Genomic DNA, 72,089 nt, shown 5'->3' on the forward strand with positions numbered 1-72,089 from the left:
AGAATCAATTGGACATAACTTTTCTATGTTCATATATAAATACAGGACCAATGTAATTCCACATCATGTTCAATCACAAGAATGGGATCTAATTAGAATGTCATACTCCTTATATGTATAATATGTCAAAATATACTCTACTGTCATGTATTTCTAAAAATAACAAATAATAAAAAGAAAAAAGTATAAATTATATATACAAAAACTGAAATATCCAAAGTAGTATGATATAACCAGAGCAATTGGCATAAGCATAAAAGAATGTAAGAGTGAGTCGAGGTACCATATGATACCAAGTTATTGAAAGCTTTTTACATGTCAGTCTTTCAAGTACAAATAACACATATTCATCCAACTTTATGGATTCCTTTCCAGGTGTCATTTACTCTGCTGCGTGGTTTACATAGAGTACAGTCGAGCACAGTGGCACATACCTCTAATCTCAGCAATTTGGGAGGCTGAGGCAAAAGGATTACAAGTTTGAGACCAGTCCCAGCAACTTAGGGAGAGCCTATCTCAAGATAAAAATAATAAGAGCTGAGTATATAGCTCAGTGGTAGCGTTTAAACTCCATTATGGAAAAAAGAAAAAAATAAATAAATGGAGTCCATCTCTCACTACATCACTCCCTTCACTGTTCACATTCCCTTCTGAAGTTATATATTCTGTATTATACAAATTAAAATTCTATAAAAATAAGAAGTAAGTTTTGATCTGTTCTGCATATTTGAATTTTAATCAGCATACCTAGAATTTTTTTTTCTGGTACCCAGATTGAACCCAAGGGCACTTATCCACTGGGTAACTTCCCCAGTCTTTTTATTTATTTATTTTTTTTTTTATTTTGATACTGGGTTTCACTAAGTTGCTGAGGCTGGTCTTGAACTTGGCATCCTCCTGCCTCAGCTCCCCCAACCACTGGGATTACAGGCATGGACCACTGATGCCCAGCCAGAATTTTAATATGATACTGTACAATCTTTCAGGAGACCAGAGAAATGGAACTCCTATAAAATAAACATGTTTAGATTTTAGGGTTTTAGTAATTAATAATTTATACATAAATTAAACTATGAAATGAGTGAACTAGAGAAAAGAATGACTCAATAGCAATTTTTCTAGATGACTTTGTGCAACATAGACCTGAGTCAAATCTAAATCTAACGCACTGCATAAAAATAAGAATCAAATACACCTGTGAGACGTGAGCCTTATGAACAACCAGGTCTCTCTATGTTCATAAAACTCTATCAGATTTTATATCAGAACACAAATATTGGAGAATTAGTCAAGACTATGAACTTATAGAGCTCAGGAGTATCTCCTTACTTCGTATTCCCCAGCATACACAACACACACACACACACACACACACACACACACACACACAATACAGGATCTATAGTGTGTATGATTTAAAAAGGGACAACACAGTGGAAATCCTCAAGAGTGCAGGGGGCTCCGCTTGACCAGGGAACGATGATTAAGGGTGAATTTAACCCCACAACCATCAGGAATGAACTGCTTCTCAGCTACCAGATCTTCAAATTCATCAGCATTAAACTTGGTAAAGCACCACTTCTTTGAGATGTGGACCTTCTGGAGGTCAGTGAACTTGAAGTTGGCCCTGAATAGGACCTCAACCTTATGTTCCTCATTCTGCAGCTTTGTGCAGATGGACATGATGACTTAACCAATGTGAATCCTGGTCACTGTGCCCTGGGGTTTCCCAAAGGCACCCTGCACACCAAATTGGAGCCTATCAGCCCCAGCACAGGACAGCATCTTGTTCATGCAGATGACATAGAAAGGGTAGAGCAGAACATGGATTATGAAAGCCATCTTTGCTACAACTTTTTACAGTGTACTTGTTGACAGCCTCCAAGGCTTTCAGAAAATAGCCGCTAGTATTCATTAGACACTGAGTGAACCACAGAATGGGAACTCATCATCTTCCACCTTTTTCCGCCCAAGGTCAAAAATGTCAATCTTGGCATCCAGGCCACCCCTGTAAAAATGAGACTTTGGGTTCTGTTTGTTCTTAGAATATCTGTAACCCTAACTATAAACTCCTTTTAAAGCCAATATTTTATTTAAAAATTCCCAATTAAAAAAAAAATAAATGTCTTTGAGTGTTGTGGATATAGCTCACTGGTAGAGCACTTTCCTGGCATATATGAGGTCCTGGGTTCCATTCCCAAGACCACACACACACACACACACACACACACACACACACACTCAAATCTTCTTTGCTCTACAGTACTGAGCTCTCAAATTTACTACATGTCAGAACAGTTTGGGTCTCACTACAGGCATGTTTACTAGTGGGCACTTAGATTTTCAGTCATCAATTTGATAATACATTCTTATTTCCTCATACTTAGCCAATTATAGCAGGACACTGAGAAAAGTACCACTGTTTTAAACATTTCTTTTAACTAGGGGAAGTGACTGATTAGGCACCCTCTGAATAGACCCTTACCTAAACACCACATGTAGGCAAATGCATGTATGCATTTCTTAACAGTTTCTATTGCTAGTGCCTATTGTTTCTTTATCAAACTCTTGTACAACCATACATTTATCTATTAAGTAATTCCCACTTTTCCCACTAGAAAACAAGCTCTTTAGGGCAAAGGATCAAATCATTTGGTAGACCAGTGTGCCTAGTGATATGCCTAGATTTAGAGATGTTCAATAAAATGTCTTTAATAGGTGACAATTTGTCATCTCTATACAGACTGCCTCTGTATTCTTCAAACATTAAATTAATGGGATGATAAATTGATAAGTGCAACAAAATACTAAAAAATATATAGAGTAAAAACTACATGTGAGAGTCAGGAACAGTCATTACCATTATAATATAAAAGAATATATGTACTTCTTTTATTATCATTCTGCTGATCAAAAAAAATTAAAAATGATTTTTAAATCTATTTAACTGATTTATTGGTTTACTCAGAGGTAAATTAAATCTGTCAAAACTTGGGAAAAATCCCAGCATTGGAAGCAATGGAAGAATGTCATCAAAATAGAAGAAATTGTGAAATTGATGCTTGAAAAATGCAGATGTACCCAGACTAAAGAAAGATACAACTCTCACTCATAAGCACTAACTCACTGAAAAATAAGAAAATTGAAAACTGGTTACAGAAACATGGCCCATAACCATAAATCTAACTCAGTTTCATTAAGCCCAAAGCAGGAAAACAATAAAAACAAAAACAATACAAATATTAATACTGCTAATGCTACTACTAATTAATATAATGAAATTGTTAAAATAATTATACTAGCTCACATGTATCAAGCACTGCCTACATTCTAGGTGTGCTATAAGTATATGTATTGTTATTCATGACTGAAAACCAGTCTATGAGGTAGAGGCTATTTCATGAATATGTTATAAATAAGGAGATTGAAATTCAAAGAGATAATTTGCCTAAGATCTCAGAGGTAATAACTAGTACAGGAAGGTTAAATCTAGGCAAATCCTTTCTATTATTTCTCTCAGGTTGAATAGGTAATAAATATATATTCCAGACAGACAGAGCTTTAGATTAACAACTGATAGAAAGATAAGGATAAAAAGATAGTAAAACATCTGGGGACTTAATTTTTTTTGGGGGAGGGGGGGTTATTTTGTACTATAGATTGAACCCAGAGGTGCTTTATCACTGAACTACATCCTCAGTCCTTTTATTATTTTATTTATTTTATTTTATTTTTGTACTGGGGATTTAACCCAGAGACACTCTACTATTGATTTACATCCCCAGCCCTTTTTATTTGTATTTTGAGACAGAATCTTGCTAAGTTTCTTCAGGTCTTGCTAAATTGCTAAGACTGGCCTTGAACTTGTGATCCTTCTGCTTCAGTCTACTAAGTTCCTAGGATTACAGGCATGTGCAACCATGCCTGGCTTGTTTGTTGTTGTTGTTTTTGGTTTTATTTTTTAAATTTGGAACAGGGCCTCTCTAAGTTGCTGAGAGTCTTGCTAAGTTGCTGAGACTGGCCGCAAACTTGAAATCCTACTACCCCAGACTCCTAAATCACTGAGATTAGAGGTCTGCACCACTATGCCCAGTCAAAAACTTGATTTTTGTTTTGGTGATAATTTTTGTTTTGGTAACAATTTCCGCATACAACCCCAAAAGCTCAACTTATGAAATAAAACACTGAAAAATTGGACTTCATCAAAATAAAACAAATTTCTGCACTGTGAGAAACACTATTAAGAGAATTAAAAAGAAGCTACAGATTGACAGTATGCATTTGGAAGACACATATAAAATTGAAGACTTATCAAAAATATACAAAGAACCCATAAAATTATATATAAAGAAGACATACAATTCAATAAAAAGGGAAACACACCCTGATAAGTTGATGATGATATATAATGGGGGTTGTGGCAGGGGGGTGAGAAAAGAATGGAGACACTTTAGATTATGTAGAGGGAAATGAGAGGGAGGAGGAGGCGGGATATGAAAAATGGTGGAATGAGACAGACATCATTACCCTATGTACATGTATGATTACACGAATGGTATGAATCTACATCATGTACAACCATAGAATTGAAAAGTTGTGGGTGTTTACCCCTTTGTCTGCTGTGATGACCTGCAGTCTACCAGCATATTGACGCCTTTTTTGAGAGCAGATTGCTCACTGTCAGGCATCTATCATCCACCATTTGCCTGCCTCTCGCCTGTCCATCGCCTGCCTTACACCTATCCATCATTCAACACTTGAGGTTCACCTCCCGATCGTCCGACAACAGTCAGCAAACTGATCGCCAACCGCCAGTGGAGCACCAGCTGCCTGCTGCTGCCTGGAAGTTCACTGTTACAGTACCTGCAGGTTTGATTACATGTGGCTGCCTCCATTTTGAGGCAGTAGCCAGGCCCCGTAGGACCCCTGGCCGGACTGACTGAGCCCTATCTCCAGGATCCCTCAGCCCAACTGATCACTCCCTGCCTCTGGGGCCCTCACATCGACTGACTGCTCCCTCTCGCCAGGACCCCCAGACCAACTGACTACGCCCTATCACTGGGACCCCAGACCGACTGATTGTAACCAGCCTCCAGGATCCCACAACCACACCAAACACACCGGAACTCCAGGACCCCTGCCGGACCAACTGCATCCCGTCTCCAGGACCTCCAGCTGACCACGTCCACCCCTGAGCTGCAGCTCCCCATTTGTCAACACATTTCAAAGCCAGAGCGGCCATCTTGGATAATCCTGGAAGCCATAGCTCCGATCTTTAGGTGGGGCAAATCCCATCCTGAGATGCCTGCTGAAGGCTTGAAGCTCATTGTCAGGTACCTCTCATGCATCAGGCTACTGAATACTGGGAGGTTTCCTTAGTATATGACTATTATACAGTAGATTTTCTTTTTTCTCCTTTTTAAAAAAATTTAAGTTTTTATTTCTTTACTTTTCTTGCTCTCTTTTCCTTTTGTTTACCTGTTCCCTCAGAGTCTCTTTCTCCCTTTTTTGCATTCTAACATCTGATTTCTTTTGATTACACTCTCACCCTTTCTATTTTCTAGAACTTCTGTATATTCTTTTCTTATCCCATTAATAGCCACATTCTACATCCCTCTGCATCCTCTTTGTCCTCCATTAGAAACTGCATACCTTATTGCAAACCTGTTTGTTTTACCAAAGATAATATTTGAACTCATTTTGTTTATTATGACAATTTTGTTATTGTCCCCATAGGGGCTATTTGGTCTAGGATTGCATAGTGTCTGATTTGGGCACTGCTAATATTGATCTCCCCTTAAAGAAAGGGTTTTGGAAACCTATAGGGCCACTATAAGCCTATAGGGGGAAATCTGCAATACCCCAGATCTGCACTGCTAGAGGGGAAGATACATGAACAACATGAAAAAACAAGGGAAGAAAATGATCCAAACAAATCTAGATTCTATGTTAATAGAATCCAATGACAGTATGTTAGAAGAAATGTCAGAAAAGGACTTCAGATTATACATGATTAAGATGATTCCTGCAGGTGCAGGAAGCAAAAGATTATTTCAACAAAGAGATAGAGATTCTCAAAAAAACCAAACGGAAATCCTTGAAATGAAGGAGATAATAAACCAAATAAAAAACTCAATGGAAAGCGTCACCAACAGATTAGACCACTTGGAAGACAGAACCTCAGACAATGAAGACAAAACGTTTAATCTTGAAAATAAAGTTGCCCAAACAGAGAAGATGGTAAGAAATCATGAACAGAATCTCCAAGAACTATGGGACATCATGAAAAGACCAAATTTAAGAATTATTGGGATTGAGGAAGGCACAGAGATACAAACCAAAGGAATTGAAAAGTTGTACCCCATTTGTGTACAATGAACCAAAATGCAGTCTGTAAAAATAATTTAAAAAATGGAAACACTTCTGACAGACACATCATCAAATAAGATATTTATGTAGTACAAGAACATAAGAAAAGATGCACAGAATTATTTTACATAATAGCATTTATTAGGACATTGCAAGAAGAAAGCCACACTAAGATGTCACTATACAGCTATGGGTAGTGACAAAATTTCAGTCAAAATGAGTGACTAAAACCCTGAATCTTATAATAACAAAATCTAGAGAGGACACCCAGCAATAGGAACTCTCACTCTTCACTGGTGTTAAAGTGGTAGTTACTTTGGAGGAGAGTTTGGCTCTCACTTAGAAAACTGAATATACTTTAGACAATCCATCGATTGAGCTCCCACATATTTACTATTTGAAACTTGACCACACAAAAATCTACACATTAATTTTTATTGTCACTTTATTGATAATTACCAAATATTAAAATTCAACCATGCCAACTAAGTAGAATTTATCCCAGATATGCAAGTCTTGTTCAACATTCAATGAGCAAATAATGTAATCCATCAAGCTAAAGATCAAAATTTACATGATCATGTCAATCGATGCAAAGAATCTTGACAAAATTCAACACTCATTCATAATAAAAAACTCACTATAAACTAGGAAGAAAAGGAAACTTCCTCAATTTGATAAAAATTATATATAAAAAAACCTACAACTAACATCATACTTAATGGTGAGAAAATAGAAACTTTCCCACTAAGATCAGGAACAGGCTGTCCCCTCTTACCACTGCTTTCCCACATCACATTAGAAGTCCTAGTTAAAATCATAGGTATAACATGTACAGATTGGGAGGAAGAAATAGAGCTACATTTATTCACAGATGACATGGTTGTACATGTAGAAAATGCAGAATTAACAAAAATAACAAAATCCAGCCACTATTAAGTGGTTATAGCAAGACTGCAGGATACTTGAGTAATATGAAAGAATTAAGCACTTTCCTATATGCCAACAATGGAAAAGTGGAACTTGTAATTAAAAACACAATACCATTTATATTAGTACACCCTAAAATAAAATTCTTAATGTTTAATCTCACAAAACATACACAAATCAACATGAGGAAAACCATAAAACTCTGATGAAATAGATCAAAGAAGAACTATATAAAAATAAATAATTTTTGAAAAAGAAGAACTAAATAGAAAAATATTCCATGCTGATGGATATGAAAACTCAATATTGTCAAAGCGCTAGTTTTTCCCAATTTGATTCACAGATTCAATACAATCCCAATCAAAATTTCAGCAAGTCATTTTGTAGATATTAATAAACTGATTCTAAAGTTTAAGTGGAGAGTTAAAACAGCATAATAACCAACACAGTAGTGAAAGAAAAGAACAAACTGAAGACTGACATCATCTGTTTTCAAGACACAGTATATAGTTGTAGTAGGCAAGTCACTGTGGTATTCCCAAAGAACAGAAAAACAGATCCAATATTTTCTGTTAGAATTGAGAGTCTAAAAATAGACCCACAAAAGAAAGTCAAAACTTATTTTTGGTAAAGGGGGCAAGGGCAATACAAACGAGAAAAAAAATAGTCTTTTCCATAAATGTTGTTGTGCTATTAACATTAAAAAATGTGTTTTGTGCAGACCTAACACCCTAAACAGAAATTAACTCAAAATGGATCACAGACTTAAATAACAATTCTAAAATCCTAAAACTCCTGAAAACTAACATGCAAAAAAATCTGGAAGCCCTATGTTTGTCAATTACTTTTCAGATGAACACCAAAAGCATAATGCCTAAAGAGTTACAAATTGGTGCAGCCACTCTGGAAAGTAGTGTGGAGATTCCTTAGAAACTTGGAATGGACCCAAATTTTGACCCAGTTATCCCACTCCTTGGTTTATACCCAAAGGACTTAAAATTAGCATTCTACAGTAACACAGCCACATCAATGTTCATAGCAAGCAGCTCAATTCACAATAGCTAGATTGTGGAACCAACCTAGATGCCCTTCAACAGATGAATGGATAAAGAAACTGTGGTATATATACACAATGGAATATTATTCAGTCGTAAAGAATAATAATATTATGGCATTTGCAGATAAGTGGATGGAATTGGAGAATATCATGCTAAGTGAAATAAACCAAGCCCAAAAAAACCAAAGACTGAATGTTTTTCCTGATGAATGGAGAATGATACATACTGGGGGTGGGGATGTAGGGAGTGAGAGAAGAATGGGGCAACTTTAGACTATGTAGAAGGAAATGAGGGGGGATTATGAAAAATAGTGGAATGAGACAGACATCATTACCCTAGGTACATGTATGATTACATGAATGGTATGAATCTACATCATGCACAACCATAGAAATGAAAAGATGTACCCATTTGTGTACAATGAATCAAAATGCAGTCTATAAGATAAAAAAAATAGATAAAAAAAGGAAAAAAGAAACAATAAGATGGAAACACTACAGTTAAAAGTGTCTGCTCTATGAAAGATATCATCAACAGAATCAAAAGAAAAGTCACAAATTGGGAGAAAAACATTTGTAAATAATGTGTCTAATACAGGAATGTTAACCAGAATGTAGAAAACTTTAAATCTGAACACTAACAAACAAATGACTAATTAAAAAATAAGTCAAAGACTAGCAGACACCTTACAAAATAAGATACACAGAGGGAAAGAAAATAGCATGAGAAGATTCTCCACTTCATATGTCATCAGGGAAATGCAGGTTAACACAACAAAAAGATACTACTACATAACTGTTACAATGGCCAAAATTCAAAACAGTGACAACAACAAATACTGGCAAGGATGTAGAATAATAGGAATTTTCATTACTCGTGGGAATGAAAAGTAGTACAACCACCGAGGAAGATAGATTAGCAGTTTTTTTTTTTACAATACTAAACATACTCTTACCATAAAATCCAGCAATTTTACTTCATGTTATTTATCCAAAGGAATTGAAAACTTATGTCCACACAATCACCCTCACACAGATATTTATAACAGTTTATTCGTTATTGCAAAAACTTGGAAGTAACCATAGTGCCCTTTGGTAGATGAAAAAAGAAACTGATAATTCAGACAATGGAATATTATTTAACACTAAAAAATGTTATTGAGTCATAACAAAATACAGAATAAACTAAAATGGATATTACTACTCAGTCAGACAATCTGAAAAAGCAATATATTGTATGATTCCAATTATTCTGGAATAAACAAGGTTTGGAGGCAGTATAAATATCAGTGTTTTCCAGGGAATATGGGGGAGGAAAGGATGAGTTTGGAGGATTTTTAAGTCATAAAAAGTACACTGCATAATGTTATAATGGTGGTACATATAATGAGACATTTGCCGAATGCATAAAATGCATGATAACAAAAGTAATTCCTAATGTAAACTATAGTCTTTGGCTGACAATGATGTGTCAATGCAGGTTCATCAATTGTAGCAACTACACTACTCTGAGGTGATCTTGAAGATTGGATAGATTATGTTTATGTTGTAACAGCAGACATATGGAAAAATCTCTGTACTTTCTCTTTGATTTCACTGTGTAAATAAAATTGCTTTTTAAAAAATTGCTCTTAAAACATTTAAAGATTCCTAAAATGAACAAAATATCCTTCAGTATGTGACTGGGTATGAAACTTTTTCACATCTATATGATGGAGTATTCTTCATCAATTAAAAATAAATGAGTTATTAATACACAACAAGGAGGAAGCATACATGCATGTTACTAAGTGAAAGAAATCAGTTTGAAAAGGTTTTATAGTATGGAATCTCAAGTATATAACAAAGAAAAAGCAAAACTATATAGACAATATAAAGAGCAGTGGTTGTTAAATAGAAAAAAATATGATTTTTAGGGCAATGAAGCTATTTTGTTTAATACTTGATTGGTGTATGCTTGACATTATGCTTTTGTCAAAACCCATAGAATTTACACTGCAGAAAGTGAACTTCAACTCATCAAGGTTAAAAACAACATTGAGCAGGTCAGAGCATCCCAGGAAACAATGCACACTGTGACATGAGAATCTATTTGTATTACAAATAGATAAATTTTAGTCAAGAACATTGGAAGAAAAGTCTGACTTAAGTAACTTTCATAATGAGTAGTTTGTAAGTCACATATAACTACGCACAAGCACTGTATTCAAATTGAAAAAATTGCTTCCCACAGCAAACCAGTTTATCAATTCTGATATGGGTATACTATATATATGTATACTAGATTTGAACAGTTAAGTAAATGACTGGTAGATGCCTTGGAAGCCTTTTATCTCACTTTTGACCTGAGAATTTACAACTAAGCAAAGGAAAGAGACTAATTAATTTGTGTGGTAAAGGATTAGAGTTGGTGTTATCGAAATAAATCTATATTGAACTTAATAGATGCATATGTTACATATAAAAACATTTATACATAAGAATATGTTTACAAATGATTATATATACACACAGCACTGAGAGAATGAAAAATTTACATTGATATTGATGTGTCAGAAATCAGAGGGACACAGGAGTGAAGTGAAAGAACTCCTAATGGCCAAAGTTGGTTCAATTTGAGCAAATAATAATAATTTAAAAATTTTAGATTATACTCTAAAACCCCAAATGAATAGCCAAAAATCCATGACATGAATAAATTATTGAATAAATAAATAGGAAAGAAGAGACATGTTTTTGGCAGAAAATTCCAAATACTTAATTTAGGTACTATGTCTTCAAGGATAAGAAGCAAAAATTCACAATTTATAAAGTGGAGGCTATGACTTTTTTTCTGAACAGTATAGAATAAAAAGGTATAAAAAGATTAACTTTACAGAGAGAAAGTCTGACAAACAACCTCAGTCAGTGATAAACTATGTTGCTGGTAGGAATTGTTTGTATAAATAGATGAAAATCAGACTTGAATCATCTGGTCTTCTTCCCCAAACCTAAGACCTCAATTTAACCACAAGAAAGTGTCAGGCAGGTCCCAATAGAGGGGTCTTATGACATCCTTGGCCAGTATACCTCAAACTTGTAAATATATTTTTTAAAAAATGTGTCTGTAAAAAAACATAGTGAGGGCGATCCAAGATGGCGGCCTAGAGGGAGACTGCACCCCCAGTCACTCCAGAACCCACGAGTTAAGAAGGGGAGGCATTGAGAGACTCGGACTGAAATAGAGCCACGGGTGAGTCTGCCCACTGGGTAAAGCTCGGCCCGGGTGGCAGGCCCAGATAGAGGTGGCTTATCGGAGCCGGGCAGGGCAGGTGGAGTCTTCCACAGGCAGTCCTGCGCACTCCGGCGGTGGGCCCCGCCCACACAGCCAGCTTCTCCAGAATCCCGGAGCGGGCCCACTAGTGAGAGCCTTTCTGACCAGAACAAGCTTCAAGTCCTGGAGCCAGCGCAGCACAGCGTACTCTGGCACACAAGCAGCTTCAGGGACCAAGATAGGGCAGCCAGAGATCTCCCCAAGTAGCCTGGACCCCTGCGGTGGGAGGTGCCTTTCAAGGCTAGCTTCTCCAGACCAGACCGCCCAGTGAGAGGTTTTCTACATAGAACCAGCCACAAGCCCCCGAACCAACGGAGAGCTTTGATCCGCAAGCAGCCTCTGGGATCAGGGCAGGGCAGCCAGAGACCTCTTCAGGCAACTCTGCCCACTCCGGCCTCAGGCTCTCTACACGGGGCGATCCAAGATGGCGGCCTAGAGGGTGACTGCACCCCCAGTCGCTCCAGAACCCAGGAGTTAAGAAAGGGAGGCATTGAGAGACTTGGACTGAAATAGAGCCACAGGTGAGTGTGCCCACTGGGTAAAGCTCGGCCCGGGTGGCAGGCCCAGATAGAGGTGGCTTATCGGAGCCGGGCAGGGCAGCTAGAGTCTTCCCAAGGTAGCCTTCCACACTCCGGCAGTGGGCTACTCCCACAAGGCCAGCTGCACGGTGCAAGCCCACAGTGAGAGCCTTTCCTGCACAGAGCCAGTTCCAAACCATGGAACCAGTAGAGGGCTAGGGGCAGTTTTCTTCGGATGTGCTGCATTATCAGATTCCTCCAAGACATCAGGCTACTGAAGGCTGGGAGGTGATACACTGGAAATCTACCGGGACACTATAAGCCAATAGCGGAAAACTGCAATATCTCAGGGTCCCACTGACAGCTGACCAATATGAGAAAACAAGGGAAGAAAATGTCCCAAAGAAACCTAGATACTACATCAATAAAACCCAATGACAGCACAGCAGAAGAAATGTCAGAAAGGGAGTTCAGAATGTACGTAATTAAAACGATCAGGGAAGCTAATGAGGAGATGAAAGAGCAAATGCAGGCATTGAAGGAGGAGATGAAAGAGCAAATGCAGGCATTAAATGATCGCACCAATCAACAGTTAAAAGACCAAATACGGGAAGCAAGAGATCATTTCAATAAAGACTTAGAGATACTGAAAAAAAAACAAACTGAAATCCTTGAAATGAAGGAAACAATAAACCAAGTTAAAAACTCCATAGAAAGCATAACCAATAGGATAGAACACCTGGAAGACAGAACCTCAGACATTGAAGACAAATTATTTAATCTTGAAAGCAAAGTTGGCCAAACAGAGAAGATGGTAAGAAATCATGAACAGAATCTACAAGAATTATGGGATATCATGAAAAGGCCAAATTTAAGAATTATTGGGATTGAGGAAGGCTTAGAGAAACAAACCAAAGGAATGAACAATCTATTCAATGAAATAATAACAGAAAATTTCCCAAATCTGAAGAATGAAATGGAAAATCAAGTACAAGAGGCTTATAGAACTCCAAACATACAAAATTACAACAGACCCACACCAAGGCACATTATTATGAAAATACCTAACATACAAAATAAAGACAGAATTTTAAAGGCCGTCAGAGAAAAGAATCAAATTACATTCAGAGGGAAACCAATAAGAATATCAGCAGATTTTTCAATCCAGACCCTAAAAGCTAGAAGGGCCTGGAACAACATATACCAAGCCCTGAAAGAAAACGGATGCCAACCAAGAATCTTATACCCAGCAAAACTTACCTTCAAATTTGACGATGAAATAAGATCCTTCCATGATAAACAAAAACTAAAGGAATTTACAAAAAGAAAGCCAGCATTACAGAACATTCTCAGCAAAATATTCCATGAGGAAGAGATGAAAAACAACGATGCAAATTAGCAACAGGAGGCACTAGCCTAAAGGAATAGCCAAATAAAGGAGAAACCAAATCATGTCAAAAACAAATATGAGTCAACTGACTGGGAATACAAATCATATCACAATAATAACCCTGAATGTTAATGGCCTGAATTCATCAATCAAAAGACACAGACTGGCAGATTGCATTAAAAAGAAAAATCCAACAATATGCTGCCTGCAAGAGACTCATCTCAGAAAGAGACACCCATAGACTAAAGGTGAAAGGATGGGAAAAAACATACCATGCACACGGACACAGCAAAAAAGCTGGAGTATCCATCCTCATTTCAGATAATGTGGACTTCAAACCAAAACTACTCAGAAGGGATAAAGAAGGACATTACATGCTGCTTAAGGGAAGCATAAATCAGCAAGACATAACAATCATAAATATCTATGCCCCGAACATTGGCTCATCCACGTACGTCAAACAAATCCTTCTCAATTCCAGAAATCAAATAGACCACAACACAATAATACTAGGTGATTTTAACACACCTCTCTCACCACTGGATAGATCGTCCAAACAAAAATTGAATAAAGAAACTATAGATCTCAACAACACAATCAACACTATAGACTTAACGGACATATATAGAATATACCATCCAACAAAGAACGAATACACTTTCTTCTCAGCAGCACATGGATCCTTCTCTAAAATAGACCATATTTTATGCCACAAAGCTACTGTTAGCAAATACAAGAAGATAGAGATACTACCTTGTACTCTATCAGATCATAATGGATTGAAATTAGAAATAAATGACAGAATAAAAAACAGAAACTTCTCCAATACCTGGAGATTAAATAATACACTATTATATGATGAATGGATAACAGAAGACATCAGGAGGGAAATAAAAAAATTCTTAGAAGTAAACGAGAACAAAGACACATCATATCAAAATCTCTGGGACACTATGAAAGCAGTACTTAGAGGAAGATTTATTTCATGGAGCGCATTTAATAAAAGAAGTAAAACTCAAAAAATAAACGACCTAACACTACAGCTCAAAGGCCTAGAAAAAGAAGAAGCAGACCAACACCAAAAGTAGTAGAAGACAGGAAATAGTTCAAACTCAGAGCCTGAAATCAACGAAATCGAAACGAAAGAAACAATGACAAAAATTGACAAAATAAATAGTTGGTTCTTTGAAAAAATAAACAAAATTGATAAACCCTTAGCCACACTAACAAAGAGAAAGAGGGAGAAAACTCAAATTACTAAATTCGGAATGAACAAGGAAACATCACAACAGACATGAGTGAAATACAAAACATAACTAGAAGCTATTTCGAAAATCTATACTCCAACAAAACAGAAAACCTCGAAGACATCAACAAATTATAGAGACATATGAATTACCTAAACTGAATGAGGAGGACATACACAACTTAAATAAACCAATTTCAAGCAATGAAATAGAAGAGATCATCAAAAGCCTACCAACAAAGAAAAGTCCAGGACCAGATGGGATCTCAGCCGAGTTCTACAAAACCTTTAAAGAAGAGCTCATTCCAATACTCCACAAACTATTCCATGAAATAGAAGAGGAGGGAACCCTCCCAAACTTGTTCTATGAAGCCAATATCACCCTGATACCTACACCAGACAGAGACACATCTAGGAAAGAAAATTTCAGACCAATACCCTTAATGAACATCGACGCAAAAATTCTCAACAAAATTTTAGCAAATCGCATACAAATATATATTAAAAAGATAGTGCACCACGATCAAGTGGGTTTTATCCCAGGGATGCAAGGTTGGTTCAACATTCGGAAATCAATAAATGTCATTCACCATATCAACAGACTTAAAGTTAAGAATCACATGATTATTTCAATAGATGCAGAAAAAGCATTCGATAAAATACAGCATCCCTTCATGCTCAAAACACTAGAAAAAATTGGGGTAGTGGGAACATTCCTTAACATTATAAAGGCAATCTACGCTAAGCCCATGGCTAATATCATTCTAAATGGTGAAAAACTGAAAGCGTTCCCCCTAAAAACTGGAACAAGGCAGGGATGCCCTCTTTCACCGCTTCTATTCAACATCGTCCTTGAGACTCTAGCCAGAGCAATCAGACAAACCAAAGAAATTAAAGGGATACGAATAGGAAAAGAAGAACTCAAACTATCCCTGTTCACTGATGACATGATTATATATTTAGAGGAACCTGGAAATTCCACCAGAAAACTGTTAGATCTCATAAGTGAATTCAGTAAAGTAGCAGGTTATAAGATCAATGCTCATAAATCCAATGCATTTTTATACATAAGTGATGAATCTTCAGAAAGAGAAATTAGGAAAACTACCCCATTCACAATAGCATCGAAAAAAATAAAATACTTGGGAATCAATCTCACAAAAGAGGTGAAAGACCTCTACAATGAGAACTACAGAACACTAAAGAAAGAAATTAAAGAAAACCTTAGAAGATGGAAAGATCTCCCATGTTCCATATTGTCAAAATGGCTATACTACCTAAAGTGCTATACAGATTCAATGCAATTCCAATTAAAATCCCAATGATGTACCTTGCAGAAGTAGAGCAAGCAATTATGAAATTGATCTGGAAGAATAAAAAACCTAGAATAGCTAAAGCAATCCTCAGTAGCAAGATTGAAGCAGGGGGTATCGCAATACCAGATCTTCAACTCTACTACAAAGCAATAGTAACAAAAATGGCATGGTATTGGTACCACAATAGACAGGTAGATCAATGGTACAGAATAGAGGACATGGACACAAACCCAAATAAATACAATTTTCTCATACTAGACAAAGGGGCCAAAAATATGCAATGGAGAAAAGATAGCCTCTTCAACAAATGGTGCTGGGAAAACTGGAAAACCATATGCAATCGAATGAAATTAAACCCCTAATCTCTCACCCTACACAAAACTCAACTCAAAATGGATCAGGGACCTTGGAATCAGACCAGAGACCCTGCATCTTATAGAAGAAAAAGTAGGTGCAAATCTTCAACTTGTTGGCTTAGGATCAGACTTCCTTAACAGGACTCCCATAGCACAAGAAATAAAAGCAAGAATCAACAACTGGGATAGATTCAAGCTAAAAAGCTTTCTCTCAGCAAAGGAAACTATCAGAAATGTGAAGAGAGAGCCTACAGAGTGGGAGAATATCTTTGCCAACCATACCTCAGATAGAGCGCTAATTTCCAGAATCTATAAAGAACTCAAAAAACTCTGCACCAAGAATACAAATAATCCAATCAACAAATGGGCTAAGGAAATGAACAGACACTTCACAGAAGATGTACAAGTAATCAACAGATATATGAAAAAATGTTCAACATCTTTAGTAATAAGGGAAATGCAAATCAAAACTACCCTAAGATTTCATCTCACCCCAATTAGAATGGCGATTATCAAGAATACAAGCAACAATAGGTGTTGGCGAGGATGTGGTGAAAAAGGAACACTCATACATTGCTGGTGGGGTTGCAAATTAGTGCAGCCACTCTGGAAAGCAGTGTGGAGATTCCTCAGAAAGCTTGGAATGGAACCACCATTTGACCCAGTTATCCCACAGCCACATCAATGTTCATTGCTGCTCAATTCACCATAGCCAGATTGTGGAACCAACCTAGATGCCCTTCAGTTGATGAATGGATAAAGAAACTGTGGCATATATATACAATGGAATATTACTCCGCAGTGAAGAATGATAAAATTATGGCATTTGTAGGCAAATGGACGAAATTGGAGAATATCATGCTAAGTGAGATAAGCCAATCTCAAAAAACTAAAGGACGAATGATCTCGCTGATAAGCGGATGAGGACATATAATGGGGGGTGGGAGGGGTTAGTATTAGGTTTAGGGTTAGGTTTAGGGTTAGGGATAAGGAGAGCGGTACGAATGAAGGAAAGAAGGACTGTATAGAGGGAAAAAAGGGGTGGGAGGGGTGGGGGGAAGGGAAAAAAAAATAAACATCATTGCCCTATGTAAACGTATGATTACACAAATGGTATGTCTTGACTCCATGTACAAATAGAGAAACAACATGTATCCCATTTGTATACAATAAAAAAAAAAAAAAAAAAAAAAACATAGTGAATAGGAGCTTTCAAAAACACGTAAATGTGTGGAGATATCCTGGATGCCATCCTATGATTTTATTGAAAAACTAAAGAATTAAAAAATTAATTATGAGCTTTCATTAATAATTATATATCTCTGTTGGCTTATTCTTTGTAGCAAATATACTCTACTAATGTAAGATGTTAATAGGAAACATTGAAAAAGAGTATATTTGGAAAGTCTACTAAAACCTCAATATTTTTGTAAATTTAAAACTGTTCTAAAATATAAAGTCTTTTTTAAAAGCATTAATTTTTTTCTCATGAAAATAGTATATATATATATATATATATATATATATATATATATATATACACCTATTTACTTTATATAATATCCAGAAAGACCACAGAGTATGACAGTGCATTACTTCACTTGAATAAAAAGCAGCACCAATTATAGCCATGATGCCAAATGTGGCTTCTTTGCTGGAGTAGTTTAATATAGCATGTAAATATTGATCTGGAAAATTCATTCTTTATTTTATTTGAAAAAGAACATCCTATGCTTTACTTTGGTCCCAATTCAAATGGAACCATTCTTGTGAGGTCAACCCTACCCACACCAGGCCCAATGCCCCCACCCCTCTTATGCCACCATATTGCATTCTTTTATTTTTCTTGTAACTGTGAAAAATACCCCCAATTCCCATTCATTTCCATATTTTTTATCAGTTTTACCTTTCCTATAACTTCATAATGACAGGTAATCTGTGTTGTTCACATCTGTTCTCATAGGAGAAGCTTGATAAATATCTGTTCACCTCCAATGTCTTACAATCAGGCATGTACTCCAATATCTAGGAAAAACTGTATTAATTGCTTTCCTTGCATTGACTCATTAGAAATTCAATATATTCAAAACTAACTTTTTTCATTTTGTTGTGTTTTGCAGAAATTTTCAAAGGATGCTACTTCTCAAAAGCCTTATTTCTTTGGGCTCTGAGTAACTTAAGAATGTATAAATGCATTCTACTGTCATGTACAACTAATTAGAACAAATAAAATTTTAAAAAAGAACATCAGGAAAGGTTTGTTTGTAACTGGAATAAAAGAGTCATTTACTTTTGGCATGAAGATATGTAGTGACTCTCATCCTCAGGCATGATTTGGTCTGAATATATTTGGACAATGTGATCATCCCTGGGCTACTTTCCTGTGGATGTTGTAATAGATTACCACAAATTTGGTGGCTTAAACAGAAAAAAAATGAATTCTCTCTCTTGGGGGCGAGAAGTCTAAAATCTAGATGAAGGGAGGATGACCCTTCTCTTAAAGACTTTGGAGAATAATCTATTACTTTCCTCTTCCAGTTCTTGTGGCTGTTGGCATTCCTTGTCTTGTGATCACAACTCTTTCTCTGCTTCATTTTCACATCACTTTCTGTTCTATACTAGTCAATCTACCTCTGACCCTCTCTTAAAAGCATATGTGTGATTATATTTAGATTACATCAAATAATATAGCATAAACTCTTCATCTAAAGATCTTTAATTTGATTATGTATTTTGAAATATGTTAATATTATTACATATAATAATATATTTAACATATAAATTAGTAAGATTTATTTTCCTTTTTGATTATAAGGTAATATTCACAGATTCAGAGGAGACAGGTCATTATCTCTGGGCCACCATTTAGTGAACTACAATCCCAACAGTAATTCCACCATACTATTACATTAATGCCATCATACCACTCAACATAGATGAATAGGAACTATGTCATACAATGAGTACAGAGAGGAAAAACTGGATGATCAAGCAATGCACTTGCATTCCTTTTAGTACTGTTTTTGACAGTTAATGACAAAGTCACCAACTCTGGCCTAAGAAGGGCTTGATGAGTGTGGGCTGAAATACCTAAGGAGCAAAGGTCTGGATCATGCAAACACGGGAGCCAAAAATTACCAGTGAATTTGCTTAGTGAGAGTCAGGGGAAACTAGACTGGATGGAGGATAGGAAAAATGCTTAACATTTCTGGCTTTAAAACCAATTCTAGCAGTGAAAGATGCAATTTAACCCTTTAACTTTCAATTTCTAAATCTGTCCAAGAAGAAAGATCCACTGGAATCCTGGGAGATTTCTCCATACCTTATTTGAGGAGCCACACAAGTGTGAACCCTGGTAGATTCTGATAAATGTTTTTGGTTATGATCTCAGGAAAACAAACAAACAAAAACCGATTTATGCCCCCAGTTGAAGGAAGTGCTGAGTAAGATAAGACTAGATTGTTAACATTCTTTGCGGTTTGACTTGGTTAAAAAAAAATTGCCTTACCCAAACTTGGATCTTTTTCTGAGGCATCCCTCATTAAGCAGAGATGCTGATGTAAAAAAATCCAATTGCCTTGCCCCAGTGGGAATGATCATGGTTTAAGAACTCCTGTTAGGATCAATCATAATCTTCACTGGCACTACATTAACAGCTCTACATCTCCCCGTATTCTTAAAAGACAGTCTCTTCATTAATCTTCATCTCAGGATTTGCTTTATGGGGAACTTCAACCCATAGAAACATTCAATTTTTATAACAAAAGTACAATTTTGACTTACAGGTTTACTCTAAAGTAAAAAGTTTGCTATTTTACTTTTTCCTCTCCGTTTATGTTCCAAAGTGCTAATATGACCATGGAATTTGGGATCTTATACTTTCTCATTCTGATTTTCCTTTCCCAAATGGTCACTCTGAAATTACTACACTATTTGAATTCATTTAACTTTTGTTTTTCTGTACGACTCACTATATCTTTTAAATGTGTGAACATATTTACTATCCATGAGATTATTAAAGTCATCAGAATATATAACATTGGAAGAGAATAACAAATTGGAAGAAAGCAGGAGAGAGACACACAGATCATAGAAATCATAAGAAAGAAAGTAAATCAAGGAATGAATATTGGAGAATTTCTAATTTTAGAAAATAGGATGAGAAATAAGAGAAACTAGTTGTTATCATTTGTGAAAGTAAAGCCTCAGAGAGTAGTTTTCTCTCTAAAGAGCTATCAATCCCCAGTATCTCTCACACACACAAACAGCTAGATTGAAGAACTAATATGACAAATCAAAATCCTGATTTAAACATTACACAAAATGTGCATGTATTAAAATAGCATATGGTACTCCATTATGCACAATTTTGTGTATTTATTTGCTAAAACAGAAATTAGTTTCTAAAAATTTTGAACATCAGAACTCCAGAAGTTAAGAATGAATGTGTGCAATATGTATGTGGCTGTACAAAACTATAATCTAAGGAAAATTATACTCTGGATTTTTCCAAAATTTTCTTAATTCCATATTATGTAGTTTGTAAAAGGAAAGTGAAGAACAAACATTTAGATCTGAGAAAAGGAAAAGATTTTGCTTGTGCTTTTATAATTAAAACTGGCATTTCCTGGTATTTTGAAATGAATAAAATAATCTTAAAATATTTACCAATTTAAATTTTACTAAGAAATCTATAATCTTTTTTTTATCTTCTATTCCTTCACAATCCACTTTTATGGTCATTATGAATTCTCATTTATTTGTCTGTTTTATTAACAGCACACTATATTTTAACCTTCAGAAAAAAATGACAAACATTCAGATTCTAATCCCCATAGGTATCTTTAACAATGAATCGAAATGCAGTCTTATTAAAAAAACACTAGTAAAAAATAACTTACTTTCTTATGTACTAAATTGCATGTTTTCCCTGGTTTCTTCTTTTCTAATAACATTTCTTGGGTAATGAACCCTGATGGTTCAGTGCTTCTATTTTACATTTATTCAGAGAAATCATTTTGAAAATACTAGTATGTAGTTAGGCTAATTAATGCATTTAGAGGTTATTATTTTAAATACCACTACCAGAATCAAAAGAGGGTCCTCTTCAATTCTATTGTCTATTTGCTTTGCTTAAATCTTGACTAAGAATGATAGAGTCAATAAATTTGTACTATATTCTGAAAAAAAAGGTGTGTCCTCTTCTTTCTGAACACTTCCCAAATCTCTTTTCTAATTTTAATTTACCTTATCATTTTAACTATTATGTATTTTATGTTTAATTGTTTCCTATGGAAAATTCTACCTCTTCCACTAGAACATAAGCACTATGAAAACAAGAGAACAGTTTTGTTCCCTACAATTATACTTAGGAGAATAAAGATCATCTTGATTTAAGCATTTTGTAAATACCTTTAATAAATGACATATTTCTACCATATGTTTAAAAAAATTATATAATTAATTCACTTTTCTTTTTTATAGAGAATTCTGTATTATCATCATGAATACTTTCCAAATTCAATTAATGTTGAACAATGGGTATTGGCAGGGAAGACTGTGAAAAATAATTTTATTCATAAAATTCTCATATGTATACAAAACATTAATTTAGATTTGTGAGAATTAATTTTCCAATGTAAATTTAATTTGCATGAAGTTTAAGGAAATAAAAACTCTTCAAATTATGGCAATACAAAAGTTATTTGAATAAATAAAATCACCCTCTCAATTCCAAATAAGCTTTCATTAATGGGTTACCACAATTGAAATTATAATACTCATTAGATTAAGTGATCCCTTCTTTGGTATGGTTGTTTTTTTATAACAGGAAGGAAATAAGATTTTGTTAGTTATTAGTTTGCATAATTTATATACCTGAAATTTTTACAAATGCATTTAATTGCTCTGTGCAGCAAATTGCTCTAGACTTTTCAGTTTAGTTGAAGTAACAAAGTAAATGAATTGGTGCATCACAGTCAATGATTAGACTTGGTTGATTTATTATATTAATATAAATGAGCCTTACGTTGCATTTCAACTTGGTTCTCTGAGATCATGACCAAATTACCAAATTGCCCACAAATTTCTCCAACTCAGTGCTCAGATCTCAAATTCATTGTCTCGAACTAAATTTACTACTTATTTCCTTTCACTACCCCAAAACGCCTCTTCCATGCTCTCTGAATTACTGATCACATAATAATTCACTCTAGGATCTTGAAGATCATAGTCTACTCTTTATTTTTTATTCATCTTGTTGGTGTCAAATAATCATACAGATTTTACCTATAAACATTGTTTTAAAGAATTCCATCTGCAACTGAGGAAGTCTTCAACTTTTACCAGGGAAACTGCTATGACCCCTGAATTAATTTCCTGCATTTATTTTCTCATAACCCCTTGTCAATTGTTCATACTTCCTCAATATGTATTTCCTCAAATGAAGAGTCTCATCAGGTCATGTCCTTGCCTAAAATTCTACACTGGTTCCTGGAAGCATGCCAAATAAATAAATCCTTCACTGCCTCAGTTCAGATAACTTTTCTAAACTACTGTTGTCTGCCCTGTGCACTACATTTGATGGCTAATTATACATGTCAGTTTGAACGAACTAAGAGACGTCCATATTTCTGGACATGTTTGTTGGAGTGTTCCCAGAAGAAATCATCATTTGAATCAAGAGACTGAATAAAAATTTGACATCACCTATCTTGGTGGGTATCATCCAATCTGTGAAGGCCCTGATAAAATAAAAAGGGGGAGAAAAGACAAATTTGTTTTTTTCCTTAGATGGGACATTCATCTTCTGCCTTCAAATGTCAGAGCTCCTAATTCTCTGGTCTTGAGACTGCAGAACTTTTGGCAGCATTTTCTTCCCCATCCCTTGTTTTCACAACTTCGACTGCAGACTGGGAGTTACACAGTCAACTTCTCCAGTTCTTAAGTCCAGACTTGGACTAATTGTGCCACGAGCTCTCCTTGTCCTACAGTTTTCATATGGCATTTCATGAGACTTCCAGTCCTTCACAATCACATGAGCTAATTCCCACAATTTCTTTTTATAGAACTTTTAATGCTATTGGTTGTCTTTCACTGGAAAAACTGGACTAAGACACTAAGTATCTTTATACATCATTCTCTGTTACATGCATATTTCTATTGCATGGAATATCTTTTTCCTATTATTATGCTTAGAACTTTTTATGACTGGTATAGTAAAAGTATCATCATTTCTATTTTTTTTTCAGCACTGGGGATTAAATCTAGGGTCTTGTGCATGCTATGCAAGTGCTCTACCACTGAACTATATCCCTAGTTCTTTTCATTTTTATTTTGAGACAGGATCTTGCTAAGCTGCCCATACCAACTATGAACTTTGATACTCCTGCCTCATACCACTGGAGTCTCTTGGATTACAGGTGTGTACACCATACACAGCTTCAACTATTCTTAAAAACTTCCTTCAATTGTCCTTGAATTTTTCCAGTGACTTGCTCCTGTATCAACCTTCTATATGCCTCTGTTTCAGAATTCATTAAGCTGCACTGTAATTACATGTCAATGTATCTGTTCAACTAGGTCAGAAATGATATTCTCTTGTCTTTTCTTCCCTGTGCCTAGTATAGTACCTGGTGCACATATGTAATGCAATGAATTTTTCACTATGGATATTGTATAGAAATTCAATTTCATAATTTGCAGTTGATATTTTGCACATTTTCTATCATTTTAGTTAAATTCTCTATTTGGTGATACTGTGTCATCATATCTTTCATTATCTCTTAGATATGGTTTCCTTTAGGACTTACATCTACTTATGGTATCTGCTTTGAAATATCTGTCTGCTAAGTCTGACATCTAGTCCTTCTCAAAGACATTTTTATCGCCTATTTTTTCTTATGTATGGAGCACACTAACTTGTTTTCTTTCATAGCTCATAATTATTCTAGGCAGTTTGTTATGGCAACTTCCAACCTACACCCCCTACAGAGCTTGATGTTTATTTTATTAATCATTGCCTGGACTATTTCAGATATGGTTCTATGTCCCCTTCTATGTGTAGCCTTTGATGTCATTCTTCAGAAGGCATACAGCCTTAGCACACACATAGTTGCTTGAGATTTAATAGATTTTCTTGAATTCAAAAGTGTTTGTGTTTACTCCAAGTCCTAAGGACAATTTAAAGAGACTTAAAATGGTTGGAGGCCTTTGTAAGAATTCTCACAAATTATAGTTGTTTTTCTCAGAAAAGGGCCCATGGGGCTTTTGATGGTGCTATTTCAGAAATATCTTTCATGTGCTCTCTGACTTTACTATAAAACATTTTAGTATGTTAATAAGAAAAAAATATATTTTATTTATTTAAAAAATTTGTTGTAGAAAACTTGCCAGGTCTGTGGATATCAACAGATAAAAGTTCTATATTTGTTCAGATAATAAATGTTACTGACTCTTAAGAATTTAGTTTGCTAAGTGATCTTTGAATATAAGTATTTGCCATGTTTTGAAATTTCTAATAAAATAACTTTACCTTCTATACACTGTAATAGATGATAGTATGGATATGGGGTAATTCATGGTGAGAGATACTTCTTATGTTTGTTTGTATTATTCTATCTCAGTATTAATATACAATCAGTAGATGTTATCAGATAATTAAGTTATAAATGGAATAATATACAAGAGAAGAATTTGGATTTAATATCTAATATTCAGTGTTTGAAATAAAAACTTATTTATGGAATATGATCAAATGCAACAGGAAAAAAGTTTAGAAAGACTTTTTTTTTAAGAAAGACATATTCAAGAGTTAAATTCTCTTTTAAAATGTAAAACTCCACCTCACTTACCATCCATAATCAAAAGTCACAGGTGATCAGTGGGGCTAAGATCAGGTAAAACCTCATGTTTGTGAGATCTTGAAAAGCAAGTGTTCTTATTTACACACCTGTGTCCATAAATGGCTTCTGTGAAGGACCAAATATCTTCAATCTCCTTTGCCATCTCTCAATCACTATAAGCATACCTCCTCCCAGACCACAGATAAGTCTCCCATGATGTACAGGTTTTATACAGCCCACAAGGGTACAGCATAGATCTACTTATATAATAAATCCTGAAGAGTATTTTATGGGACAGTAGTTACATCACTAAGTAACTGCAAAATGACTTTTCTGAAAATAGGTTTAGGGAAAAAATATCATCTATTACAGCCTAATTTTAAGATATTGAAAATCTTCACTGGCACATTACTTTCTAGAATGTAAGTCCTATAGGCAGTGAAGCCTATATTTCATTGTATCTTAATAAATGTGTTCTACATTCTATTGACCTAAAGTTCTTTTATAGCAAATATTAAAGTCTCTGGAGTAATATTTTCCTTATATGCTTGGGAAAAGCTCTACTAAATATATTGGATGTTCTATACACATTTGGGTATTTTATTCCATGATTAAAATATGTCAATTGAATGTTACTTTGTGCGAAACATGAATAAGGTACTGAGTATATGATAACTATGTCCTAAATTGAAGCAATATCTATTATTATAAATGAGTATGATCATAATTTATCCATGTTTATCTTATAAAATTAAACTTTCATATTCTCTATGTACTCCTCTTAACAAAGAAAAAACTTTCAATATGATTATAAATGTTGTCTGTGAAGGACTTAAGCTGTCAATACAAAATTAATATTAAAATTTGAAAATGTTTTATTACATGCATATTTGTGAGAAACTCATTTGTAATTAGTGCTATCACAAGAATATTTACATTAAGTTTAGAAATATATCTGATTCAGGGTTCAAAGTGCCCTTCATTGCTAAGAAAGACAAGTAAAATCTCACTTGATGAAATACTTCATACTATTTCACATTGTAGAAAGAAAATTTAGGAAACTCAAAGTTACATATCAGTGTGTGTCGGGGTACTGCAGACCCCCAGCCCTTTGGTGTGGCCAAGATGGCGCCTGGCAAGGTGCCAAGGAAGTGCTGAGAACAAAACCAGGTACCTCCAGCAGACTAATACTCTCTGCCAACAAGTGGCGTATTTTGAGGAAGTTAATGTGATTGGCCATGGGTCCTCGTGGACACTGCATGATTGCTATATCCACACTATTGTGCTCCATTACTGTCCATGCTTTCCCCTCGTGATCTATAAGCTGATTGGTTGTTGTATGTAATGTAAGGCGCTTGCAAGAGCGGCCCGCCGCTGCTGGCCAGCCAGAAGAAGCAGACTGCAGAAAATAAAGAACTTGCCCTGATCCGGTTTCGTGTTTCTCTGCGGGCAGGGGACGCGATAAGTGTGACCAAATGATAAAAGATGCAGTTGTAAATGGCATTTTGCTAAAATGCTTCTCTAGATTTTTAATTTTTTTATTTGTACTTTTTAGTTATACATGACAGTAGAATGTATTTTGACATTTCATACATACATGGAATATGACTTCCCATTTTTGTGGCTGTACAGGAAGTAGAGTTACACTGGTCATGTATTCATATATGAACATAGGACAGTTATGTCCAATTCATTCTACTGCCATTACCATTCCCATCCTCACTCCCTTCCCCACCCTTTGCCCTGTCCAGTCTGGTGAACTTCTCCTTCTCCTTCCCCCAACCCCTACCTATGGTGTTTGGGGGGTTGGCTTATTTCACTTAGCATGATAGTCTCCAGTTCCATCCATTTTACTGGCAAATGCCATAATTTCATTCTTTAAGACTCAGTAATACTCCATTGTGTGTATGTACCATATTTTCTTTATTCATTCATTTGTTGAAGGGCAGCTAGTTTGGTTCTATAGCTTAGCTATTGTGAATTGAGCTACTGTAAACATCCATGTGGCTGTGTCACTGTACTATGCTGCTTTTAAGTCCTTTGGGTATAAACTGAGGAGTGGGATAACTGGGTCAAGTGGTTCCATTCCAAGTTTTCTAGGGAATCTCCATACTGCTTTCCATAGTGCTTGTACCAGTCCCACCAGCAATGTATGTATGTACCTTTTCCCCAACATCCTTGCCAACATTTATTGTTACTTGTACTCTTGATAATTGGCATTCTGACAGGAGTGAGATGGAATCTCAGTGTAGTTTTGATTTGCATTTCTCTAATTGCTAGAGATGTTGAACATTTTTTCATATATTTGTTGATCAATTTTATTTCTTCTTCTTGTGAAGTGTCTGTTCAGTTCCTTATTCCATTTATTGATTGTTGTTTGGTTTTTTGATATGGAGTTTTTTGAGTACTTTTTATATCCTGGAGATCAATGCTCTATCTGAGATTCTGGTTGCAAAGGTTTTCTGTCATTCTGTAGGCTCTCTCTGCATGTTTTTGATTTGTTTCCGTTGCTGTGAAGAAGCTTTTTAGTTTGATTCCATCCCATTTATTGATTCTTGATTTTACTTCTTATGCTTTCAAAGGATTTTTGAGGAATTCAGTTCCTAAGTTGATATGATGGAGTGTTGGGCCTGCTTTCCTTTAGTAGGTGCAGGATCTCTGGTCTAATACCTAGGTCCTTGATTCAATTTGATTTGAGTTTCGTATGGGGTGAGAGATAGAAGTCTAATTTCATTCTGTTATATATGGATTTCCAGTTTTCCCAGCACCATTTGTTGAAGAGGCTCTTTTCTTCAATTTATGGTACCTTTGTCTAGGATGAGATAACTATATATATGTGGGTTTGTCTCTCTGTCTTCTACTTTGTACCATTAGTCTACATGTCTGTTTTTCTGATTATACCATGTCATTTTTGTTTCTATATCTCTGTAGTATAATTTTGCAGTTTGTTATTGTGATACCTCCTGCTTCACTTTTCTTGCTAAGAATTTCTTTGTTTTTCCTAGTTCCCTTAATTTTCCAAATGAATTTCATGATTGCTTTGTCTATTTCTATGAATAATGTCATTGGGATTTTAATAGGAATTGCATTAAATCTGTATAATGCCCTTGGGAGTATGGCCATTGTGACAATATTAATTTTGTCTATTCAAGAACATGGGAGATCTTTCCATCTTCTAAGGTCTTCTTCAATTTCTTTCTTTAGAGTTCTGTACTTTTCACTGTAGAGGTCCTTCACCTATTTTGTTACATTAATCCCCAAATATTTTATGACTTTGAGACTATTGTGAATGGAGTAGTTTTCCTAATTTCCTTTTCAGTTGATTTATCACTGATGTATAGGAATTAAATTGATTTATGAGTTTAATTTGATATACTGCTACTTTGCTGAATTCATTTAAGAGCTCTAGAAGTGTTCTAGTGGAAGTTTTTGAGTCTTCTAAATATAGAATTATGTCAATAGCAAATAAAGATAATTTGAGTTCTTCTTTCCTATTCATATTCCTTTAATTTCTTTCTTCTAAGTTCGCTGGCTAGAGTTTGCAGGACATTGTTGAATAGAAGTGGTGAAAGAGGGCATCCTTGTCTTGTTCCAGTTTTTAGAGGGAATGTTTACAATTTTTCTCCATTTAGAATGATGTTGGCCTTGAGTTTACAATAGATAGCTTTTACAATGTTGAGGTATGTTCCTACTATCCCTACTTTTTCTAGTGTTCTGAACATGAACGATGCTATACTTTGTCAATTATTTTGCCTGCATCTATTGAAATAATTATATGATTCTTAACTCTAAGTCTATTGATGCAATGAATTACATTTATTGATTTCTGGATATTGAAACAACCTTGAATCCCTGGTATAAACCCCACTTGATCATGGTGCACTATCTTTTAAATGTTTTTGTTTGTGATTTGTTAGAATATTATAAAGAATTTTTGCATGTGTGTTCATCAGGGATATTGGTCTGAAGTTTTCTTTCCTTGATGTCTCTTTTTCTGGTTTTGGTATCAGGATGATACTGGTTTCATAGAATAAGTTTGGAAGTGTTCCCTCCTTTTCTATTTCATGGAATAATTTGAGGAGGAGTGGTGTAAGTTCTTCTTTGAAGTTCTGGTAGAACTCAACTGAGAATCCATCTGGTCCTAGACTTATCTTTCTTGGTAGAATTTTGATGATGTCTTCAATTTTGCTGCTGAATTGATCTGTTTAAATTGATATGTCTTTCTGATTCAATTTGGGTAGGTCATATTTTTCTAGAAATTTGTAAATGTCTCCAAAATTTCCTATTTTATTAGAGTATAAATTTTCAAAATATTTTCTGATTATCTTCTGTATTTCATTAGTGTCTGTAGGGATATTTCTTTTTTCATCACAGATTTTAGTAATTTGAGTTTTCTCTCTCTTCATTAGTGGGGCTAAGGGTTATCAATTCATTTTTTTCAATGTCACAACTTTTTGTTTTGTCAGTACTTTGGATTGTTTCTTTTGTTTCAGTTGCATTGATTTTGGATCTGATTTTGATTATTTCCTATCTTCTTCTTCTTTTGATGTTGATTTGTTCTTTTTCTAGGGCTTTGAGATGTAAATTTAGGACATGTATACATTGACTTTCTATTCTTTTAATGAATGAGCTCAATGCTATGTACTTTCCTCTTACCACTGCCTTCATAGTGTCCCAGAGATTTTAATACGTTTTATTGCTATTCTCATTTACCTTTAAGTACTTTTATATTTCATCCCTGATTTCTTCTGCTATCCACTGGTCAATCAGTTGTATATTATTTAGTATCCAGGTACCAGAATAGCTTCTATTTTTTATTTCATTATTGATTTCTAATTTCAGTGTATCACAATCTGATAGAATGCAAGGTATTATCTCTATTTTTTTGTATTTGCTAAGAGTTGTTTTGTGGCCTGAAATATGGTCTATTTTAGAGAAGAATCATGTGCTGCTGAGAAGAAAGTGTATTTGCTCATGGATGAATGAGATATTCTATATAAGTTAAGTCTAAATTATTAATTTTATTTCTTAGTTCTATAGCTTCTTCATTTAGTTTTAGTTTAGAGGTTCTATCCAGTGGTTACAGAAGTGTGTTAAAATCACCCAGTATTATCATGTTGTGGTCTATTTAATTCTTGAAATTGAGAAGCATTTGCTTGATGTACATAGATGCTCCATTCTTTGGGACATAAATATTTATGGTTGTTATGTCTTGCTGATATATAATTCCCTTCACTAGAATGAAATTACTTTCTTTGTTCCTTCTGATGAACTTTGGTTTGAAGTTTACCTTATCTGATATGAGGATAGAAACTCCTGCTTGTTTACAAGATTCTTGTGAATGATGTGTTTTTTTTCCCATCCTTTTACCTTCAGTCTGTGTATGACTTTGTCTATAAGGTGAGTATCCGGGATACAGTAGATTCTTTGGTCTTGTTTTTTAATCCAACCTGCCAGTCTATGTCTTTTGCTTGATGACTTTAGGCCATTTATATTAAATGTTATTATTGAGATGGGATTTGTATTCCCTGTCATTTTGGTTTATTTCTGGTTTTTAATTTGAATTTGAATTAGTTTCTCCTTTAATTGACTATTCTAGTATAGTTCCTTTGCTGTTTTTCACTTTTATTTTTCATTTCTTCTTAAAATATTTGATTATGTTTGGTAGAGCAAACTTTCTAGCTGTGAATTCTTTTAATTGTTTGTCATGGAATGCTCTTATTTCATTGTCAGTTCTGAAGCTTAATTTTGCTGGGCATATTATTCTTGGCTGGCATCCATTTTCTTTCAGGGCTTGATATATATTATTCCAAGACCTAACTTTGAGGGTCTGGGTTGAGAAATCAACTGAGATCTAAATTGGCTTCCCTCTAAATGTGATGTTCATTTTTCTCTGGCAAACTTTAAAATTGTATTCTTATTCTGTATGTTAGGCACTTTCATAATAATGTATGGATCTGTTGCAATTTTGTATACTTGGGGTCCTGTAAGCTCTTGTACATAATTTCCCATTTCTTCTTAGGTTTGGGAAATTTTCTGATATTTCATTGAAAAGATTATGCATTCCTTTCATCTGTACCTCTGAGCCTTCATTTATTCCAATAAATCTTAAATTTGGTCTTTTCAGGTTATCCCATATTTTTTGGAAGATCTGTTCATGGTCTCTTAACATGTTTTCTCCTTGGTAAATTTTATTTCAAGATTATATATTTTGTCCTCATTGCCTGAAATTCTGTCTTCCAAGTGGTCTAGTCTATTAGTGATGCTTTCTATTGAATTTTCAATTTGGTTTATTGATTCCTTCCTTTTGAGTATTTTTGCTTATTTTTTTTCCAAAATCTTTCTTTACTGAAGTGATATTTCACTTCCTGTATTTTCTCTCTGATGTCACTCATTACATTGTTCTTTACCTTGCAGATTAATTTAATTATGTACATTCTAAATTCTTTCTCTGACATTTATTCCACTGTGTTGGTGATGGATTCTGTTATTGAAGCATCTTGGTTTGTTTGGGGTGATTTGTTCCTCTGTTTTTTTCATGTTGTTTGTGTGTCACCCATCTAACACTATGGATGGGAGGCAGAGGAGTTTCTAACCTGTAGACTTATAGTGTCCATGAAGGTTTCCAGTATCTCACTATTTAGGGGGAGACAAATAATAACAACAACCAATGCAAACAATATACAGCATTAAATCAAATAATTCCTATTTTGATATCTACAAAATTTTCACAATAAACAGAAATGATATGTCAAGTTATTCTCAACAATAATAACAGTAAGTTTGAAAAATGGTTTACAATTTCAAATGGTGGACACAGAGAGAAAAGAAGTGATGTAGGATATAATGATTGTGAGAGAGGAGGAGGAAGAATCGAAGTAAAAATATTAAAGGAAGAGTGAAAGAGAGAATAATAGAGATTGGCTGTTAGCAGAATAAAAACTAGAAAGAGATTCAAGGGAAACAGAGAAGTGAGAGGAAAAGTAAATATAAAGTAAAATCTTTAAAAATTAAAAATACAAAACAAAACTGATATATAGTAATTAACCCTCCTAGTTCTCAAAAAAACTGATCCATGAAAAATAACTGGTATAAAAAATGCTAGAAATGAGAAAAGAATAAGAAAAAACAAATATGGATATGGATGAATATCCATGAATCATCAAGGTCACAATTAAACAGAGAAAAGCAAAAAGCAAAATAATACTACTACTACTACTAATAATAATAATAATAAGAAGAAGAAGAAGAAGAAAGAAAGAAAGAAAGAAAAGAAAAAATAAAGATACTGATGAAAAGTTAAAAATTGTTTCCATTGGAGTTCAAAAGATTCTCAGCTTCCCTTCTCAGCTGGGGTTGTCTGGAATATGATGCTTGTTCCACCCTCAGGGTGAGGTTCCTAGGGGGAGAGAAGTAATCCCATCCCTGGAGGGGGTGGTTAGGCTTAGGTAGGCTCCAGGCTCTTAGCTGAATGCCAATTGGTGTGGAGATTCTAAATCAGCATACCTTCAGGGCCCAGAAGTTGCCAGTCCACACTGGAAGATTGTAACCCAGGATTTCCCTTGGATTCCATTTGTGTGGTGGAGTAGTCAATTCTTAGTCCACTATATTCACCTACAGACCCCAAGTTTTCTTGTCTTGGTTTCAGTCTCCAAACTCAGGCTCTTATTACCCTACCATTTCAAATTCTCAGTCAGGCATGTGTCTATCAACAGGTCATGCAAGCAGCCAGGTTACATGGGGAAGGGCAGCAATAGGTGGGTTTCTGCAACCAGTTGTCCCCTGTGTAAACCTCTTTCCATGTTTAATTATTGCCTGGTCACTTAGGCACACTCTATGTTGTGCAGTGTTTGTTTGCCCCCTGTATTTCCCTCAGCTGCTGGTCCCTACACCTCAGCTGCAAAATGGTTTCTTCCTTTGCCCTCCACACACACTCCACACACCACCAGGAGAGATGCGTTTCTTTCCCATACAAGGCTATTGAGCAACAAACCTTTTAGTTCAGTCAGGCAGTATCATTAATCTCTAAACTCTGTACCTAGACTTGCCTCAATCCTCCTAAAAATGCAGATTCCTTTAATTCCCTTATCCATTCACTGTGGTTGCAGAGGAACTGCTCTGGCTTATGTCAGAGATTTCTTCCTTATTTTATTACATACAACGTCCTGAGCACTTGATCTGCTTTGAGTGTCCAATATTAAATTCTGGTAAAGTCCCCCTCGCCTTTTTTTTATTCAACCACCTTGCTGAGAAGCTGCCTGTCTGCTTTCTTGGTTTCACACTATGGAAGGCAACCTGCTCTATTCTACCACCTTGAAACCTACTCCCCTCTAAATTTAGATCATAATTTTAGAAAAACCATTAAAAACACATTTATATGGACATACCAGTTCTTAAATATTAAATCTTAACTTATGCATGCTACATGTATTTTTACTTTTTGAAACATACTCTTAATCAGCCTGGAAGGTAATATACAATCATACAAAACATTCCAACAAATCAACCCGCCTACCTATTAGATAATCATGATCTGATGTCTTACAGAGGAAACTACTGGATCCTCAGAAATTCTATGTATTAAGGATGACCAGATTTAGAATTGTATGATGAATCCTAGTTCCACTTACATTTATGGAACTCAAAGTTAAAACTTCTCTATCAAATCATTTAATTCTGAAATGGTAGGTAATATAATAAATAGGTAATATAATAAATATCTACCATTATACCCTCTAGTTTGTTTGATGACACTCTCTGAAGTTGGCTCCTATTTCCTTTGCCTTAGCATATTTAGCTTATACCCCTTGTTTATTTTTTGAGTCTATACAAAACTTGCTACTATTTGATTCATTCATGTTGATCCCAACTGGGTAGCACACTGATGCTTTTGGTGCCAAGACATTTGACTAGTTTGCGAATACCACCAATTAACAACAAATCATGAGCAGAAGATATAACAAGATTTTCTATAATAAATAATGTAGAATTAGATATGAGGTTTTATGTGTTAAAATAATCTTATTCATTAATATGAGAATATCATTCCTCTGGTGACCAGAGGCTAAAATTGAATAGATCATGGAATATTGCAATGCAGTAGGAGAATTTAATTTGCCATAAAGGAGCCTTGTGAATGTATACTTTAAACCTACATCTTATGATGTTTCAGGTATTGGTGACAAAAAAAAAAAAAAAAAAAAAAATCTGTGAACCAGAACTCAGTGCTATGCTAACCCTGGATCCCAGTGGGTTAAAGGCTTTAAAAATTGGAATCCTGTTTTCAGGTACAAGCTTATTTGTATAAAGAGCCACCATGCTCTATAATCATAATTATCAGTAAGTATTTATTAAATACTACAATGTTCAGGTTTCCATTTAACTGGAAAGATTGGATCATTAAAATTCATTTTGTATAGTGGATTGAAATAAAAATTAATTTAAAATTAAGAAGAATTTAGCCAGACATGGTGGCACATATCTGTAATACCAGGACTCAGGTGGCTGAGGCAGGAGGACCACAAGTTTGAGGCCAGATTCTGCAACTTAGAGAGACTCTCAGTAAATTATTGAACTCTGTCTCAAAATGAAAAATAAAAAGGATTCGTCTCAAAATGAAAAATAAAAAGGACTTGTCTCAAAATGAGAAATAAAAAGGACTTGGAATGTAAGCCCCTGTATCCCCAATACCCCCCACATATATATAATAAAATGTTATTATATATATGTATAAAATTTTGGGGGGGGAATCTTCTAGTCCTTCTATAATGGATGGTGTATAGAAAAAAATTATAATTTTATCAACATAGCTGTGTAAGAACATCTGCTAAATTTGGAAATCCACTAAAAGAGAATCCACAGTGATTAATATCTCTTCAGGAGAGCAAACAACCATCAGCACAGCTGAGGAAACATCATGAAACTGAGATGCATGGCACTTTGATGAAGATATTTTCAACTACTAAGGTTTTGTGTTCCTTTGGGACTTGCTAATAATTATTAATGGTTAACATTCTTTCTCTTTCATTATTCTTTGACTGGCCCTTCTAAAAATCATGGCTCCGTCCATTGCTGCTCCCATTCTCTAAGGGTTAGGCAGGGACAATGTAAGTGCTGAAAACTGAGTGTCATTAATACCTTCTGTGTGCTCTCAGAACAGATGGTATGGTTGAACACAGCTCTCTTGGTCTATTTGTGTTATGATTGAATAATGCAAACTGAACAATTTATAAAGACCAGAAATGTATTTCCTCACAGTTGTGGAGGCTGGAAAAATCAAGATGGAGGCTCTGTTTATGGAGAGGGCTTTCCTGCTGCACCATCACACAATGGAAATCTGAGAGGGCAAAGAGGCAAAAGGGGTTGAAATTGTACTTTTATAACTGTAAGTGCAAAAGGATGGAAAGCAGTCTCCAAGGATTCACAGAAGGCTTTATTCCTTCACGGACTCCAATGCCAATGGGGCCCATTTTCTGGATGGGAAAATGGCCATCAATTACAGAGGGGATTCTGGTTTTACAGGGTGCAATGAGGATGATGTAATCATTGGAAATTGTGCATGTGCAGTTTTGACCATCAGGGGCTAGTTGTACAGGTTAAAACCAGACCCCAAGGGATGAGTATTCAAATCTTGCCCATTGTCATTCAGGACTAAGTTGTCATGGGGAAGGCCCAGGTTTAGGGCAAGGCATTCCATATCTGCCACTTTCCTTTGGGGTCCGTTATCAGGAATGCACTGGGAAAGATTTAATGTTTGACCAATTTCCCCTCCCACTTCCCAAGCCACACCATCCCTCCATTTTACTTTCCATAACCCTTCAGTAATGGCATTAATCTCACCCATGAGGGAAGACTCCTCACAGCTTTATCACCACTAAAAGGTCCTGCTCCTACCACAACCCACACTGACAACCAAATTTTAAATGAATTTACAGGGCATCAACATTCATACCATAGCATTTCACTACTGATACTGAAAACTCATATCCTCTTCACCTACAAAATACTTTCCTTCCATCCCAATAACTCTGAAAGCCTGAATCTATGCCATCATCTTTTTCAAAGTCCAAATTCCAGAGTCTCATCTAAAGATCAATGAGCAAAACTCAAGATATGATTCATCATGAGACAAATTCCCTTACAGCTTTGAGCCTATGAAGTTAAAACAAGTTAAATGCTTCCAAACACAATGGCAGAAGAGCCATAAGATGAACATTCCTTTTCTAAAATGGAGAAGTAGGCAAGAAGAAAGGGATAAAAGGCCCCAATTAAGTGTAAAACTAACAGGGCAAAGAACATCATGTCTCAGGACAGAATCATCTTTAACTTCAAGTTAACTCCATCTGAGGTTACTCCATCAGGGGTTGGGCCCACAAGGTTCCTGGTCTCCCAAGCCTCATGATTTTGCTGAACACAGTCCACCAGTGGTGCTAGTAGGTTGGAGTCAGGTGTCTATGACTTTCCCAGATTGAGGTGCACACTGAAGGCTCTACAGTTCTAGTGTCTAAGGATAACCTTGCTCTCATAGCTCTACTAGGCATTGCCCTAGTGAGGATCCTCTGTATACCCCTAGTTCAGATGCTCTGTCCCTATGATAAACCTGTGTTTGAGACCCATGTAAGGTAAAATACTTGCCCAGCAGGCATGAGGAGCTGGTTTTAAGCCCCAGCACCACAGAGGGTGGGATTAGAGCCTTCTGGGCCTGTGATAGATGAAAAGGTATCCTCAAAAATCTATGAAATGCCTTTGGGGTCACTCTCCCAATGTCTTAATAAATAGCATATGACTTCCTTCATTCCATACTAATTTCTTCATCAAAACCCCCCTTGAACTGGGCACAGTGGCACATACCTATAATTTGAGAGACTGAGGCAGGTGTAACACAAGTTCAAGGCTAGCCTCAGCAACTTAATGAAGACTTAAGCAACTTAGCAAAACCCTGTATCAAAATAAAAAAAATAAAATAAAAGAGGGCTGAGGATGTGGCTCAGTGGTAAAGCACTCCTAGGTTAAATCCCCAGTACAAAAAAATAAAATAAGAAGAAGGAGGAGGAGGAAGAGAAGGAGGAGGAAGAGGGAAAATAGAAGCCATGCTTGGGTTTCTTTCCTAACCACAAGCTCACAGGTTCATCCTTTACAAGGTCAGACTAGGAATTTTCCAAATATCTAAACGTGCTGCTTCCACTGTAATTATAAATTCCATGTTTAAATCATTTCTCTTTTCTCACATTTTACTACGTACATTTAAAAGAAGTCATGTAGTCCCCTGATTGGTTTGCTGCTTAGAGATTTCTTATGCCAGATATCCTAGTTTTTTTGCTCTAAATTCTGTCTTCTATAATGGCCTCCAGGATAGACACATTATAACCAAGTTCTCTGCCACCTCATAAGGATGGCTCTTACTTTAGTTTCAAACACATAGTTCTTCATTTCCATCCAGGACTTCACCAGAAATGCCATTTCCGTTCAAATTTGTACCAATATTCTGATTCTGAAAAAATAAATAAGCACTGAGAAACTTGAACATTTGCCTACAGTTGCCTTTAAGACTTCAACAGAATTACACTTCACTCTGTTCATGGCAATACAGACTTTTTATCAAATTTACTTCAAAATTATTTCAGTCTCATTACCCAGTTCTAAAAACTACTTCATTGTTTTCAGGTATTTGTTACAGCATCATCTTACTTTTCTGATACTAATTTCTAACAATTCATTTTGTAATTCTATAATAGGAGACCTGAGCTCATTTAACTTATAAAGAACAAAAGTTATTACCCCACAGTTCCAGAGATGGGGAAGTCCAACATCAAGGTGCCAACAGTCTGAATATCTGGTAAGTACTTGGCTTCTGCTTTCAATATGGCACCTTGGATCCTCTGAAGGATGAACAGTATTCTTCCTCACATGGCAGAAGGGCAGAAGAGAAACCTTACTGTTTCCTTAACAGTAAGACTTTTTTTATAATGATATTAATTCATTCATTACAATGGATGCTTTTGAGCTACCTAAACACCTTCCATTGGTCCCCACCTGCTAAAACTGTTGATTTGGAGATTAAATTTTGAAGACATGAATTTGATGTGGATTTAAAAAACTGATAAAAAGCAAAGCAAAACAACAACAAACACTCAAGCCACAGGAATAATTGCTGGAATCTTCTACCTAACTCTCTCTTTAGAAGCACACTCAATTTCCAGATGATAGGATAATTGACTGCTCATGGTTCCCAGAAGAATCTCACTCACAATAGAACTAAGCTGAAGAGAACTCTCTTGTTCAAGAATCCATTCTTCTCCAGGTCCCATGACAGACCCATTGATACAAAACTTTAGTTCTTGACTCTAATTTGAACAAGCAGTTGCAGGAACTTCTCAGTTCCAGAGCTCCCCATAGGGCTAATGTACATCTATTTCAACAACCACACTTAGTTCCATCTGCTCTGCCTAATCCTATTTCCTCTTTTCTCATAAGTCTCCTTAGAGAACTCCTCAATAATCCTGCTAAAGCAAATATGCATCTAAAGCCTGATTTCCTGCAAATACCTACCTATGTAGGCCTGTTTTCCTAACAGTAAATTGTTGGTCTTTTGTGTAGACAATCTTTAAAATATTTCTTGACTTTAATATTCTATCATTGTAAACTGTAATTCCTCACTTACCTCCCACTGTTACATATGATTACTTTATTGTGGTATGAATAAAATTAATTAAATTAATCTTGATCACTTTATAGATTTTCTGCTAAATGAAGAGTATGAATTTTCAGTGGATGAACTTTCAGGTATCATAGAAGCTACATAAATTTTTACAAATTACTCCTGATTCTGGAGTACATTCTGGATAATTGGGGCAATGGATAATGACTAACATAATAATGATTTATTTTGAGCACAGATACAGTGTAAATGCTAGGGAACACACATAATTAATAGAAGCACTTACAATAGAAGCTTTCACAATTTAGAAGAGACATGAGTTATTAGAACTTTTATGAAAATTGCTGTGACAAAACTGGTAATCTACAAAATAGTGCAATTATGTATTAAGCATTATAATATTTTAATTATATAATTAAACATTCATACAGTGGGAGAGTAAACACAGATATAAGTTAAATCTTAATAATTAAAAAAAATTGTTTTGATAAAAAAGGCACCTAGGACAAGGACATCCAAGTAACCAAAATGGTAAATTTGGAGACCATTCTTGATGAAGATATTTAATATTTTACTGAATCTCTGAAAAGTAGTGAAGACAGAAAGAAAGGACAGAAAGAGAGAAAGAGAGAGAAAGAGAGAGAGAGAGAGAAAGCTTTTAAAATGTAAGAGAAGTTCAAAAGCACACCTGATATATAGTGTAGACCCACAATATAAATGAAATATATGGCTTAGGAAGCCACTTTTCTTAAAGGTTGATACATGGCTACTATAAATTCCAATTTTTAAGATACATTAAAGGATTTTCATGAAATTTTACAGATTAGATTCTATTCTTGCAATCATAGCATGATAGAATTTTTCACAAGATCCTTAATGCTAGATGCTACATTCTGCTGTAACTGTTGATACTTCAAAGTCATTTAACTTCTAGAAAAGAATACTTTCAGAGTAGTTACAGTTTCCAATGCTTTTTATATGGTTTTAAGTAGCATAATATAAATGATACATTGCATAAAAATGCCACAGGCTCAGGTGATTGTAGATTCTTGCAGCTTCAAAAGTTTTACATGTTAAAATGACATGACCAGGTACTGACAAGTTCCAAAAGAGAAAAAGGCAGACAACTTCTCTTTACTTTTGAAAATGACAGATTCAAATGATAAATCTAGTTCAATCAGATGAACTGTAATGACTCTAATCACAGTTTGACAAGTAACAAGAGGACTGGCAATGGGACATTTGTTACTGTTCTCCCCATTTTTAAACATGTAGGCACAACCTATAGTTATTTTTCACTTAGTAAATACTGTACCCTCCAAAATAGGAGCCAAAATGGGTATGGTTAAAAACAGAAAAATCAACCTTTTAAAAATTACTGATGAGAGAAAATATTTATGTTGCTCATGGGAAAAATGAAAAAGCATTCCAACTCAGGTTGAGTGAATTCTAATCTGTTAAGCACATATAGGTCCCTTGTGGAAAAAAAAAAAAGAATAAGAAAGTGTATTTTACTTTTCTATACCTACTCATTAAGGTAAAAGAAAAAAGTATTGTGGCTACAGATCTCTTTTCTTTTTAAATCAATTCAGAATATTTTTATACTACAGGATTTATCATATCTTGTACATTCTTACAGTCTTTTTGATAAGAATTTCCTTCATTTAATTCAAATATATTGATAATCTCAAAGTAGAAACCAATTATCAAAGGAAACAAGATACGTAACAATGGTTGAGTATAAAATAAGGTAGAGAGAACAAAGGAGGAAGTTTAAAGAGGCATTTAGAAAATAGAATTAAAGCTCTTAGATAATAATTACAAGGAGTGATAATGGAGAAAGGAATGAATCAGTGCTGACTACCTGGATTCTGTTTTATGCAATAGATGAAATAATGTTCACTGTGAGGGGAAATTGAAAGATGATATGTAAAGACGTGAGGGGGTAGATATGATTGCTTCCTTTTTGAGTTGATTAAATGAGAACTCATGATGTCTGTTATATTTAATAGGAACATAGATCATTTTTTCATAATTCAATAGAATGATTTAGGTTGATTTTTGTGATATGTATTAACTCACCATCAGAATATTGTAAATACATTTTTCCCCTCTTTAGTATCAGGGATTGAACTCAGAGGCACTCAACCACTAAGTCACATCGCCAGTATTATTTTGTATGTTATTTAGAGACAGGGTCTCCCTGAGTTGCTTAGCACCTTGCCTTTGCTGAGGCTAGCTTTGAACTCATGATCCTCCTCCTCTTCTTGAGATTACAGGTGTGCACCACCACACCTGACAGTATATTTTATGTATGTAGAATCAAGAAAAATCATGTTCACAGTAATTTTTAAACTGGGAGGAGGCTACATCAGTATGCTCTTTCCATAATAATGCTGCACTGACTAACGCCTAAAAATATTTTAATGACTTATAACAATATCATTTATTTTTGTTTCTTGAATCTCTGGTTAAGCTAGGTTCAACTAAAACGGACTGTGTAGAGCTAACATTGATTCCAAGATACAAACTGCTCTGGGTCTGTTTTGTCTCAGCCTCCTCAGATCAGTGGTTGATCAAGACAGGTATGCCTCATGACAAAGGTAGAAGTACAAAGAACTTAGGCTAAGAACACTTAAAACTTCTGTTTACATTCTATTTTTGAACATCACAATGACCAAAGAAAGTCATGTGGCCAAGCTACAAACAAGGATGCAAGAAGGGACACTGTGCATTTGACATGTTTTGTAGATGGGAAAGTATAAGTAATTCACTGGAGGTGACCTCTGTTTTTGTATGAATTGAATTTTTTCTGAACCAGGAAGAAAAGTAGTAGAATAGGGACTTAACCAATGTGGTAAAGCCTGACCTGGGAAAACAGTTTGTTCAAGAGAATTTTGGAAGAATTTCTGGAAAACTGTGGGAGCATACACAAGATGAAAACTGAAAATTTATAGTTGCATTGGGAAAAACATTATGTGGATCCAAGAATCCTTCCTTGGCCTTGGTAAATGGGTGTAACTTTGAACTTTTGCTGATATATATATATATATATATATCATATATACATATATATACACATATATACATATATATATGTATTCTTCTTTTGAATACTATCATTTCAGCACTTACATTTACATTACTTGGGTTTATGTCAATGTTTTCTCATTCCAGTGACCATATAGGTCTCTTGATAATTGAAATTGTTTTGCAGCTACTTGTAATGCCATCAGTAACTTGAGTCTTCTCTTAATGATGTTTAATGATGTTGATAGCATTGCATTAAAAATAGAATGAGATAATGTAAGCAAGTACTGAGCACAATGCCTGGCACAGAACAGTAATTTTTACTTTTTTTTCCTTATTATGTTTATAAATATTTTTTCAAAGAAAAAATAGAGGAAAACAGGGGAAGCAATTAAATCAATGACAACATAACTTCCTATGAGTCAATTTTATTATCCCATTTTTAAGCTGAAAATATATTTTAATGTAAAAATAGAACTGAACATGTGAAGAGGATAAAGAATAAGTGCATTTCTCTGTAATTTTAAAACAACCAAAATTATATTGCGTATTATTGAAAAAGTATATTGAAAAAAAAATTTAAACTGGGGATTGAACCCAGGTTTTAACTCTACCACTGAGCTACATCCCTAAATTGCCCAGGCTGGTCTCAAATTTGTGATCCTTCTTCCTCAACTTCCCTAGTTACTGGAATTATAAGCATGTGTCACCATGTCTGCCCAGAAAAATATTTCTTAAGGATGTATAATAAGTGTAGAGCAGTGATGTAGTCAACTTTTTCACTGCTGTGGCTAAAAGAACTGACAAGAACAATTTTTGAGGTAGGAAAGTTTATTCTGGGACTCATGATTTCAGAGGTCTGGGTCCACGGACAACTGACTCCATTCTTCCAGGGCTCAAGATGAGATCGCATGCCAGAAGTGTGTGGCAGAGGAAAGTGGCTCACATGATGATTAGGAATCAGAGAGCTTCCTTCACCATGGACAAAATATAAATCCCAAACACATGCCCTCAGTGACCACTTCCCCAGTCACATCCTACCAACCTACATTTACCACCCAGTTAATCCCTGTCAGTAGATTATGTGTTGATTAGATTAAGGTTCTCATAACCCAATTATTTCACCTGGAAAATTTCTTGCATTGCCTCACACATGAGCTTTTGGGGAACACCTAATATCTCAACTATAACAAGCAGTAAGTACGATGGTCCCCAGTTTTAGATGATTTGACTACAATTTTCTGACTTCGAGATGACGTAAGAGTAGTACACAGTCAGTGACCACCAGATGTCAAATTGTGAATGTTGGTCTTGCTTGAGGTTGGCAACATATGATGCAATACGCTCAACTTGCTGGGCAGTGGCAGTAAGCACAGCTCCAGTTCAGGCACGTGATCATGAGGGTCAACATCTAACACCCTAGAGGGTACTGTATTGCTGTGACATTCTGTGGGCATCTTAAATAAATTTTCAGTTTATAGTATTTCAATTTAAAATGAATTTATTGATATCTTTATTGTTAGAATATGTATTGACAATATTTTCTCTATGACTTGGCTTGACTTTTCATTTTCTTAAAGATATCTTTTGATAATCAGATCTCTAATTTTGAGGAAACATGATGAAACTCTTTGTCCTTTATAGTTAGTAGTGTGTGAGTGTGTGTGTGTGTGTGTGTGTGTGAGAGAGAGAGAGAGAGAGATATTTGAAAGTAAACTGCTTATCTCAGAGCTGTGAAGGGTAGTTTCCTTTGTTTTCTTTTTTCAGTTTCACAATTTTAGTAGGAAGTTTAGATCTGGTGGTGAAACTAAGGTTTCTATATGATACAAGATATGAGTTGAGATTTTTTTTTTCATATGCTTATTCCAGCATCATTTGTTGAAAGCACTTTTTCTCACTGAACTCTGTTGATATATTTGTTGAAAATTAATGTTTCAAATATATGTAGGCCTAATTTTTATTTCTATTCAGTCCCATAAGTTTATTTATATATCCTGTAGAACAGAATCTTGAATACTGTAGTAGTAGATGAAATCATAAAATTGGGTAGTGTTTGTTTTTATACTTTACTTTTTGCAATTATTGTACATAGTTTGGGCCCTTTGTTTTTTGAGGTATACTTTGAAGTCAACTTATATTCTATGTCTTATATTCATGGTTTTGTAATGAACTATTAAAATTTCACCTTCCAAAGTTTGCTTCTACTACTTAGAAATGGAATTGATTTTTGTATTCTAACTTTATATCTCACGACCTTCATAAGTTCACTTGGTAGTTGAAGTAGTTGGTAAATGTCTTTTGATTTTCACATGTACAATTATCTAAAAATAAATATAGACTTTTAAAACAATTTTTTGCCTTCTATTAATTTACCTTGCCTATTGTACTTGTTAAAATTTTCAATGTTTTCAATGCAATATTGAATTAAAATGGTAAAAGGAACATCTTTCTCTGGATGAAATAGGAACTGACTCACTATTTTACCATAAAGAATAACATTACTAACATTACCTCTAGGTTTTTCAAGTTTCCCTTTTTCAGAAAAAGAGATTCTTTTATTCCTAATTAACTAAGAGTTTTTATCATGCATGATTGTTGTATTTCATCAAATGATTTTTGTGCACTTGTTGCAATAATTAGATGTCTTTTTCTACTTTTTTCTATAAAATATACTGATTACTTTTGAAATAGTGAAGATTTGTCTTTGAGATACTCTACTTAATTACAATGCATTATCTTTTTTTTTGTAATGCTGAATTTGATGTACTAATATGGTGTTAAAAGTGTTATATCTAAGACAATGAGGAATATTGGTCTGTAAGTTTTTTTAATATATTTAATTTTTTTAAATAACAATATCAATGTCAGAGTTTCTTGGTATGATAGATTAATTTGGGGGTTTTCTCTCCTCTATTTTCTAAATAAGTTTCTGTATGATTAGTATCATTTCTTCTTTAAATATTTGTTAGAATTCACAAGTACACTCATTTGGGCCTGAAGTTTTCTTTCCAGTATTATTTTGTTTACTAACTCAATTACTTTAACAAATATAAAGCTGATCACATTTTTTTCATTTCTTATGTCATCTTTGATTCATTGTGTGTTCCAAGAAATTTTTCATATTTATTGACAGTTATTGATCATGCTCCATTCTTTTTCTTTCTTTAATTAATTTATTATTATTATTATTGGTATGGGGGACTGAACCCAGAGCTCTTTACCACTGAGCTGTATCCTCAGCCCTTTTCTATTTCTTGAGTCAGGATCTCACTAAGTTGCTAAGGCTGGTCTTGAACTTGTGATCTTCTTGCCTCAGCTTCCCAAGTCACTAAGACTACAGGCCTGTGCCAACATACACAGCTTCCTTTCCTTTTTTTTTTTTAATGTCTGATGAATATGGATACTATCCCTTGTTTTAATCCTCACATTGTTAGTCTGTGATTTCTTTCCATTTTTTCCATAATCAGGTTTATATGTTTTATTAACTAAATTTTGGTTTTGCTTGTATATGTATATACTTTATATATGTAAAGTTTATTGGTCATAGGAATATGGTTTTTTAATTCAGTTTGAAATTCTTTGCCTTTTATTTCAAGTGTTCTGCCTATATATCTAGAATAATTATTAATACATTGGATTTAAGTCTACTATTGCACTAGTCAGCTTTTATTTTTCCCATTTCCATTGTTCTTTTCCTCTTTAATTTCTAGTCTTCTTTTAGTGTAATCAAACAGTTTTAGTATTCCATTCTAATTTTTGCATTAGCTCTTTAGATATATGTATCTTTTTAGTATACATTTAGTGATTACTCAAGGAAAAATAACACAAAAAAAAAAACTTAAGGATTTTTAAAGAAACTTCCACAAACCTCTGACCTTTGTATTATTGTTTTCATATATTTTACACCTATATACCTAACAAATTCTGCAATAGAATTACTATTTTGCTTTAGTTTTAAATAATCCAATTCCTTTTTATGAATTCAATAGGGATAAAAAAGGAAATCTGTTACAATAATCTACCTTTTCTGTAGAAAATGTTTCCATCTAGCCCTATTCTAGTCTCCTTCCAACCGTTTCACTTGTATTAACTTACATATTTCCCTAACTTCAAAATTCAGAATCCTCTGGTGTTACTTATTCAAATCCCTGAAATTAGTTGTTTCATTTATTTTGTGGAGATTTACAGGAGTTTTTAATGGAGGGCAGATCTGGTTACCAATCAAGGCTGATCAAGGCTGGAAGTGCAATATATCACTTTTGTTTTATAATTACAAAGTATTCTTATCACTCTTCTCTAAGGAAAAGTGGCAGAAAAGAACTACAAATGCCCCTAAACTTCTAAGTCTAAAGTTTACATGTGGACTAATTACTGTATCTGTGTATTAAGAATGATAAATTAACATGTTATTGTCTGTAAGAGATGAGACATAATTTAGACATATTTATTTTTATAAAATTCCTGTGAATGAGTGTTGAACCCCTGTTAATAGATCCTCCCCTTTATAAAAAAAATGAAAAAGAAAGAGAAGAAAAAAAACAAAGGTTTTTGTTGTTTAGTTTTAAGACGGTACAAGTCAGTAGGCAAATGTATCATGGAGACAGTTTCTACCCTCCATGGATAGGGCAAGATTACTATAATTGAGAAAAAGTATAGGCCAGGTCCTGAACTTCATAAATTTTACCTACTTTAAGCCCTTAAATTTTAAGATTTCCGATTTGACTGTGAGAAAACTGAGGATCAGGATGTAGTTGCACATTCATTGATCACCAATTTATAAGCATAAACCTAGATATAGAAAAGCAATCTCCTTGAAATTAAAATACATCTGCCATTAGTCTATTCTAGATAATGATGCCACTGCTATACTTTGTCCATATGTTAAAAGGTTGGTCTCCAGTCCATGGTGCTGTTGAAATACAATGGATCTTTTAGGAAATGGAGTCTGCTGGAAAGAAGAACAATTATTTGAGGCATACCTTTGAAGCTGATATTGAGACCCTGGCCCCTTCCTGTCTTTCTCCTTGTTTCCCAGACACCATGAGGTGAGAAGATCTCTGTAACACATTCCCACTATGATATACTGTCTCACCATAGGCTGAAAAGAAACAGGCCAACTGACCATAGATGAAAATCCTCAAAACTATAAGCTAAAATGAACCTTTTATCTCTTTACAATTATTTACCTCAGGTATTAGTTATAGTAATAGAAATTTGACTAGCACACTGTCAATAGACAAGAGTTTTATCTAGGATATGACAAGATGACAAAAAAGAAAAACAGAAGAAAGATAGAGGTAGAATTGAGAAATTAATATACCATAAGAAGGAAAGAATGTAACTTTAGTTAATAAATGCTAACACAAGCTCCTTCAGTGTCCAGGCTAGTTGGAGGATGCATAAATGGAAACTTTTTCTTTTTCTTTTCTTTCTTTTCTTTTCTTTTTTTTTTTTTTAACCAGGGATTGAACTTAGGGGCACTTAACAACTGAGTCACATCCTCAGCCCGTTTTTATTTTTATTTTTTGACAGAGCCTTGCTAAGTAGTTTAGGCCTCACTAAGTCGCTAAGCCTGACCTCAAACTTGTGATCCTCCTGCCTCAGTCTCCCAAGTTGCTGGAACTACAGGCATGCACCACTGCACCCAGCACAAATGCAAACTTTTTAAGTATTAGAAAAAGAAAGAAAACATATTTTTTGAACAATCATATTTCTTCTTCTGTGAAGTACCTGTTCAGTTTCTTAGCCAATTTATTAATTGTGTTCTTTGTTATTTTGGAAAAATGTAAAACCAAATTACACTGAAATTCCATCTCACACCAGCCCAATAGCAATTATCAAAAATACGAGTAACAATAAATGTGTTTTAGTCAGTTTTTTCACCCCTGTCACTAAAAGACCTGACTAGAACAATTGTAGCAGAGGAAAAGTTCATTTGAGGGCTCACAGTTTCAGAGGTCTCAGTCCACAGACAGCCAGCTCCACTCCTCGGAGCTCAATGTGAGGCAGGACAACCTGGCAGAAGAGTGAGGTAGAGGGAAACAGTTCACATGACAATCAGGAAGCAGAGGGAAACTCCACTTAACAAAAACAAATATATACCCCCAAATCATGCACACAATGCACTGCCCCCTCCAACCACACCCTATCTTGCCTTCAGTTACTACTCAGTTAATCCTATCAGGTGATTAATTTACTGATTGGGTTAAGGATCTCATAACCCAATAATTTCTTCTCTGAACCTTCTTTAATTGTCTCACACATGAGTTTTTTTGTGGGGTACATCTCACATTTAAACCATAACAAAATGTTGATGAGAATATGGGGAAAAGGGTACATTCATACATTGCTGGTGGGACTGCAAATTGGTGCAACCACTCTGGAGGGCAGTATGGCAATTCCTCAGGAAACTTGGAATGGAACAATTTGATCCAGTTACCCCACTCCTAGGTTTACACCCAAAAGACTTAACAGCATACTACAGTGACACAGCCACTTCAACGTTCATAACAGCTCAATTCACAATAGCCAAGCTATGGAACCATCCTAGGTGTCCTACAACAGATGAATGGATAAATAAAATGTGGCACAATGAAATATAACTCAGTCTTAAAGAAGAATGAAATCATGGCATTTGCCAATAAATGAGTGGAACTGGACACTATCATGCTACGTGGAATAAACCAGTCCCATAAAACCAAAAGTAGAATGTTTTCTCTGGTATGTGAATGCTAACCTACAACAAGGCAGGGGAAGATTAGAAGCTCATTGGATTAGACAAAGGGGAATGAAGGGATGGGAGGAGGGATGGGAATAGGAATGACAGTATAACGAGTTGGACATAACATCCCAATCCTTACATATGAATGTACTACCAATGTAACTCCACATCATGTACAACCACAATAATGGAATCCTAATTGTCACAAGTTATATTCATTCTATGTATGTATAAAATGTCAAAATATATGCTACTGTCATGCATATCTAGAAAGAATAAATAAATAAATTTATAAAAAAAAGAAAAGAAAGAAAACAGATCTGACCTCCATTTGTGCTACCAGCTCTATTCTTTTCAAAGATTTTCAATAGTTTTCAAAGAGCCAATAATGAAGAAAAGAAGATGCTGAGACAATGCTTGAGAAATTCCATAGGTGAGAGTACTCAAAGGGAAGGTAGAAATTCCACTTCTTCAAATAAACATGCTCCACTTTTGCACTTTGATATATTTGACTTTCTATTATTTTATTCTTTTGGTGTAAAGAGTTATGCTGCTTAAAATATTTGAAACTACCGAACAATGGAATCAAGAGGCTTTTAAATACTTCAGATCCACTTCTATGCTTGATCCTGGTGGCACAGTGGAAAAATTCTGGGAGGTAACAGTGACTGGGAGGAAGGAGGTCAACTTGCGTTCAGACATTTTGTAAAGTACTTCCTATTTTAAGTCATAGAAAAATATGGCTTATAAGGTCAGATAGCAGGACTTCAAAGAGTAGTGGTGCCTGCAGAAAGGGACTGACTACTGCGGGAAGTAAGTTGGTTGGAACACCAGGAAGTCCTGTCCTAAATTAGCCTTTCCAGCTGCCTACACGTTTTTAGGAGAAAAGAAAAAAAAAATTCATAATATCATATCATCTTCAAAAGCAGAGGACTCCCATGCATGTGCTTTTAAAACAGAAAGCTTTACAAAATATTTACAAAGGAAATTATGTCATTATTTGCTGGAGAATGTTCATGGTAAAATCTCTTTACCTTTTCAAGTCCTTGAGCAAATGAATTTCCTCAGAAACTGCCAGGATGTAGAATTTTCTGAGAACAGTCCAACTGAAACATGAGTGTCCATTCCATTCCTAAATATTGCATTTTTTATTCCAGTTACTTCAATGTATTCATTTTAATTATTGATTATTATTCACATGTTAATATATTTTCTTAAAAATATGAATTAGAATAGAGTTACTTTATATTAGGTAGAGGGGAGTGAAGGGAGGGGAAGAGGTATGAGGGTAGGAAGAATATAGAGTGAAACAGACATTATTACCTCATGCACATATATGACAGCATGACCAATGTGATTCTACAATATGTATGATCAGAAAAATGAGAAATTATACTCCATTTATACATGACTTATCAAAATGCATAAATGCGTCCTACTGTCATGTGTAACTAATTAGAACAAATAAAAAATTAATGAAAAAGAAAAAATATGAATTAGATAAGCAATAAATAAACTTAAGTGTCCATGCTATTGCTAGAATCTGTTGTTTGCTTTTAAATTTGACAAATCAAGTCTTCTTTAAACTCTGATTAAACTAGTATAAATTCCTTTTGCTGCCCTTTTTTAGATATGTAGGGTTACCCTACATGGTTTAAGGTAATTAGGGCACCTGGAGGGACTCTGGGGACAAAATTACTGTTTTTATTCTGCCTGTTTTCCAGAGATATGACATGAGTAACAAAGCATGAATATCAGGGAAAAAGGTCCCTAGGTTAGTTGTTGACATACTCCTGCTTGACAAAATTACAGAGCTCTAGCACTATGATCATTTTGAGAAGGACCTTGAGTATTTTTCTCTCTTTCATAACCCTTACTACCTTTCTATCTATTATTGCTATACATTGCTTTGGAGGGCAAATAATCCTAGGAAATATGCTATATTCTAACTAGAGAAAATATCTCTTTTATAATCCTATATCTAGCATTTTCCCAGGCATAAGGTAAGTAATCATACTTATGATTTTGCATAAAAGGGATAGATTCCGGTTTAAGAAAGAGAGCTAATCAAATAGTTCAGTATAAATTTAGAATTAGGTTAATAATAAATTAAAACCTTCATGAAACCTGTCAACATGGAATCTTATATTAGTAATGATTGGTAGAATAAAATTATATTGAATTCTGAAAATTTCTGCTATATAAATTTTGGGGGGTCAAAGAATAAGCTTTGTAGATAACTATCATCACAAGTTTGCAAGTATCTTTCAAGCATTTTGTACGATCCATTGTATATCTATTGTCATGCAATTTGCAGCAAATTAAAAGAAAGCAAACTATTTGTTTTAGAGGACTCCATGTATACTTAGAGATAGGCATGCAAATAAGTGTGCACAGTGAGGTATGGAAATTACTATATGAAAGTGTGCAGATGTTACAGTAGCCTATGAAGTAGTAAAACAATTAAGTTGACAGGAAGCAATCGAGAACTTCACCGGGGATGCTGCTTTCAAATAAAAATTACAACAATGAATTGGAGTTGTAAGCTTATGGACAGTCATTCCAATTTAAAAAAAAAAGTAACAAGGTCAGGGAATATATTGTAAAAAATGCCAATAATGAAAAGAAAAGACATTCAGTAAAAGACAAGAGTGCAAATGATAGGCATACAAATGAGAATTGGATGAGAAATAGCATATATGTTATGAAGGACCTTGTAAAATATACAAATATGATGATGTAATAATAAAATAATGCTGTCATTCAAATAAAATATTAAAATAGTAACAGAATTCTTCCTATATTTAAAATTCCTGCAATTAAAGATGAGTAAGTTCCCATGTAATGAATCATAATTAATAATAAATTTAAATACCATGCTAAGTGGAATTTGGGGAAATAGAACTTTTTCCCCCTCTGCAAGAAAAGCTGAAAGGAAATTGATTTAATGCAAAATTTTCCAGTTTTATTTCAAATTTTGTGGATGTATGAGAAAATTGATACTGCTTTCAACTTGTTCCTATGAATCAAGAGCAGGCATTCTCTCCTCTATCCTGCCTCCTCAAAGTAGTGAATTAAACATTATAAATAACAGTTTAGTCCAGATGGAATCAAATTATGATGTGAGACTGGATGTGGTGATACATGCCTGTCATCCCAGCAGCTCCAGAGAGTAAGGCAGGAGGATCTCAAGTTCAAAGTCAACCTCAGCAACTTAGTGAGACCCTGTCTCAAAATGAAAACTAAGGAGGGCTTGGGATGTGGTTTAGTAGTTAAGTTACCCTGGGTTTAAAAAAAATACATACATATATATATATGTATAAGTATGTATATTTTTAAGTATGTATATTTATATATATATAATGTTAATGAAAATATTTCTGAAAATAGTTGTAATGTTTTCCTTTCTTAAAATAGAACTTTCAGATTGCAAAAATATTTTTAATTTATATGGTTTTTAAAAATTAAACAATAAACCTTAGAAAAATACCACTAATCTGGAAATAATAATAATTATTTTCATACAATAATAATAATTATTATTATTATTTTCATACAATAAATTTCCAAATTTTATTTTAAAAATACTTAATGTATTAAAACACAATCAAAATTTACATTTTGCTTTACAATCTGATTTTTCTTTTTAAACTTTTTTTTTTTTTTAGTACTGGGATTGAACCACTTTATCACTAAGCTACATCCTCAGTACTTTTTCATTTTTTACCTTGAGGTAGGATCACACTAAGTGTCATGGACTGGTCTTGAACTTGTGATTCTCCTGCCCTAGCCTTCTAAGTGTCTGGGATTATAGTTATGTGCCACCATGCCCAACTTGGTTTTTGTTTAATGTTATATACTTAATAATACTCTAGACCACTACATGTTTCTCAAGCACATTATTTTTAGTGACTAATATTCTATTGTATTGACTTGAAAAAAGATTCAAATTGTTAAAAAAATTATTTCACAAAATATATCCTAGGAGAAGCATGAGAAATGAGCCTACAGATATCTAGGTGACTATGACCTCCCACAGAAAGTTCTGTTGGTTTCCTGATGCTATCAAGAAAACAAATAACCTTAGTAAAAATCTATTCCTGATTATTGCCCATTCCCTGGAATTTTTAACATAAGTGAACAACAACCAAACAACCATCTGTATTATTGTTGATCAGTGTTAACTATAGCAACCAACTTGCTAAAACCTCATTCTCTTTTTAATCTATAAAACCCCTTGGACACCATTTCAGAGCACAAGTTCTATGCAACTAGAATACATGATTCCAACACTCTTGACTCAACTAAAAACTTTTTCAGAGTTGTATGACATTCTTCATTGTAGTTGACATCTTTGACAACACAGTTGGTACACAAAGTGGCTGTCCTTACTTATACTGGTGACTCTCTCTCTGGACTTAACTTGTGGTACTAGTAATTGATTCCATTGTTTTCTTTGACTACAGAAACAACCAGAGGCCAGGGGTGAGTCTTCTCAGGATATCAGGTCTCCTAGATTTTTAGTTGAGAATGATACTGAAAACTCAGTACTTGTACCTGGCACAGATCCCATGACAAGGACAAGGTTTGGGGCAAAAGGAAAAATAAGTTTTATTGTTTACAAGGATACAAAAATTCACAGTGAACTCCTGTCCCAGAGGCTGTGATTCTGCCAGGAGAAACAGTGGATTTTTAAAGAGAGGAAACAGAGGCTATCTCCAGTTGTGCCCTGACAGGACTCATAATTCATTTATAGCCTTGAGAGATAGCAATTTCTCATACCCACTGGTGCCGGCCCAGAGCTGGATTCCTTCATTCCTATATTCCATGAACCAAAGGACAAATAATTTGGTCTGGGTCTGAAAGAAAGTTAATCTTGCTTCTCCCATGGTTAGAGAGCAGGAGAAGAAAAGGAGGAAGGGAAAAAAGATGTGAGTTTTGCAATAATCTGCTGAGGTAAAGCAGCAAGGAATACATTTGAAGCTTGAAAGGATCCCTGACACAAGAATGAGCTTTACTCAAGCTGTTTTCTGACTCTTCTCTGTGAGAATTAGTAATTTTATCTCAGTAAGAGTACGGTAGTGCTTTCCACATTCATTTGCAGTTCAGGTCTGGGATGAAAGCACAGTTGCTTACCAGGAAGGGATCTAAGGATTTTTGTTTTAGCCAATTTAGTATAAGCACTTGGCAAACTTTAGTTGCTGTTTGGCTTGGTAATTCATATCCACCTTTGACTGTGACCAGCCCACTTTATTCTGACTCTAATAAAATATATGAGAGTAAAGCACATTCTGAAGATAAGAGATATTGCTCCCTCTAACCTTGAAAGACCACATAGACCCTAGAGCCTTAGTGAGTGTCCACACATTGGTCCATGATATGCAGTGGTCTCAGTGACATAAAACATTTTTAGGGAACTTCCTGCTCATCTGAGAGATACATATAAAAGCCAGACACCTGGTACCTTGAGAACCCCATTTACTGTAAGATACAGAAAGGAGTGTTATAGACTCAAGGTCAATACCTTGAGTATCTATACCTACAAGGAACACAGGAACACACTTGACACAACTAACCTTCCAGACTCTGTCACTTTCCAAGGAAGCAAATTATAGGAAACTGATCTTCTAAACCTTATTGTGTTTCTAATGGAGAGCCTGCACCTAGAATTCCAGCTAAATGTATAATAGATACAGTACCTCATCTTGCCTGTACCTAGGAAAACAGCCAAATCTGACTAAGGATAATCTTAAACTCCAATGGCTAAAATGGAGATCCTTTAAATTTGCAAAACTGCTATGTTTTTATACTCAGTTGGGAAAAACCTCAATATTGAAACTGATCATTGGGAGACAGGGATTATTGTACTTGGTAGCTTCTAAGTATAGCTCAGAACAGCTCAGCTCCTTCCAAATGTAAATCACAAATCAACACAGACCATATTCAACCTAAAAGTATTCTAAAGTTGCTTCCTTTTCTATGTCTTTTGCTCCTCTAACTGTCTTGCCTTTTCCTCTGCCTTCTGCCCTCCCCACTCCCTGGTCCACGGCCACTTCTTCCTTCACCACAATGGACAGGTCCCTCTGTGTTTGTGGCATACTTTAAATGAAGCCTACAAGTCAATAGGAACATTCAATATTGTTCACCCCTTAAAATGGTGCTGATCTAAAGCCACTGCTGAAGAATTCCCAAGGTTGCCACTGACCCTATAGGGATTGCCAAGGAATTTAATTTAGTTTTTCAAACTTATAAGACAAGTAACTCTCATCTTTGCCAACTTGTACAAATTCTTGTGAAGAAAGAAAAGTTAAAGCATGACTCACTAAAATTAGGTAGACAAAACTTTTGAAGAACTGTAATAATAAGACAGCCAAAGAATGCAACGAGACCCAAACATTAGCTCCAACCTTTCATCGTTCTACTCCTCAGGACTTTCCTAAAATTGTTGATTGGAGAAAAATTAAACTATGTGTTTTAAAACCCAATGAACAAAACCTTGATTATTTTAGAAGTTTTGGTAAAAGAAAACTTAAAATGATACATTGTTATCAAAGATATAAGTTGGTTCTTCCTCAGAGTACTGAAGTCATTCCAACAATGGGGGTTTCCAATCATACCATGAGTGTTTACAGGTTAAAGCCGCTAATGTAAATAAGTGGGGCCATTACCAAAGCTTTAGGCCAGAGCTCAACTCTGAGGACCCAACAACACATCAAGTCTGGCCAGTTGCCCCCAAAACCAAACTGAAAAAGGTAAGGCAGAAAAACATGAAAGGAGCATCAATCAGTGTAGACTCACCAGGAAGACAAAGGTGTCAGGTAGCTAGTCATCCACGAATAGGTGAGCAGGGGGAGGACAATGAAGGGTGACCAAAAACCACAGGGAGCGTTTTTTGACAGATAAGGACCTGTAAGATGGGGCTTGGTATGCCAGATCCTCACTCCAGTCATAATCACATACCTTTAAGAAAAACTACTGTTTGAAGACTAGGACACACCCTAGTTGGTGGCCTGGACTCTCCCTTATTATGGAACTGTCACAACCCCTAATCACTATGGCAACTCAAAATCAAGACCGTCACAAAGAAAGCTTGCTGAGGACTAGTTGAAGGATAAGAAGTCAATTAAGGGAGCAGGAAGTTGATGCAAAAACAGGGGAACTCAATTTCCTTAAAGTCTCCTACTGAGTAAGCATAGTATCATCTTCTCTCAGAGGTGGCCTATGAAATTCCTATGCTGTCTGTTAAATCAAAAGGTAGACCTTAGAAGGATTCTCTGGAAACTTCTCTGGGGCCCCCAATAAAACTGAAAAGATTCACTCTCTCCCTTTGAAACCCAATTTTCTGCTATTACGATCATGGCAGGTGGGGCCCATTTGTTTTACAATCTCAGCGCCACAGTAGGCCACACCAGCTACTGATATCACTCAGTACAAACCGCCAGTGGGTTCTTGACTCATGAACTCTAAAAAAATCTACAGACAAGGGACAGTGTAAGAATTAATCAAGCAAAATGAATCTGAGCTCTTGCTGTGTTATAGGGGTCCTAGTAAAGGGTTCCACTTCAGTGTACTTAGAAGTTTGTATGACTGTTAGATATAGGCATTCTTCAATATTTATGCTAAGCAGGTATTAGAAAAATGCTAAGGCTATTAGTCAAGACCATGACATTCTGATTGGTTGTGCCCTTTTTGTTTTTGAGTTTGTAGCCTTCACTGATATCTGTCCCACTTTCCCTCTTCCCCTCTCCCTGGGACAAAGGAGTTAGCTGGAATGTTTGGAATGTTTCTACAGGGTAATCCATTTTTATTAGGTAACTGTAATGGTTAATTTGAATTGTCATCTTGATTGGATTAAGAGATGCCCAGATTGAGAGGCTTATGGGTGTGTCAATGAGGGTGTGTCTAGGAATATTGGGATGTGGGATAACGAACTGAAGTGGAGACCCTCCTTAAGCAGCACTGCCCAATAGGATGGAATAAAAACTGGAAGAACAAAGAAGTAGATGCTAAGGCAAGCTCGGCTCTTCTTCAATGGGTTCTTGATCACTACTTCGATAGATCGTCTGAGGGTATCAGACTCTGGCTTCTTCATTCTTCCAAAGCAGACTCTGCCAGTGATTCTCCAGGTAGTTTCCAGAAGCCTTGGTCTTAGACTAGGATAGCATTGTTAATTCCTCTTGTTCTGGGGCTTCTACCTCTTGTACTGTGCGGCTACTCGTTCTTCCAGCTCTCCAGCCTGCAGACAGCCATTGTGAACTATCCAGTTTCTGGTCATGTAAGCCAATCCAATAAATCCCCTTTTAATAATCATACTTCCCATTGATTCTGTTCCTCTAGAGAACCCTAATACAGTAACCTTTACATTTGTACATTTAGAGAAGCCTTGGGGAGGGGCATCCATTGCCTTAATTATCTACCTCTGTTTTACTATCTATCCTACCTATTCACTTTGAGAGTGTCCCTTTTTCTTCTTTCCTATCCCTTCTAATAAACTCATGCCTGCTATCGAGTGATATGTCTGAAGTAGTTCTGGTATAATTGTAAAAAATAGGGTGAAACAAGGCCTTCATGACTGCCTTAGTTTTAAAGTAGGCCTCTGTCCTATTACAAAGGAGGTCCTTAGCCCTGTTTGTGGGGATGACATTGTCTATGAGGTTTTATGGAAAGAGAATGAGGGTCAAGCATTGTGGTGCACACCTGAGAAACAAGGATTGTAAATTTAAAGCCAGCCTCAGCGATTTAGTGAAACTCTTAGCAACTCTTAGCAACTTAGTGAGACCCCTGCCTTAAAAAAAAAAAAAAAAAAGACTTGGGGATGTAGCACAATGGTAAAGTGCCCAAGGGTTCTATCCCCAGCACCAGAAAAGGAAATGGATGCTGGCAGGTTCACATAGATGTGGGAATTACACAGCTGCCAAAGCAGGTGATCTAGGTCAGTCCTGCTCTGGTAGATCATTATCTCAGAATTTGGGGACATGTCCTGGTAACAAAAAGAAAGTTTGTTTTAAAGAGCATAGTTACGACTCTTGTCAAAAGACACTTATCCATCAAACCTCTTGTTTTTGGAATCCAAGGGGACTACAGAGAATTATGGCTCAGAAGAAAAGTCAGAAAGGCAAGATGGAGTGTATAATATAAAGCTGCTCCCCCACCCTTTACACTGCAGCCATTTCTCCCCCTCCCATCTTACAACCTAGATTGTCAGTCTGTGAACATCCTAGCTAGCTATTTGACCATTAGTCAGCCTGCAAGTCTCCTTCTCAGTCATTGTTCTGTTGTTGTTAGCCCGCGAAATTCCAATATTTAGGAGAAGCTCCTGCGCCATTCTCTCTCTCAGTTTCATGCTCTTTCCTCCTGGCTTTCACACCCTTGCACACGCTCTCTCTCTCTCTTTCTCTCTCTCTCTCTCTCTCTCTTTTTCTCTCATTTTCTCTCACCCTGCAAGGAGACACTCTACCTGTTTGCTTAATAAATCTCTTGCGTGAGTTCCCAAGTTCGGAATGGTTTCTGGTTGCTTTCATTGGTGCTGTGACTCAGATGGACTCTTCTGCCACCATTAGGTGGGTGGAATCCCATCTGTCACCCCAGACCCCAAGACACTGGTTTCACCTTCAATTCACCTGGACACTCTTCTCCACATGCAGACACAGACCGGCCTCATTTGGTAAGTGGCTTCTCTCCCAGGTTTTGGTTACCTGGGGAGTGACCGTTGAGCATCTGGCACCCCCAAGACTCTCCACGGGTCAGGGGAACCCCCAGCCACGGTTCCTACAACTATGGCTGGATCCCTATACTCCTGTGGGGGAGCTCCGGGTTACAGGCGACTCTTCCCTAAGAGGTGGGAAAGCTCCAGACTGACGGGGACTCTTTCCTGAGAGGACTGCCTCTTGTGAGATCTACTTGGGTCCTGGGTTCTCTCTCTGACATTTCTTCTCTATGAAAGCCCCTGCACTGGGCACCCAGGTACCCCTACAGGCTTAGCCTTGACGCTTATCTAGTGGTAGTGACAACTCCCTGGATAACTGGTCCTTCCCTCCGTTGATTCTCTGGGGGCCGAGGGACGCCTTGCCTCTACAATTCCTCTCCTGCAATGAGCAGCTTGCTCTCAGTCCCATACCACATGGGTTGCCTCTTAGTTAATTTAACAGTTCCTCTGCCTCACCCTGGACCTCAGTCCAAATGGCCAATAAATGGCTCCCTGGACTCCGATATTTTACGGGATTTATACAACTTCTGTGAGCAATCAGGCAAGTGGAAAGAGATTCCTTATTTTCTTTCTTGCACACTGAAATTGATCTTTGTTCTTTTTGCAAGCCTGACCACCTCCTTTTGGAACCCTCACTTCCCACTGCTTCTTTTCCCTCTCTTGATCCCTCCTCCTCCTCACTGGAGTCAGTCCCAAACCCTACCTCCTCCATGCTCTGGCTTAAAGACAAAAAAGGGCTTATTAAAAATCATTCAAAACCTTAAAGATCAAAATGACAAACTTTTAATGCCTTGCAACGGCCCATGCAATTCAACCATTTTAAGAGTTAAATGGCCTAGTCCAAAACCTTAGAATAATTTATTGAAGCAGTAATTTTTCCCCACCCTGTAGTTCTTACTCTGTTATCTGAAATTCCAGCTGCTGCTTGGTTTACTAAGTTAGATTTAAAAGATGCCTTTTCCTGTATACACTAGGCTCTCAATTGCAATTTCTGCTTGCCTTTGAGGAACCAGATAATGTATCTCAACTAACCTGGACAGTTTTGCCTCAGGACTTACAGATGGCCCTCACCTGTTCCGGACAAATCTTAGATAAGAACTTAACAAAAATTCAGAGACAAAACATCTATAAATGTTCTCCAGTATGTAAATGACATCCTTTTTGTGCCTCTACCCAGGAGGAATATCAAAGGCCATTACGGAGCTCCTAAACTTCTTAGCTGATAGGAATTATAAGATCTCAAAAAAAAATAAAGCTTTAATTATGCCATCAACAGGTTCAATACTTTAGGAAAATAGTCACCATAGGACAATATCCTCTGCCCCAGGAATATCAAAAAAGGGCCTTACTTCAAGCTCTTGTCCTCAGCTTACCTATGAAGCAAGATTTAACCTGTTTGTTACTGAAGGGAAAAGAAATACTGGATAGGCAGCAATAGGCAGCTCAATAGCCAATGTCATATCTCAGTGAGGAGCTTAACATAGTAGCTTCATTCTCTAAAGTAATGGAAAATAAGGTCTCATAATTTTCTTTGATATCCAAATCTGTCCTGATAGAAATGGCTAAAATGCCCTAGGCATAAAGTTTCTGCTAGAACCTGTTATCTCAACTCCTTTCAGATCTCAGTCAAGGCTTACATTGAAATGTAAATAGAGGAAACCTGAAGGCTCAGTAGGAGACCTGTCTCAAACCCAAGGTGGTGGGAGGGGAAACCTGCAAAAAGTTTTACCTGAACTCCAGCAAAAGTAAATTTTATGGTGCTTTACTAAAGTAATTAACCGTCATATCATTTTTCCAGGACTCTTTTTTTTTTCCTTAAATTCTATATTTTTTGAGCTCATGACCTTTTTTGATCAGTTCTATTTTTTTTATTCAACTAGAGTTTATAAACATCTGTTACATTGCAATGGAGATTCACCTATAAAGTTACAAGGTTTTTGATGTTGCGTTGTGTGTTGTGTTGTCTGACATCATGTTTTGTCTGTATGTACATGATATCAAAATTCAGTGCTCCTAAAATTAAAATAAAAAAATGGATCCAGATACTTTTAATTCACATGATTTAAAAAGGTTCAGTTTGAATTGGGTAAACTAATAAAAGTAAAATATCTTTGAAAATAACTCACAAGTCTCTAGGTGGTCAAACGAATAAAATGTTGATGTTAATAAAATGTCTAATATCAATTGTTTCTAGAACTTTTTTTTAACAGGAAAGAGATGGCAAATACTGTTCAGGACACTTGTCTGATATCTTGGTTTTTACAATAAGATGAGTGAATTAGAGTTAACATGTAAGGAATTACTCAAATGTGTATGTTAGAGACATCTGATTAATCTACAAAGTTAGAATGCTAATAACATCAAGTACTCTTAACTCCTTAAATTCCATGGAGTAACGTACTTAAATATTATTGGTATTTTCATTGGTTGGTAAATAAAAAGGGCTTAAAATTGCTTTGTGTCATCACTAAACTAAAAACAAGGTTACTAATAGTTAAATCCTAAAAGGGACCATTCTATATACAAAGGGTTCCAAAAATTTCAACTGTGTTTCAATTAGAGTACTATAAATAACAAAATATTTAATCTTATTAAAATGGAGTAATTTATCTAAATTCAGAAATTTCATAAGAATTGTTTCAAAATGTGAACAAAAAGGGGTCAACAGATAGAAAAATAAAAGGTTCTAGATATGGAAATATATTTAGTGAAAAAAATGTTTCTGGGTAAGAAAGTACTTGAGTGATGAAATACATGAGGGTCTACGTAAGTGCTAAGAAACTCTGTGTAGTAAGTAAAGGGCAAATTTCAACAAGTTTGTGTGTAACTAATTTGTTTATATGTATGTGAGACAATCAGTTAAAGCTATTTAAGGTTTTTCCTAAGGTCAAATACTAATGTACTGATATAAACCAAATTTTAATCTATATGTTAAAATGACAAGGATTTTTTAGAAACACTAAACATTATGTCTGTTAAGTTTTATTCTTTAAACAATTAGTCTTAAAAATTGGAGTTTATATAATTATGGTTAAAAAACTGTTAGAGTATTGTACTACATTAGAGTCTAAATTTTTCGTTCAAAACTAAATTTGGTTAATATAAAAGTATCAAGGTAATTGTGAAATGGTCACTCTTTGTATATTAGATGTGTTCATATTTTCCAGGTATACAAGCCTTTAAAGCAGAAAATTTACCAAGCTGCTATTCTCCAAATTAAACTCATCTGAAATGGTAATTTTAAACTCATAAAGAGTAAATTTTATTGGGGATATATTTCTATCATTTAATGTTCTGTTTTAGGATCTGTTATCAATAGGGTACATATAAAATTTGTTACTTTTTACACTGAGATAAAAAATTTAAACGTGAATGTATTTCTAAAAGTTAGTGAGAACCTGATTTGTCTAAAGGTTAATATCGTGAAACATAAACATTTTGCCACTTTGCTGCACAAAAGGAAAGTTAAAAGTTATCTCAGCTTTTCTTTGATTCCTGTTTTGAGTATAATGTTAAATTGTGTTGACTAATGTTCATATAGACTCAGGAAACAATATATGTAAACTTAAAATGATATTTAAGGAAGTCAAAGATCAGCATGAGAATTAGAACACTTAAGATTTGTGAGGGGCCACGCCCCCTCAGGTAAGACTCTGCCTCCCACCTTACTGCATGTTAGAGTGGCTCCAAAATAAACCAGACTTCAGCTTATTTAAAGTTATAGTCAAAAGATTGGTTCTTGTTATAAAAGTACTGTGATCTCAAACAGGTGATATAATGTAGAATTCAGCCAAAATTCAAGATAGCTCTTATACAAGCTGAATATATTTTTACCCTTGCTAATTTCATTTTGTAAAACTGTTACCTGTTCGTTTTGCAGAGGTACTGCTTCAAGAACACACAAACTAGGTAACTAGTGATAATAAGCCATCACATACAGAACAGATAGTATATAATGGTAACCTTCAGTACTAAAATAGACTCCAGTTAAAGAAAAGCGTAGATGACTGTAAAGTTATGGACATAGAAGTTAAAGCCTAGTACCCAGTCACTTTATGACTGGTGAGACTGGCTTGTTGGGTGGTTAAGATCAAACTTAGAAATTGAGATTAAAAACAGAGGTCAAGAAAAACCAGTATTTGGATCTTGTCCTCAAAGTCAACCTGAACCCAGGGAACAAGAGGACTTCTCTAAGGAGCTTTGCAACTCTGGGTCACACAACCTCCCGATCAGGGAGATTGATGAGGCCACTGGAGGATGAAAAGTCAATCAGTGCACCTGCTGCAGAGGAGGATCATTGAAAAAGGGAGACATCCCTGATGCTTCCAAGGGAAGCCACTTCATCAAGGAGACCCTACCTAGCAAATGGCACTGAAGGAGTTAAGAAGCTGCTCTTAAGATTCCCACGAGTGACCCCTGTGGGAACTCAGCTGATTCTTAACAGGAACAGGTCAATTTGACCAGCTTGATCTTAAACACCTAGCAAAACAGTTAAAACCAAGATATAGCCATTCTCGGGCATTTAAAAGAAACAATAGTTAAATGTAACTCAAAATATACACTTGTGTTAGCCCACTAGAATAAAGACTGGAAGCTACAAAAGAGAGATTCTTAGGCAAATGTGCCTGATAACTATCAAAAGAAAATGCCTGAGTAAGAAATTTTTTGTCAGTTTAAGGCCTACAGACCTTCCTAAACTACACAAGTAGGCTTAATCTATGTTTGCTAGTATGATTATCTAGCCCTAAATAACAGAAATATAGAAATCTCTACAAAACAGGTTATACCAATAAAAGGATATTTTCCAAAAATCAGATGACATTAAGTAACTTAACTATATATTCTGGGGACATCAATGACATTAAGAGTTAAATGTTGTGTTTACATTCCTGATAACTTGGACAATGTTAAAGTTCTCAAATAAAGGCCTTGTCCTCTCCAGTCTTTGTTAGGCTTTGTTATGGGAGCAATTTCTCAGTTCTTCCACCTCCTGGTGAGAGATTATTCATTGGCATGTTCCAGATGCAATATTTATTTTGTACTAATCTCATTTCTGCACTCATGTTTTTTGTTTTTCTCTCATAGGAGCACCCACCCCCAGATTACTTTACAACCTGCCCTTCCCCAACCAAACTTCAAATTGGACCCCTCGATTGACCCAATTTTTAAAAGGGAACGCCAAACTGCTTGCCCCACGCTGCCCACTTCCAGCTTGAAGCAGTCAGAGTGGTCGTCACCCCCTTTCCTCACAGCAATAAGGGGTTCCTAAAGCAAAAGAGGGAATAATGCCAGAATTGGGGACAGGCAGTTAGTGTAGAAATAGGGAATCGGTCAAATCAAGGAAATGGAGGCCATGAAAGCCATCTGCCTCTGGAAGTTGGAGACTGCCCCTGGGAGAATGGAATGTCAAGGATCTCCGGAACCCATTGATTACCAAATTTACCTTCCTTTATCAAGGACTACAGACAAGGAGCTGCTAATTAATGCCCCCTGGGCCCTCGCCTGGCTGAATTACTTTGGCTCTCCCCCTGCCATCAGCTTCTCACTTTATGCATCTCACCTGCAAAACCAGGCCTAGTCACATAGGCAGGAAGGAGACTTAATGGGGGAGAGAACTGGAGGACAAAAAAAAAAAAAAGATCTTCTTATAAAACAAAAATGGGGGAATATAATATAAAGCTGCTCCCCCTGCCCTTTATGCTGCAGTCATTTCTCCCCCATCCATCTTACAACCTAGATTGTCAGTCTGTGACCATCCTAGCTAGCTATTTGTCCATTAGTCAGCCTGCAAGTCTCCTTCTCAGTCATTGGTCCATTGTTGTTAGCCCATGAAATTCCAATATTTAGGAGAAGCTCCTGCACCATTCTTTCCTCGCTTTCATGCTCTCTCCTCCTGGCTTTCACTCTCTCTTGCGTGTGCACACTCTTTCTCTCTCTCAATATCTCTCTCTCTCTCTCTCTCTCTCTCTCTCTCTCTCTCTCTCTCTCTCTCTCTCTCTTCTCATTTTCTCTCTCTCACCCTGCAGGGAGACACTCTGCCTGTTTGCTTAATAAATCTCTTGCATGAGTTCCTGTGTTTGGAATGGTTTCTGGGTGCTTTCAGAGTGAAAATGGAGTTAGGTCAATGACTTGTATCTTTTTTATAAGTTATTGCTGCATGGCCTCTTCTCTATTCTTACTTCTTTCTCTTTGTCCCATGTGTGTGGATATATCCTACAGGGATTTCTCAGAAACTTGTAATACACACACACACACACACACACACACACACACACACGCACATTTTCCTAAAAGGCAGAAGTGTTTTTATACCTACAGCATGCAGAGTAATTAAATTAAAACAACTGTATTTAGACTTCCATGAAAATCTACAAACTCCAAGATCCTTTCCTGGCAAGATTTTCTTTCTAAAAGTGATTGAAACCCATAATAAATTAAAATAAGAAAATTTAGAAAACTCTAAAAAGGCTTTCCCAAATACTACCTGGGTCAAGCAGTCATAGAAAATGCTCTTCACACTGTTGAAAGGCTAGGCCCTATATTCAGTAATCCAATTATGAATCAAGCTACCTGGGAGCTTGGATTGTGGCTCAGTGGTAGAGAGCTCACCTAGCAGGGTGAGGCAACTGGATTGGATCCTCAGCACAACATAAAAATAAAATCAAGGTAATGTGTCCACCCACAACTAAAATATATATTAAAAATAAAAGAAACAAGCTACCAAAAAAACCCATAAGTCTATCAGCAGATTGATCTTCAAAATATGACTTTCTGATATTTATTTGGTTATTTTAAAACTCCTTAAAAATGAAATTTACACCCATAAATAACATTAGTAATTGTATCTCTTGCTCTTGAACTAATTTTTACAGTACAGAAGTAAAATAGAATCTTAAATCTGCACCACAAGCCTTATCATTGATCCCTTATCTTAACCAGGCTTTGCTTACACCCTCTTTGTCTCAGCCAATAACAGTGTTTAGATCTTAGTTCTGTTTCTTTAAAATGTAAATTTACTATCTTGTTTCACCAAAGACTCAGATCTTTGGAAATGCAAATTTAGGGTTGCTTAGCTATCAAAGGTCTCCTGGGGCAATATAAGATGTAATCAAAAGACTGGTGCTCAAAAAAAAAAAAAAACTATTTGGAAGCTAGCAAGTAAAGAACCTAAAAAAATCTTAATGATCTTTGTTTTTGTCTATAATTTTATGTATGAACTTTATAGATTTTGCCTATGTGATAACTGCCTAACATTCATATACTATGAAAATGTTTAACAGGAATAACATGATGATGGCTAGCTACCTTTTTTCAATACCTTCTAATCTTTGAGCAATTTAGACATGATTGATAATAAGTAAATTGGGTAAATGTAAATAGGGTGAACATTGATAAATAAATTGTTCTTAGTTTCAAAATCTTATTCTGTAACTTGAAATTTTTAAGTCATATAATAAAGAAAGTAGTTTTCATTAAATGTCTAGGTCATTTCTAATTAAGTTGCTAAAACATCAATTATCAAGCACAGGTTTATTATCAGAATAAATCTGAGGTCCCACTGATACCAGTGTTGAGAATCTGATCCTAGTCCCATTTCCTTAGTGTGGATGATTGAAAATCTGAGAAACACCAGGCAAGTGCAAGAAAGAAGTTTTGTTTAAAGGATAGAACAGAGGTAGACTTCTCTGGGGAGGAAGAAGGGGATCCAGAGCTGTTATCCATGAGAAAGGGGTGTCCTGCCTCTTTTATCTTTTCTTCTCATGCCTCCTCCTTCCCTTATATTGTTTATGTGTCCAAAAGGTATGAAAGAAGCCTTCCATGGATGCCTCTCCATGTCTGCCCAAAAGGGCAGGAAGGGAGCCACCCAGGAGGTACTTCACTAACAACTTTGTTAGTGAAACAGTTCCCTCCAGGCAGGTAACCTTGGCAACAGATGAGGAGGAGGGGAAATGTCCTGAAGGTATTAGCATTTTATTTCCTTTCCTTTGGAACTAGCCCCCATCTTCCCTTTCCCAAGCCTGTCCTTTGTTTTTACTTCACTACTACTCAAAGGCAATACTTGGTAGCTGAGAAATGGTAGGAAGGAATCAAGTTTATTCAAGGGCAGAGGATGGAGAGGTTGTCAAGGCTCTATCTTTAAGGAGTCTGTGGTGCAAAGGGCTCTCGTAGGGAGGGAATAAAGATGAGGGGAAGAAAGCTATGCGCTAAGCAGGTCTTCATCATGTGTCTCCTTTTTGACTTTTCTGGAGCACCACAATGGACCTCCACCTCCTGGAACGAGTGCCTGCAGTTTTATTTAGACAGGCATATTACTTTTCTGTAAGGTAAACCTCACATTAATTTACATAATTTCTGTCAGTTGATTTACAGAACTAATGACTAAGGAGGGGTATCACAAAAGTCACCAGTGGTTCTGCAAATCTGAAGAAAGATCTAGCAACTAACAGGTAAGGTTAGTCTTTATGCAGTACTTGAAAAACAAGGAGGTGAATCAACTTTGCAGAAGGGCAAGCTGTGGGGAGTGAAGGACAACTCAAAACGATCCACTCTTACAAGTTTATAGTTGATATACTTTTAAATTTTGTATATGGTAAAAAATGCTAAATGTATTTGTATCTGTTTATATATTCAAGAATGGTGTTGATACCGCCGTTTACCGGTGACGAGTTCTGCTTCTTCTAATGTTGAAGATTAAGCACTAGAGAAGCACGCCAAGGCAAGCATATTAAGCAGGTTTATTTAAAGAGAATAATACAGACTTCTCCCGGCAGGGAGAAGGGGGCCATGGCTGATGTTCTAAAGTCCCAAGAAGTGAGCACACCCTGCATCTTTTATAGGTTAAAGTCTCTTTTGTTCTCCAGTTCTTTCCCCCCTTATCTCTCCTTCCTGCCTTCGTGACTAGGCCTGGTTTTGCATTAAGTGAGAAGCCATGGGCAGGGGGAGGGCCAAGGTGATTCAGCCAGGCAAGGGCCAGGGGGCATTAATTAGCATCTCCTTGCTTGCAGTCCTTGATAAAGGCAGGTAAATTTGGTAATCAATGGGCTCCGGAGATCTTTGACATTCCATTCTTCCAGGGGCAGTCTCCAACTTCCAAAGGCAGATGGCTTCATGGCTTCATTTCCTCGAATTGACCCGATTTCCTATTTCTACACTAACTACCTGTCCTTAATTCTGGCTTCAGTGTTATGAGAAAGCATATATTTCCAGTAATAATACATAGGTGCCAGTCTACAGAATGTTGGGTTCATAATTGATAAGGATTAATGTTTGGTAGCTAAAACTAAAAATAAGAAGGTAAACCATTCTGTGAGGAAAGTGGGACATTTTATAAGAAAGTTATGAGAATGTATTTTTGATAAAGAAGAATAAAAGAGTAATTTTTTAAATTACTCTTTTAAAAAAAGAGTAATTTTTAATTGTTTGAGAATCTCATGTGCTAAAAATAAGAAGGAAAATAATTTTTTCAAAGAAACTAAAATTTTTCCTAAGTTTTAATGTGTGTGTGTATGTGTGTGTGTATGTGTGTGTGTGTGTGTGCCCACCCATAAACTGAAGACCCAGGCAGTTTGTAGAAAGTTTGAAGCAATTATAAAATGTTTGTAGAACTGGGAGTATATTGAATGGTGAAGTGCTTGCCCAGCATGTGCAAGGCCTTAGGTTTAACCCAGTAACACACACAAAACACACACACACACACACACACACACACACACACACGTTGTATACAAGGTTTGGTCGAAGATAAATCTTACAGAAGAAATTTTAAGTGATCAAGTTGACTAATATGAGAGGGAATTTATAAGCTATTATTTTAAAAATAAGCTTTTGTAGCAAAGTAAACTAATACAAGACTGAAATTTAGTCCTCTCCATTAAAACAATGAAGTCTTCTTAGAGCAATAATTTGTTTTTCACAGGAAATAAAAAATATTTTTCTTCACTTTGTAATAACTCGCTTAGGAAATAAAGATTCTGTGTTTTTTCAATATAGTTTTTGAGCTTTCCACTATTTTTATAGGTCCTAAATGAAACAAGCCTATTAAATATTGAAAGAGCTAAGTGTTTAACACTGTAAAATTTTCTGTATTTGCTTTTAAAATCTTTTATTGTAACTTTGATTAAATTATGACCATGCTAGGTGTCTTAGACCTTTTGATAATTTTAGAAAACTTCTAAAATTCAAATATTAAAATGAAATCTTCTCAACCTAAAACTTTGACCCCTGAAAGTTCAAAAAGCATGTATTGGTATAAATGCATTAATTATATGTGTGTCAAACTGTGTTAGGTATAAAGAAATCTGATATATCGTGGTATATGTTATTAGTAATAATTCTATGTTAAAATTATTGTAGACTACAGAAATAACCAAATTTCCTCATCAATTGTGAATAGTTATCAGATCTTTTACCATGGCTATTTTTAAGTCCTGTCCACAGTTAAGTTGCTTTATTTTGATGCATTTCTGGAAGATCTTTATAAACAATTACAATCATGCAGTGTTTAGTTTTCAAGAAGGCTTTTGGAAGGATGGAAAGAGCTCTGACAAACACAGGTTTAGGAAAACTTGGACCACATAATAATTTCCAGAATTCTAATGAAGAAACTGACGGGCCTATGAAACTGCTAACTAAAATCAGGCAGAACAAGAATTCGTCAATTCTCATGATGGCATCAGTTGATTTTTTTTTCAATGCATGTGTTTCTTGGATCTTTTGTTTCAACTTAAACACATTGAATCAAATTCTTAAAGATAAAATCTAATGGCACTTTCACCTGAGAGGAAACAGCCTGCCTTCCCTCATTATTTAAATTGTAGGACCATACCATTTGTGCAAGCTAATGAATGGAAAGAGATTCTAATAACCAATGGGGAAAACAGTGATGGTTCTGATAGGTCACACACATGAGTGGTGGAAACATGAGGTTTAAATGACAATTCCATAAACTGGGCTACTGTGCTAATCCTCACACACTTTCTTTTGAAAAGCAATTTACCTGCAGCCTTGCCTAGTTTAAGTCAATAGAATATGTTATATTCCTCAGCAAACAACCTGATACCAGCAGGAAAAATGCAGGCCTGAAAATCTTCTCATTGCTGATAAGAAGACCACAAGTTTTCCTGAAGGGAGACTTTTGTGACCCTTACACAGGCATATTCCAGAACTCAGGGAGATATGATAATTAAAACTGGTCAACTTGGGTGAAAGTCACCCAGAGTTGTGCTGGATTTTGCATGTCTCCCTTCCAAGGGGAGATCCTGTGAGGGATTTGAAGTCTGATATAATCTTGCAGTCTAAATTCAACAGATGGACCTGGGTGGGACTCTCTGGAAACATCCATGGGACACACAAGAATCCTGAAGGGCAGAAGGGGCTTGCTGTGCCTCTCCTTTCTAAGAGAACATACTCTCTTGTCAGGGGCGAGCTCTGAGGGCCCCAGAGCCGCACCCTGGCCTGATCTCTAAGATGGTGCCTGGCAGCTTGCCAGACATAGCTGCACTCATAAACAAGTTTTAGGAAGTAACTCTGGTTGACTGTTGTACATGAGGCGATCCTGGTATCTGCCTGGAGACTGTTCCTTGATAGGCTGACTTTCCTGGTAGTCTACTCTCTGATAGGCTGATGTTCTCGATATAAGTCTGAGACTTGCGGAATAAACTCCTTTTGGTTCCTGTGATCAAGAAGAGCGTATGCGTTGTGATTGTCCCCGCAGGCGGTGGGGGATCATACTCTCTCCCTTGAGAATTTCTCTTCTATCCCTTTTCCTATCCTTTCTAATAAACTCATGGCAGATATTTTGAGCAACATGTCTGAAATCTTCCCCATGAGATCACCAGAAGAGGTAACTGAAGACTATTTGACTGCTTTAACTCTACTGTGGGCCTTTGCTCTGTAACGGTTCCATGACTTTTAAAAATTTTGTCAAAATTTATAAACTTTTGTGCTGTTGGTTATAAATGCATAATAAAATGAAAAAAAAAGGAGTTTTACTGGTGTCCTTTCCTTGGGGATATCATCACTTCATCATGACCATCTTCCTCATTTATCCTCATTTATGTTGATACTTTAAACTTAGTTTCTCTGGCTGAACATCTAGTATCTTCTGAATGGTGACAATATCAATATTCCCAAGGTCAGGCATATTTATTATTTAAATTTCACTCATAGTATTATTTTGCATCTCTTCTACACTTTCTGTTTTATTGCGTGATTTCTTCTTTGAGTTATTAAACTTTGTGAAGGGTCAAGTGGGTTTAACCACCAGGAAACAAGGAAGCGGCATGATTACACGCTTTTCTCTCTGTTTGAACCTTTTAAAGAAATGCATAGTGACTAATCACTGATAAACACAAAGTGTTGTGATTGCTCACCAATCATTTATGAGCAGGTATTTTAATTTTTGGACTAAAGAACTAGCAGAAAATTTTTATTTGTTGTTTACACTCATTATGCTCAGGTCATGAAAATTTGCTGGCCTAGTAATATTTAACTAAATCATGCTAAGTGAAAATTTTCATATCTGAACTGTACAAAACAAAGATTGCTTGTACTTTTCTTTGTAATACTAATAGAGAAAAATGCCTTTACCTTGAAAATGTAATTTTTTGTTGATAAAAAATATTTTGAAAATCCTTTGATATATTTCAATCCTTCTCCCTTCAATGTAGTTACTGTTGATTTCAAGAAACTCAATTATAAGTCAAAAAACTAGGGTTTTATTTCTAAGACATACAATTTATGCATCACATGACATGAAAAACCATTAAATCCTACTGAACTCTTGAATTACCTGTAAAAAAAACAAAATTGAAATACATTTTTTTCTGGCACATTCCCATTTAGCCCCCCTGTTCTCCAGGCATTATTATTTATTCCTACCTTTTACTTTCCAAATTGGCTAAATTATATTGCCCATCCTGTCCTTACTGTGTCAGGAATTTTGTATGTCTGTGCTAAACTAGAAATACTATTTTTGACATAACAGCATTGGTATTTTAGTATTATAATTTCTATCTACACCTACAAGGACACACAATATGCTAATTAAAAAACAAAAACAACTTCAGAAATGACCTTTAAATGCATGCCATGGTGTACAACTCTATTTTTTAAATTTTATGAGTGTGATACATTTTTGTAAAAATTCTTATAGAGTTTATAACCTTTTGTAATTTTTCTATGAAAATTCACTTACACCACTGAAAGGACCTCTATGTAGGTCATCTGGTATTAATAAGCATATGTTATGAACCCAGTGACCTACCTATATAATAGAACCAGCAAGCTCATACACAAAATTAAGAGTTCTATATCTTCTTGGTTGTCTTTTTTTGCATGTCTGAATTTAAAAACATAATGTAAACACACTTTGTTTACTTAAATACTAAAATGACAATATATACCAGGATATTTTACCTAAATGTCTTAATTTTATGCCTAATATTTTAATACATTTTTGGTTAGAATCTGTCTAATCTTGCTAATCAAATGCAAAATTTTAAAGTGCTAGGTGAAAGATCAAAATCAATATCATATAGATAGAATAGATTTTCCTTTTTAAACTTTGTCTCCTGGTGCAGGACTGTTTTACTGTATTTACAGATAAGATGTTTATACTTTACAAGTCACAATGAATT

At 35.5% G+C, this 72,089-nt stretch overlaps 1 pseudogene; it reads right to left on the reverse strand.

The window, feature by feature from the left end:
• Positions 1 to 1,443: 1,443 nt before the first annotated feature.
• Positions 1,444 to 25,501, reverse strand: LOC124992340 (60S ribosomal protein L10-like; annotated as a pseudogene).
• Between the last annotated feature and the right edge of the window lie 46,588 nt (positions 25,502 to 72,089).

This window comes from Sciurus carolinensis, chromosome 1 (genome assembly GCF_902686445.1).
Source record: "Sciurus carolinensis chromosome 1, mSciCar1.2, whole genome shotgun sequence".
Taxonomy (NCBI): domain Eukaryota; kingdom Metazoa; phylum Chordata; class Mammalia; order Rodentia; family Sciuridae; genus Sciurus; species Sciurus carolinensis.